The sequence below is a fragment of the Megalops cyprinoides genome, chromosome 13 (genome assembly GCF_013368585.1).
Source record: "Megalops cyprinoides isolate fMegCyp1 chromosome 13, fMegCyp1.pri, whole genome shotgun sequence".
In the NCBI taxonomy this organism is placed as follows: domain Eukaryota; kingdom Metazoa; phylum Chordata; class Actinopteri; order Elopiformes; family Megalopidae; genus Megalops; species Megalops cyprinoides.
Window position 1 is genome coordinate 34,869,048 of NC_050595.1, and position 72,089 is coordinate 34,941,136.

The window sequence follows — 72,089 nt, forward strand, 5'->3', positions numbered from 1 at the left end:
CATACCCTCCAAGTTGAGTGGACACCTGGGCCAGTACATAGACATGGCCCAGAAGGGGATTGGGAACAACACCAGAGGCTCAAAACACCAGTTACTGGTGGACAGTGCAGTTGCCCAAGACTCAAAGTCGCAGACACATAGCAGACATACAGGAAGATTCCACAGTCGCATGAGAACCACGATGAAGAATTAAGAAGGACAGCAACAGCTAAGCACCTTCAGAGAGTTAGACAGGTCATGAAGAGCCAGTGCAATGGGAAGAGCAAGATTGAAGCCATCAACACCTACACAATTCCAGTCATTAGATACCCAGCCAGGATAGTGAGCTGGCCAGTTCAGGTGGAGGATTCCACCTGAAGTCAATTACTCAGAGACTGTACACCAGTCGGAAAGAAGGGGGTTGGGGCTTAGTGAGTGTCAAGACCACTGTCCTGGATGAGACATGAAGCATCCACAAGTACAGTGTTTTTAATCCTACTCCTGGAGCCCCAGGTCCTGCATATTTTCTATCTATCCTTGTTGCTTGATTAAATCAGGTGTGCTCAGCTAATTAAAAGTGCCACTGATGAGTTCAGTCAGGTAGGTAGAGCAGGGAAAGATGGAAAACATGCGGAGCAGGGGGGGCCCAGGAGCAGGATTGAGAATCAGTGCACAGGTACATCCGCGAAACAGCTCCCAAGGATGAAGCGCTAACAGAGTATCTCCAGCAGCAGCGGATAGACCCAGTGATGGATAAAGCCAAGATAGGGGAGGTGCCATGGCAAGACAAGCCCCTCCATGGATGTACCATCGGCAGAGATCAGAGGTAGCTGACATTGAGAAGTCCTACCTGTGGTTGGAAAAGGGCACACTGAAGAATAGCACCAAGGCACTGATCATGGCAGCCTAAGAGCAGGCACTGAGCACCAGGTTAATAAAAGCAGGGGTGTACCATAACCAGCAGGACCCAAGGTGCAGACTGTGCAAAGAGGCCCATGAGGTGATCCAATACATAGTGGCTGGGTGCAAAATGCAAGCGGGAACAGCATACACCAAGTGGCACAACCAAGTTGCTGGGACAGTGTACAGAAACATCTGCAAACCAACCAGACGTTGTGGTGGTGGATAAGGACCAGGAGATCCCAGGAACAACATCGGAGCTCTATATATATACATATATATATATATATATATATATATATACGGACGCCTGACCATTACACCAACAGGGACTGTAATGACATTGTATTCAAATACATATACTTTAATATGGAGTTGGTCCCCCTTTTGCAGCTATAACAGCTTCCACTCTTCTTGGAAGGCTTTCCACAAGACTTTGGAGTGTTTCTGTTGGAATTTGTGCCCATTCATTCTATAGAGCATTTATGAGGTCAGGCACTGATGTTGGACGAGAAGGCCTGGCTTGCAATCTCCGATCCAGTTCATCCCAAAGGTGCACGATGGGGTTGAGGTCAGGACTCTGTGCGGGCCAGTCAAGTTCTTCCACACCAAACTCATCAAACCATGTCTTTATAGTCCTTGCTTTGTGCACTGGGGCACAGTCATGTTGGAATAGAAAAGGGCCTTCCCCAAACTGTTGCCACAAAGTTGGAAGCATAGCATTGTCCAAAATGTCTTGGTATGCTGAAGCATTAAGATTGCCCTTCACTGGAGATAAGGGGCCTAGCCCAAACCCTGAAAAGCAGGTGTTGCCAAATACTTTTGTCCATATATATATATATATATATATATATATATATATATATATATATATATATATATATATATGTGTGTGTGTGTGTGTGTGTGTGTGTGTGTATGTGTGTGTGTTCTTACTATTGGTTTTAAACTTTAGTGTATTTGAATAGTTACAGTATGTATTTTTTGAGTGGTCTATGTCAGCGTTTCCCAACCCTGCTCCTGAAGGCACACCATCCTGCATATCTTCTATCTACCCCTGCTCTACCTACCTGACTGAACTCATCAGTGGCACTTTTGATTAGCTGAGCACACCTGATTTTGTCAAGCAGCAAGGATACATAGAAGATATGCAGGACAGTGTGCCTCCAGGAGCAGGGTTGGGAAACACGGGTCTATGTCATATGTGAAAAACAGAAACCATTTGCTTGAAAGAGGATTTTGGGGCTACTCATGTTGGTGCAAAATGTACTTTTACCACATTAACCAACCTTTTCATATGTCCCAAGGATTAAGGACTTGATCTCAGGATAAATCAAGCAAGCCAATGAGCCATTCATTTGTATGCATGGAAAGAAAGAATTACATGAGTTCTGTTTCACCTGATCTCTCTCCACTATTAAACTTTATCTAAACTGTTAACCTGTAGTGCCTCGAAATGGATTCTGTGACACACTATGTAGAGTATTAACCCTCCTATTGTGTTTCAGTCAAATTTGACCAATTTACAATTTTTATGTCAGAAATTTTAGTTTATTTCATCTGATAAGAATATAGCTCCATGACATTGTCTACACAGGCCATCTGAAAACAAAAAATAAATCTAAATTATTTTCATTAAATTTTGGGGGTTTTATTTAACTTTTGTGATGTTCCCAGTCAAAAATGACCAGCCATAATGGGTGCGGCTACAAGTAGGAGAAAAAGAGATAAATAACTATTTAATGAAAACAGTGCTATATATTTCCAGACAGACTGAAACTGAGGGGGCAGTTTCACCCGTAAACTAGGTTCAGGCTAATTTGCTGTCACAGTGGGGTGTCGGTCAGGACACAGGAGCCAGGTTCCGGGTTCAGAAGTTTATTGAAGATATTCGTGGAATGCGTGTGGAATGTGTGGATGTGTGTGTGTGGATGTGTGTGAGAGTTGCATGTGTTGTGAGTTTGTGTGGTTTCCTGCAAGGGAAGGAGCAGGAATACAGAATTAGGCCAGTACCATCTCTGGTTATGGCAGTTACAACAGTTACACATAACAGAAAAACACTATCTTAATTAACGTGCACACACACCCTTCTCTCCCTACAGACAATTGTGTTACAACCAGTTGAACTCAGGCATAGTACTTACTCAGGCACAGATGCACACAACAACAACACAATGCTTGGTCCCCAAGGGTTTGGTCTCCCCAGTTATTCACCTTGCAGGTATTGGTGCGGTACTGAGGTGGGGGAGGTCACCACTACTTTTATATTGTCTCGTATCCTTGGCCCTATTGAGGTTCTTATGGTGGCCAAAGAATACGGACAGGTCAGAGGGCAAATGGTGACCTGGGGGCCATCCTTGGGGATGCGTCTGTGCCTACTTGAGTACTATGCCTATACAATTCAGAGGCCCTCCACACAGCTAAAGCCTCTGACCTGTCCTCAGTCCTAATCCTTCTCAACCTCTCTGCTGTGTTTGATACGGTCAGTCACCAGTTGCTCATCGCCAAGCTCTCAGAGATTGGCATCTCTGGGACCGCCCTTTCTTGGTTCAAGTTCTACCTGACTGGTAGATCTTCCCAGGTCTACTGGAAAGGCTCCATCTCCACACCCACTCCCCTCACTACAGGTGTCCCCCAGGGTACTGTATTGGGACCTCTCCTCTTCTCTATCTACACCAACTCACTTGGTTCAGTCATTAATTCACATGGTTTCTCCTATTACTGCTATGCTGGTGACACTCAACTAATCTTCTCTTTTCCTCCCTCCACCCCCCAGGTCAATTAAAAGATCTCTGCCTGCCTGGCCGACATCTCCAGATGGATGGCCTCCAACCACCTCAAGCCTAACCTGTACAAGACCGATCTGCTGTTCATCCTGGCTAAACCCTCTCCTCTTGAAGAGCTCTCCATTACTGTCGACGGCACCACAGTAACTTCCTCTGCTTCTGTGAAGAACCTGAGTGTCACCCTCGAACACAGGCTGGACTTCACCAACTACATCTCACAGACAACACACTCCTGTCAATTTCTCCTCTTCAACATCAAGAGGATTCGTGCTTTTTTGACCACGTACTCCACCCTACTGCAACGCCCTCCTTACAGGCCTCCCAGCCTGCACCATTCAGCCTCTGCAGCTCATCCAAAATGCAGCTGCTAGGCTGATCTACAATCTCCCTAAGTTCTCCCGCGTCACCCCCTTATTGAGATCCCTCCACTGGCTCCCAGTCGCAGCCAGGATCCGCTTCAAAACCTTGACTCTCACCTTTTCTGCTGCAAAAAAGACTGCCCCGATCTACCTCCAGGACCTCATCCAACCCAACACACCCGCTCGACAACTTCGCTCTGCCACATCCAGACGCCTTGCTCCTCCCACAATCATAACGAATGGCCCACGCTCCTCACAACGTCGCTTTTCCGTCATCGCCCCCCAATGGTGGAATGAACTCCCCACCCCCCTGAGAACAACTCCTTCATTCCAACCCTTCAGACGTGGGCTGAAGACACACCTCTTCAGAAAAATGAAAAATGATGAAATAACTATTGTTTTAAATGTGAAAGCCTCTGAAACATACTGGCAGTCTGTAATAACTCCCCGCAGACATACACACATACAAACACGCTCCTGCACTGCACAATTTAAATAAAGGGGTGGGCCAACCAAGCATCCTGAAGAAGTTGATAGGGCATACTGTTTTAGCAGGTATGTCTGATTCTCATTGTAACCACTGTATACATTTCCTTACAGAGGTTTTAACCTCTAGGCATCATTGGTCAAATCTGTGACAGTACAGTATTTTCATTACATGTATACTGCTATCTTTACATATTACAGGATGAATGCAAAGCCAACAAAAAATGCTACAGTCCAAAACTGGTTATTTCTCACTGATTTCAACTTCAGCCTCTTGCCATCACACAGCTTTGCCCCAAATTTGCATTCTTATTTTCAAAAGAGGCTTTGCTATACTGTTAATATGCGGCATCCAGTATTAATAGATGTTTCTCAAGTGTAAGACTCCAGAAATGCTATGTTTGCAGTCCCAGCATGTGGGAAGCCCATGATGAATCTCTCTCAGAGACATTTTCTTTCATTTCATTAGTGGGGGTGAGCAATGAAAAAGCAGCAGGCAACTGACTTCTGCTTTGCCTGCTCTAATTAACCTGTAAAAGTTGTGGAGTTTGACAGATACATTGTCTTTGGTCTGCAGCATGCAAGATGGGGTTGCTCTTTATGTCTGTCTTCCTGGAATGATGCAATATCTGTGTCTGTGCACTGTGAGCAAATATATTCTGCTCTCAACATTGTGCCACAATTCCACCTTACAAGCAAAATAGCTAAATATCTAAAAAGAATATTTTCCCTGCCATGTGTCAATTTAAGTAACAACACTGTTCAGTCTAATATTGTGATCCATTAATTTATTGATTATCAATAGCATTGTTGCTCCCCCCCCCAGATCATTATTAGGATCAGGTTCTGTCCTGTGATTAAATTAAGACTGGACCTTGCTGCTTTGTAAAACATGATCTCAGCTGTGGTCTAGTAGCTGTTGTGCTTCTTGGAAAAGAAAGAGAATATCTATACCTTGTCACAGGGTACAATAATTCACTACAATGTCTCAGGTCAACCACAGGACATAAAAAGTGCAATTCCATGATTCAGCATGGTGGTAGGAGATGCCACTCCTGACGTCAAGGTCTTAATGAACTTAATGAAGTTACTGGATGAGTGTGAAGCTTTTTGAAAATGATCTACTTCCGTACCTCCCTCTGTTCAAATGTTAAATAATGTTTAAAGAGTTGAGCATAAATTGCATCCACAGAATGAATAATTGGAAAGGTATGGCTCTCTGACAGATGTCTATGGCCTAGGTACAAGTATGTGTTTGCCAGGATTAAAACACAGTGGATGGATGTATTCATATTGAATATGGAAATTGCAGCCCTGACACACGCTTTACACTCATGACCAAGACAAGTCCCAAATTTCACTCAGACTGTTTCAAACTCTTGTATCTGACATAGGGTTTCTACTGAGTAAAACTATTAATTTATGGACCTTGGATGAATGCTCTTGTAAGACCATGATGACAGATGTGGTTGAGCCAGACTGAGCCAGGCTGAGCTTAGCCACGATAAAGCCACAAAACTAACTGGTCTTTGTGGTTCTGGAGCACAATAAGGAAGTGGCAAATCCAATCGCACAAAGTGGTGATCTGCTTTACTGGCTGAATGCAAAAATGCAGGTATCTGCCCACTTTTGGATGCTGTTTAGGTCTTCCTGTATTACCTTAGTTGATTCTATACTGTTGGCTAGACCCCTAGTTTTGTATCATCTGCAAATTTTACAATTTTAATACTAACCTCTGCATCAAGATAAATTATGTATATAAGAAATAGCAAAGGCCCCAACACCGATCCCTGCGGAACCCCACTTTGTACAGGACCCTGCTCTGATATAGTTCCTCCCACAATTACAGTCTGCTTTCTACTAGACAACCAACTTTGAACCCACTCAGTGATCCCAAAATTCCTGCAGATTTCATTTTCAATATGAGCCTCTCATGCGGAACTTTGTCAAATGACTTTTGAAAGTCCAAATAGATAATATCATAAGCTTGGTTTGAGTCCAAACATGCTGTAGCTTCCTCAAAGAAGTCCAGGAGGTTTGTTAAGCATGACCTCCCATTGCGAAAACCATGTTGGCTATCATTTAAGACACCATTTTGTTCAGGGAATAATTCCAAATTATCCCTAATGATGGATTCCAGTATTTTGCATGCAATACAAGTTAAGATGACAGGCCTATAATTTCCTGGATCAGTCTGGTCTCCTTTCTTGTAGATAGGTACTACACTGCCATGTTTCCAGTCATCTGGTATTTCTCCAGTTTTGAGGGATTGCTTAAAAATAACTGTCAGAGGCTTGTAAACTACCTCTGCTAATTCTCTGAGAACTCTTGGATATATTCCATCAGGCCTTGCTGCCTTATTTGTTTTAATTTTTGAAGTTTATCTAGTACTTCTGCATCTTTTAAATCAATTTCCTCCATAAGTCTCTGAGATCTGACTGCACCTGAAGGCATATGCGAAAACACTTCACTAGTGAAACTCTCCACAAAGTAACTGTTTAGTGTATCAGCAGTAGGTTTGTTATCATAAACCATAACTCCATCCTTATTTTTTATACCTCTTATTTCATCCTTAACTATCCTTTTTCGACTGTAATATTGAAAAAAGCGTTTAGAGTTGCTCTTTGCATCTAGTGCAATCTGTCTTACAAAACTCCTTTTAGCTTCCCTTATTTTTTTCTTAACTTGAACTTGCATATTACTGTATTCAATTTTTTTACTCTCCGACTTGTATTTTCTAAATAATTTCCTTTTTTGTTCCAAGCTGTCCCGTAAGGACTTATTCATCCACTGTGGATGCTTCTTTTTCAGCTTCCCTTTTCTCAGTTGCGGAATGAATTTACGCTGTACATCCAGAATAATCATTTTAAAAATGCACCACATTTCATTCACAGTTTTTCCATCTAGAAGAGGTACTCAGTTTATATTCCTTGTATAATCACGCATCTTAATAAAGTTAGCATGTCTAAAGTTGAATACTCTAGTATTTGAGAATGCAGACTTAACTTGCCAAAAAACTTCAAATGTAATTGAACTATGGTCACTTGTACTGAGTGGATCCCCTACCTCAGTACTGCCAATTCTATCAGGATTATTACACAGAACCAGATCTACAATTGTGTTCTCTTTCGTGGGTTCAGTAACAGACTGTATCAAAAAACAGTCATTTTCAACATCCAAAAACTCTTCCTCACATTTGTCTTGACCTGACACAGCTTCCCAATTAATTGAAGGGTAATTGAAGCCCCCCATTACTATTGTCTCACCCTCCTGACATGCTAGTTTATTGTTATCAAAGAGCATACTGTTGACACTGCTGTCTGAGGCTGGTGTCTTAGCATACTCCAACATTCAGACCTTTTTCATTTTCCCTCAATATATTAATCCATATGTCTTCACTAACACCAAGGGGCTCCATTCCTGGTATTTCCTGAATATTAAGATTGTCCTTAACATAGACGCCCAGTTGTTCAAAAAGTTTAATCTGGATCAAAATGATCCGGATTTGGAAATCCCATGTTTTGCTATCCAGGATCAGGTAATCCATCCTACTTTTGTGCCGGTTTTTCAAAGCAACATTGGATTGTATCACCCTGATCCAGATATAACTTTTTCAAGATTACCAAATCCAGATTACCAGTGCTCAAAATGGGACTACATATCACAATGTAGGCTACTAGCTATGTAAAGAACAACAGGTAGAATAGCCAATGTGGGGTCACTTTAAGTGTTTTTACTGAAACTAGTAGAGACAGAAAACAGCACAGGGAGCGTGCAGCATGATACTTGCCTGTATTGTCCTGCACAACATCGCTACCAGGTGCAATGTCCTCCTGTGATTATGTTTATGATGCACCTGAGCCTGTTGAAGACCCAGACCAATCTCCGGCGTTCTCTCAGAATGAGGGACTGACTGGACGTGCAAGAAGGGATGCAATTTTTAGTAACTACTTTTGACTGGTTCATCTCTGATGTACCATTGTACATAATATACAGTGATAAATGACAGTTAAAATTAAATATTTTTGTTTGATATTGACAGCTGTTTGGGGGATTATTTTATGGGGACAAAATCCCTTTTTTTTTTACTTTACTGCACTGAAAGGTTTAATAGGTAGCCTAATGTCTACTTTATCTACTTTTATGGTTAAACAAATCAAGTGCAAAATACAAATAAATGTATATATACTACATGATAGAAATGTTGTATTATTTGACCAATTTAAAGTTTTATTACATTTTGTTCTTGAAATCCACCCTGAATTCACCCTTCTGCTGGGATCAGGATAATCCTGATTTTTTGGATCAAAGGTATCCCAATCCTACTAAAAAGTTTTGAACAACACATACTGAAGGTTTGATTCAGATCAAAGCCAAGACTGGATTACATGATCCAATCCGATTTCAGAATCCTTTTTTCTTTTGAACAACCCATTTTCAACATTTGATCCAATCCAATAGGCAAAATCCGATCAGATTACTTGTGAACAACTGGGCCAGAGAGCTACGCCTCCTCCTCTTCTATTGATTCTATCTTTTCTTAGCAGCTTGTATCCCTCTACGTTATACTCATCCCCATCCCCTGTACCAAGCCACTTCTCTGTAATCCCAACAACATCATAATTACTATTACTCATAACGGTTTCTAGAACCAAAATTTTATTTTTTTATGCTTCTAGCATTTAAACAAAGGAATTTCAGGGTACCATGTGCGCATTTCCTGTCCTTCCCCCCCGTCCCCAGCTGCTCAGAACCACTTCTATTACAGTGCTGCACTGACTAATTTTCAAGCATCGTTTCCTCACTACTAATTAGATACTTAGCCATGGTGTGTTCTATTTCGCCAGTCTGTCTATCCCTACCCATCTCACTATATAACCTCCCTGCCCCCCCCGGACCCTAGTTTAAATAACCCTCTGCTACCATGCTAGCATACGCTGGCCCAGTGCAGCTGTACCCCTCCGGTTCAGGTGTAACCTGTCCCACTTGTACAGGTCACCTCTGTCCCAAAAGGAGTCCCAGTGCCCCATAAACCTGTGTTAAACCTCCATATAAAAGCTTGCTTCCCTTTGCTTGCACCTGGTACTGGTAGAATTCCACAGAAGACTACCGTGGAGGTTCTGCTCCTAATCTTCCCTACTAGCTCAATAAAGTTTTCTTGCAGATCCCTGAAACTACCCTTTTCTATGTCATTGGTTCCAACGTGGACCATGACCACTGGATCCTCCCCCACTCTGGCCAGGAGCTTGTCCACACTCTCCAGGAGGTCTCCAACCTGGGCACCAGGCAGGCAACAGACCATGCGAGACTCCTTGTCGCGCGAACACACTATGCTATCTACCCCTGTTATGACTGAGTCCCCCACTATCACCAACTCCCTTTTCTTGGAGGATGAGGCCGCCTGGGTGCCCTGGGGCTCTTCAGTCCTCCCACTCTCAGGATCGTGGGCCAACTCTTCCTGCAGTGGCACAAAACGGTTGGTCACCGCGATCTCCGGAGATGCTGCTCCTCTTGGAATTGTGTGTCCCTTTCTACGCCTACGCCCTACTGTAACCCAGCTCTCTCGCCCTATCTGGTCTGTATCTTCCCCCCTACCCGGCTTTGGTGAGCACACTATCTCCCTATCGGGCATACTAATCAGTACCTGGGACTCTAACAATTCAGGCCACAGTCTTGGCCACATTTTTTCCCCCTAACTTAACACTCTTACCCTAAATAAAGATTTACTGCCGACATAGAATTACCAACTAAAAAAGTGCTAAAAGCACCGAGGCGGCTCAGAACACCCAAAGGCAGAAATCAAGCACAAGAAATGCCACTTAGCCTAAATGCAATAAAACTACATTTACTGTTCAGCAGATGCACTAACACAACCAGAGTCAAAATATCCTGATATGTAATGCTGAAGAACAGTAGAAAAATAAATAAATAAATAAATAAATTTAAACAAGCAAACCAGCTAGCTAGCTAAACTAAAAAAACCTCTCATCGGCTAGAATATGTGCCAAATTAGCCGCGTTTGCCAACGAGCTAACTCGTTGGATAACGCTTCGATGGAGGAAAAAAGTGGAAAATTCCCTCTCTGTCCCCTAATGGCAACAAAAGATTTAACTTTAGGAGCAGATCAGACCTACCTTAATTAATAACTAGATAAACAACCCCAAAACACAGACACAGCACAGCACTCCACACCACAAACACAGCAGGAACTTGTCCAGACTAGAGCAATCGTCTAGACTAGAGCAATCGAGCAAGAGCAAGAGCCAAGCAATCTCGGGGAACGTGCTGAACTATAACTGCCTGTTAATAATTCATGAATATTGAGGACTGCAAGCCAACTCCACTGTCCAGCGTTTTGTGGATCTTTTGGGCATTCCAAGTTAATCGCATTCCAGTCCAACAACTATGAAGCTAATCATTATACTACCTAAAACACAGAAGCATGAGGCATTCTGCTCAGTTTCCCTGCTCTTTTCACAATGGCTTTGCTTGCTTTAATCTTTGGTTATTTTCTGAAGTGCTACCAGACAGCCTGACATGGTAGGAGGCCTAACACTTTTTTTGTTTCTTTTTTTCCAGATGGGGCCCTTTCCCTTTTAATCACTTAATCCCACCAATGAGGCTGTGCAAGCACAGGGTAAAGAAAATCATTAGGTTTTAATTAAGTAAGGGGCACAGCCTCGATTTAAAGATGACTTTCCAATGTGTGGAAAAGAGAAAGCTGTTTTAGCTCATTGCCACCCTCAGTTCTGGAAACTTTTCTTCTGCAGTCTGTTGGTCATGTGGGCCCTTATCGTGCGTGCAATGGTAGCCATCATGTGTTTTAAGTTTCCTTCTTCCTTTACCATTCCTCTCTCAGAATATGCCTAAAAGCTAAACTGAATGTGTTTTATGATGAAAAAGGCTGTTTATGACTTACCACAAAAGAACTAAAAGTAAAAAAACAATGTACTATACACATTTAATCTTTATTTTAATCCAATAAACATGCAACCATGTGTGCTTTCCATAATAAAAAGTAAAACATACATTGAATACTACTAATGGTGAAATATTGCACTTGGCAAACATGTGAATGACTGGCTGCAGAAAAAAGGACATTTTTTTTGTAAAAAATCACAAATTCAAATTCAAAGAGGAAGTTTGTTCTGCCTCGTCCTTTCTGATGGCTGAAGCTAATACTTACTACCCCAATTCCAAAAAAAGTTGGGACAGTATGGAAAATGTTAATAAAAACAAAAAGGAGTGATTTGTAAATTCTATTCACCTTGTACTATATTGAAAACACTACAACAACACATTATTTGATGTTTTACCTTGTGAATTTAATTGTTTTTTGAAACTATATACTCATTTCAAATCTGATGACCGCAACACGCTCCAAAAAAGTTGGGACACTCCAGTGTTTACCACTGTGTAACATCACCATTTCTTTTAATAACACTCATTAAGCATTTGGGCACTGAAGACACCAGTTGGTCAAGTTTGGCAAGCGGGATTTTCCCCCATTCTTCCATTATGCAGGTCTTCAGCTGTGCAGTTGTACGGGGCCTTCGTTGCCATATTTTGCACTTCATAATGCGCCACACATTCTCAATCGGAGACAGGTCAGGACTGCAGGCAGGCCAGTCTAGCACCCGCACTCTCTGCTTATGCAGCCATGCGTAATCAGCCACTTGTATGTAACCCTCCCACTAAGCTGACTTTTACATACATGCATTATTGCGCCCCACTACCATGAACACGTGAATAATACACAACAAGGGAGGAGCTTAAGTGGAATGCCCCAGGCAGGATATCAAATTTGGAATTTGAAGATGTCGCTCAGGCCCTGATAACAAAGTATCCTTGTTTAAAGGAGCAGGGATCGGTTACTGGCTTCTATGGATGGAAAATTAGTATTAAGTATAAAATGGCGAACTACCGCACGAGACTGAGGAACATTGGCTGCCCAGAGTTGAGCATCAATGCAGTCAAAGAAAAGCGAGGTGTCATGTGTCAAAGTCTAAACCAGGTAAAGAAGCCAAAGAAAGCAGAAGTGAACTTCTGTCCTGATTACCCAGCAGGCGAGACAAAAGAAAGCCTTGAAAAGGAAAGAGAAGCACTTACATTAGAGGTGAAGAAGAAGAACAACCTTCAGCTAATCAACTGTAAGATGGAGAAAACCTTCGCCCATAGGAGACGGGAGCTTATTGAAGATATGCCCTTCATAGCTGAGTTCATAAACAGATGGCCAGCCCTGTTTTCTCAGAATCAGGTAGAGTTTTTGTTTTTCTTATAGTTGTACATTTATTGAACAAAATGCTCTTAATTTTTGGGGAAAAAAGGCTCATGTATGTCAGTGTAGGTGTAATTCTGTTGAACCAGGGGAAACCATAGAGCCATGGAGAAAATTCCATGCGTGGTCAATCTGTCTGCATTATAATGCACAGTATATTAAAATAAATGCAAACCATTAATATATCTCCTCAAAACTTGGACCCAGTCACAGACTTATGGTTACATGTGACATTCTGTCTCAAATCTGTTTCAGGTAAATGCAGAGTTTACCCGCATTACAACAATCCCCCTGCTGTCAACATTTATGGCTCAACTGGATCATTACTCCAGCCAACTGATGAAGGTTTTCAAAAAGAAGGGAGGGGCAGCAGGACGCAAAATCTGCGAGCTCATGGTAGCCATGGACCAGGTGTGTGTTTTTCACTTAAACCTTGACACAGACTTGAACGCTTAACATAAACTAGAAAAATTGAATTTCCTGCAGAAAACACATGTGAATGCTGCAAGCTGAAGCAATGCTGAAAATGTTAGAAATGCATAACATAGCAGAAAAATGTTTACAGAGAAAACTGACAGAAACAGGCAGAGAAAAAACAGACAAACGGACAGAAAAACAAACAGGCGCAGAAATGGATAGAGAAACAAACACAGGCAGAGAGGAACATGCAGCATTCACACTAATAAGCTGTTCATGTTTCTGTTTTACCTCTACCTCTTATTAGGTCTTTCACTTTCAATCATGTTCAAATATGCTTTGGAGCTGTATCATAATCAAATTTAGTATAAAAGAATTAATTCATAAAAGAATGAACCCATGAGTATCATTAACACAATGTCTAATTCTATTTCGTTACTCAATATCACCTGTTTATGCCAGTTTAATATTAAAAATTGCAAATCTAAAAGCGGTTGTTTTAAAAGGATTGGTTAAAAAAAACATTTGTTTTTTTTTCTCTCCCACAGAATCCAAGCATTGAAGTAAGACGGGAATGCATACTGAAGGCATTATGCATCTACTTAAATGAAGATCCTGACAACCTTGTTAAGAACTATATGGTGAGCTATAACACTGTTGATCAACCATCACTAACTAAACCCTGTGAGCACTATGGTGACAATTTGTGTCCACCTTTTTTTTGGACCATTTTGGCTTTACTACCCTTTCAGCTTGTTCGTGGACAGAAATATCCACGAACAAGCTGAAAGGGTAGTAAAAACGAACAAAGCATAAAGGTTAATATAGAAAATGCAAGTTTTTGACCCTGCTTTCATATTGATATTTCAAAAACGTGTCTGGATAGCTTACACTCAAGTTCTCTTGTTGATATAATGTGTAATTGTGACATCTATCAATGACGGCAGAGACATTTAATTGACACATTATAAATATATGAATAAAAATATATGAATATATATGTGTAATGAAAAATGAACATCAATTGATTAATACTTTTTCTTTCTGCCATTTTGAGGATGTTGGTGCAGTGGGAGAGATGGAGAAAGTCGTTTTGGGTATCTATGTTGTGCTGCGAGAGGGAGCAGAGGCAACAGATCCACCTGAGGATGTTGGCGTCTTGGTTGAAGGATGTACAGTGCTGCAAGACTTGAGAGATGTGGCAAATGGCTGTGCAGCCCTCTTTGGCTTGATCTATTGTTTAAACTTGAACTATCCCAAAGACCTGCGATACACTTTTGAGTTCCTTCAAAAAGTAGTGATGGGATTGGATGGGAACAAGCTCTCCAATAAGGTGCAAGTCCTCAAAAATAAACTGCATGAGTAAATTGCCATCAAGGATTTGGATTGGATTTGTGCTGATTGTTGTACAAGAGAAAAAGGAGCGCTTTGGACTGTGGACTGATGCTGGACTCAACAGTTCAGAGTCAAGACATTTTTTTTGTTGGTCTGTAATTGTGTTTGAAAATTTCACCTGTGGTACATTGAATGTGGAGGTGCAAACAGTGCTCTGAGACTATCTACGATGTACCAGTTACTAAAACATTACAAATTGAAGCATTATCATTTGGGTCAGAGACACTCATAGCCATGCACATACTATGAATGCCCATGCTCATTCAAAACACATCTGAGTCAATGTCATGTTGATGTGTCAAGTACTAGAATTGCAGAACAAGGAGTTTGTATATGCCTTTTGTGCCCTGGAAGTGAAATACCATCCAGTAGAGAGTATTTTTCTCACATCAATAATCATCTGAAGCAGTTGAAGTAGTGAAAGGTGGTACCGTAAATTATGACCATCATGCATCTGAAGACCATCCAGGGGATCTTGTAGAAACTGCCTCAGACTTAGATTGTCATAATTTGATTGTTTCTTGCAAGTTCTCATTTGGTAATTGGCAACTGTTCTTTTGAAAGAGGTTTTTTCACATGTGCCATGTTCAGCATTTGATGGCTTGCTTGAGGAGTTGCATTTCATTTTGACCTCAGCAGCGCTGCCTATATCACATAGTACAGGTTTTGACATTTTCAATAAACATATCTCTCAAGTTAACCATTTTATAGTTAACCAAATGTTTAAGTTATCTATAAAACCTATTTGGTTCAACAAATGTTGACAGGTGTGGGGTTAAGAGTAATGTGCATTTTATTACTCTGATATTACTCTGATTTCCTAATTTTCAGTTTTGTGACTGTGTATACTGTGTATATATATGGAATTATACACATTTTATTTATAAAAGCCCCAGTATTTCCTAATGATTCCTAATAAAGGTTCAAGTGAAATTAAGCAAATTAAATTGTACTCATTTAACTATTTTATTTAGCCAGTACAACTAGGGAGTTGGATTAAGACAAACCTACCACATCGATTATGTTCATCTGTGTTAAGTTAACTGAACTCAATCATATTAAGTTAACTTAATGTGGTCTAAGTAAATCCAACATAATGTTGTTGTGGTTACGCAATATAACAGTATCCTATAGCTTTAAAGAAAGAGTACTAAGTTAGATTTACTAAATATGTGTTGTTCACATCAATAGTCTTTTGCTTTTCCTGTTTAAACAACACAGTTTTGTGGGACCGGTTGACATAACTTTGTTATGTAAGATCAACATTTCATTTCTTAGAGTGTACACTCAAAAAAAGCAAACTGGGTGTCTGTTACCTTAACCTAAATCCAGTATGTAGCTTATATTATATAAAATCATGTTTTAGAGTTGAACATTTCTAAATTATGTAGTTTTAACAAAAGATACAACAATTTAAATTTACTAGACTGATTTATGTTAACACAACATAATTCTAATGGATTAAGACTACAAATCACTTCTGTTTACAACTCCGGAGCAGTAGGTGCAGTAATGAGCAAATTCCTAATCAGTAGTGCCCCTCTTTAATCATGGTCAAAGGTGTGTCCCTGGCGGGCAAAGAGGAGCAGACATTTTGAGATGAGACAGCACATGTGGAAGAAGGTAAGCTTAATCCTTTATCTTCAATTGAAAAGAAGGTAATAAAAGTGCAGAATTGTTATCGACAGTTAGTTATTGCCGCCTTTTGCATTTTGAATGACTTTTTTTTTTTGTTCTGCGTGTTTTATTAGAGTGCATGTCCGACTGTCGTCATGTGCAAGCTTGCAAACTAAGGTTAGCAGGTTGACGGCGTTGGCAGACTCATTTACAAAACCGCTCAAACCAAACACAGTTTTTAAAACGTTTTAAAAATAATGGCGGTAAAGTTAAATATTCCCCCAAGTAGTGTCTTGCTTTCGCCTGGAGTCCGACAAAAAGTCGACACTAACTCCACCTTTGGCGAGCAGCAAGTGTTGTTGTTGTTTTTTTATTTTTGTTTTTTTTCGGCCGCCGCCGTGGCAGGGTTTCTCTGTTAACTCGACGTAAATCTCCTCGGGCTGGACCACTGCTCTGGTGCAGATAGGTTTCTGAGAGTGTAAACACAGCAGTTTGTTGCGCTACGGAGCTCTCCACAGTCTGATGTTATTCATGTTATTGAGGAGGGAGAGAACGTGTGCTACCGTGAGTGTAAAAGTACTGTTGCACTGTTTGTGTGCATTAACGTTAGCTCGTAGCCCGGTGTAGCCACCACCAACCTCCAGGGCACACTTATCAGGTGTTTGTCGTGACATGCAGCTTTGCTATGGATTTTTACAGTATCTCTCGATCGCACTGCGGCACATTCACGCACTTGTAGTTTTCAGTCAAATCAGTCCCTTCACAAACACAAAGAAGCATATTTAATGTACTTGTCCACTGGAAATAATAGAACCAGTCATACATTGGATTAACTATTGTTTTAGCTCTCTTTCTAATATTATGTACGTTAAAGTTACTGTATTTCTCCCTCACCCTGTCTCTCTTTTCTCTCTCAATTCATCACAGAAATTTGTGGCAGTAAACGTGTCCAGTGTCATCATACGAGTCACCACCATTGGCCATACTCCTGTGAAAGCATCCTCTTCTGGCATCATCAAACAAGAGTGACTGCAGGAAAAGGGAGTCATCTGCTAGTGTCAGGTTCAGTGTAGACAGTAAGTTTGTACACAAATGTAGTGACAAACTGTTTAAGATCAAGTAAGGTGAAAAGGGGAAGATGGGAAATGAAAAATGTTAAATGCCCAGATGTTAGATTGTACCGTTGTGTGTTACTGATATGTGGAGGTGCAAGGAGTGTAGTCTATCTTTTTCGACTAGATATGATCTGCTTAAACATTTAAGACTACATCACCGCCATAGACGACTTCACTCATGCCCATATCAAAACTGTCCATGCAATTTTAAGACGCAAAATGCGTTGCGCATACATTTAAGTAGAGTTCATCCTAAGCAAACTCAAAGTCAGGAGCTCCTGGAATTGAAAACATTTTGTTGTCCTTTGTGCAACTGTAGCAATATTTCTACAGAGAGGGACTTTTTCACACATATTGGCATTCATTTTAAGAGTCATGAAACTGTTACCTGTATGTTTGGGGATTGTACTTTCAAAACAAATATCTATGCAACATTTCACTCCCACAAGAACCGGAAACACAACCCCCATACATTAAATGATTTTAAACCAGGGATAGTGACAACAACCAGAGTTTCACAAGAATCAACTGACAGTGCAGAGGACGATACACTTAACCCAGATGACTGTGCAGTGGAATTAAACAGTGCATCTTCAAATAATGATGATATAAGCAAGACCCTGCCTGACATTATTGAGCAGAACTTTGCTGCAGCTTTGCTTAAACTAGAACATTTCGCACATGTGCCAGGCACAAAAGTTGATGAGTTTCTACAGGAGCTACACTATTTGTTGTGCTCGGCTGCATTTCCTCTCACTGTTAACACTATTGAAACTATGTTTCAGAAACATGGCTCCGTACCTGAAAAGTCAGTGATAAAAGAAGTAGCCACAGCCCTTGCCACGTCTCACCCCTTGCTAAAATCTATAGAGAAAGGTGGCTCTTTGAGCACATCATATCTCCGAACCAAATTTTACAGGGAGAACTTTAATGTCATTGAACCCACTGAGTACATGCTTGATGAAAAGGAAAACAAAAGCTTTCAGTATGTGCCTTTACTGAAGAGCTTGCAACAGCTCTTCAATAGGAAAGATGTTGTGGATAAAGTTGTTGAAAATCACAGAGCACATCAGAGTCATGGGGTCACAGGAGAACAGTGTACTTATAAATCATTTCAAGATGGCTCTCACTTTAAGGGAAATGGTTTTCTTTCAGGGGGTGAGTTAAGAATCTTGCTAACTTTGTACATAGATGATTTTGAGCTGTGTAATCCTCTTGGCACTTCGCGCAGGAAACATAAGCTCTGTGGTATCTACTGGACTTTGAGTAATTTGCCACCAGGCTCACATTCAGCACTTTCCGCGATTTACCTGGCAATCTTGTGCAAATCTGATAATGTGAAGAAGTACGGTTATGACAATGTCCTGCATCCTCTTCTTCAAGATGTAAAAACACTTGAGCAGGAAGGAATTTTTGTCCCATTGCTTGGTAAATGTGTTAAAGGCACAATTCAAGTTGTTGCAGCGGATAACCTCGGTGCCCATAGTGTGGCAGGTTTTAATGAAAGTTTTTCTGGTGGGTACATCTGCCGATTCTGCACAGCAACACGGGCAGAGATCCAAACAAGAGATGTGAAATCAGGTTCATTTGATCTGAGGACTAAAGAACTACATGACTCGCATGTGCATTCAGCTCAGCAGAACAGTTCAAGCTGTTTTGGGGTGAAAGGCCCATGTGTAATCACCAAAAACCTTGCCCACTTTAATGTTCTGACTGGTTATCCACCAGATATCATGCATGATGTCTTTGAAGGCATCATACCTGTGGAGCTTGCACATTGTTTGTCACTGCTGATATCCAAGAAATATTTCAGTCTTGAGCTTCTGAACAAGTCTATCCTTAGTTTTCCCTTCAAGTGGTCAGACAAGACTAACAGGCCCCACGTAATTCCACACACATTCTCAAAAACAATCAGGGGGAACGCTCATGAGAACTGGGCTTTGATAAGATTTCTTCCATTCATCATTGGGCATCTTGTGCCAGAAGACGAAATGGCATGGCAAATTTTAATGGTTCTAAAAGATGTTGTAGAGCTGGTGGTTGCTCCAACTCACACAGAAGACTCTGTTGCTTACCTTGAGTGCAAAATTTCAGAGCACCGCAAAAGATACCAAGAACTGTTTCCTAATGTGCAGCTTCTACCCAAACATCATTACCTAGACCATTATCCTGGACTCATCAGGCAGTTTGGTCCTCTCGTTGGTCTCTGGACTATGCGATTCAAGGCCAAGCACAGTTTTTTTAAGCATGTAATTCGACACTCCAACTGCTTCAAAAACGTGCCCCTCTCGCTAGCTTTTAAGCATCAGCTCATGATTTCGTATCACATGAGAGCATCCAGTTTTGAAAAGGGCTTTTGAGCTCACGGCATGTCCAACCAAAGACACAGATCTGATTGAGCTAAGTGACCTAGCAGATGACTACCCTCTGGCAGACTACTTTGTTGGATCTCTCAGAATGGTGGCATTAAAAAGACACATACATGTATAAGGTATGATGACATTTTGATTTAAAATTTAATGTTAATTGAACTGCCAATGAAAATAAGTCTCAACCTTAGATAAGTACTCTTGTACAGATATATTTTTATATCTATGTCTTTATATGTTTTTGTTTTTATTCACAGATTGTTGATGAAATGGCTGCTCCAGTGAAGCTCAGAGTCATCCTTGGAGAAAACGATTCCCAGAGACTGATCCTGCAGGACGAAATCCCAGAGACTATTGGTGAACTTGTTCAGCACATTAAGAGGCAGTGTGGGGTAGAGGACCACTTCAGGCTGCAATTTATGGATGCTGAGTTTGGCAATGAATTCACCAACTTGACTTCAGTGTTAGAGATCCAGGACAAAAGTACCTTAAAGCTTGTCTTTGATTCAGCTCCCGCTGCCTCTGCCCTGCCTGGTGGCTTCCCACCTCCACCCTGCTCCACTCCTGCCACATCATGGTCTGGTGATGACTCATCGCTTTCATTTAGTAGCTTGTGTGACACAGACATCCTGTCTTCTCCTGAGTCCACCCCTTCAAGATCCTCTGGATGGCCTGTTGTTTTTGTTGTACCCCGTTTCCCATATGATTGTCAGCTTCAGCTAGACAAGGCCAATGCGGCATTCAAAGAAAGTGGAACTTTATTGGATCCAGATGTTAGACTTAAAACTGCCATTCTTGACACTTTAGCTGAGGAAATTGTTCGGTACAAAGTGTACCCCTCAGACAGTGAGTTTGAAGAGGTTGCTGAAGCCCTTGTGTCATCCAATCCATGTTTGAAAGAGCCAGGCTCTGCCACTGGATATGGTGGCTGGAAGGTGAGCTTAAAGTACAAACTTGCTAACTACCGGAGGAAGCTCAAGCGGCTTGGATGTCCAGAAGTTGAACTGAATTCCCTGACAAATAAACCTGCAGACAAATGCAGTCCTGCCTATGGTGTGAAGAAGCCCAGAAGAGCAGAAGTAAATTACTGCCCCACCTACCCATCTGGTGAATCTGCAGAGACACTTGAAAAAATAAGAGAGACCCTGCTTTTAGAAGTAAAGAAAAGGAACAATCAGGACACAGTGGCGGCCATGATGGAGAAGACCTTTGCACACAGAAGGCAAGAGGTTATTCGTGATGCACCCTTGATTGCTGATTTCAAAACCAAATGGCCGGCTCTCTTCTGTGTACGTGAGGTGGGTGAATAAATACAGAGCACTCATTTACTTCTGAAATATGTCTGCATTTAAGATAATGTACAGTGTGATTTAGTGTAAGCCAAACAAATATGGGTAAGCCTTTGAAGAAACTTGTAAGGTGATTGAAGACTTGATGATGATGGTTCAATTAGTTGGTCAATTCAATCAAATTCAGTGTTGTGTACCTTTTTTTTTCTTCTCTCATTTAAGCTAACTGCTGAATTCAAGAGGATTACAACCGTCAGTTTGCTGCCAAAGTTCTTCTCCGAACTGGATGTTCTATCTTCAAACCTGATGAAGGTGTTTTCCAAGAAAGGGGGCGGTCAAGGAAGAAAGATCAAGAGCATCATGATACCCATCACCCAGGTATGAGGATAAAAAAAAGAAACTGAACAGCCATAATATTTATGTCATGCTTGACATTTTAAGGGAAAATGTAAGAGGGATGAAGGTAAATAAAACTAGATGGAGAGGGGGTAATGTACTTGATTGAAGAATGATTTGATAAAATACGAACGTTGGGCACATTTGACAATGTCCACTGACATTACAATGGTAGTTACCGTTTACTGGGACCACATGAATAAATGTCTTGCTTGGAAACAAAACCAAACCACCCAAGGATAATGTAAGTTCACATGTCATAAAAATATCAATCAAGTTTTTACATTAAAAAAAAAAGTTAATTTCAGTGTTTGTTCAATGTTTGTGAAATCTTTTCTACCTGTTGATTTTAAAATTGCTTTCTGTTGTCTCTTTTTTATTGTCCTACACACTCAGACCGATGCCATTGATGTCAGAAGAGAGTGCATCATCAAAGCCCCGTGTGTCTACTTAAATGAAGAGCCAGAGAACCTCGTGAAAGAATACATGGTATGTAATTTTGTTTTTATTCTCCAGTCCCTATTCTGACATCTGTAAACAACCCAGTTACACACTTAACCCTCCTGTTGTCCTCTGGGGTGAAACTGACCCAATCTGTTTTGGCTGGTCCTTCCTTCCTCTCTTCCTCAAATCTTTCTGTCCCTCCATCCCTCCTGTCTCTAATTTCCTTCCTTTCTTCCTCCCTTCCTTCTGTCCCTCCTTCCCTCCCTCCCTCCCTCCCACTCCTTCCTCTCTCCTTTCCTTGATTCTATTTCTCCTTTCCTCCATCCTTCTTTCCTTCCTTTCTCCATTCTTTCCTTCCTTCCTTTCTTGACCCAATCAGTTCCCCTCCTCCACCTTTCTCTCTCTCTTTCTTCCTTCTTTCCATCCTTCCTTCCTTCCTCCCTTCTTCTTTGTTCCAGGACAAAAGGAGGGTTAAGAAAAGACAATGTAATACTAGAATCTTTCACATAAGATAAGTGACAGCTGCTTTACAGAAATTTGTGTGTTTAAAAAATGGGACTACTGTAATATTTTGACATACATATCCTCTATTTCCCCCCTTTCTTCTGTGAAGAACACAGATGGTGAAAGCAGTGAAGCTGCGATGATGAAGACTACATTTGGAATCTTTGTCATTCGCAAAGAAGGTGCAAAGCCAAAAGATGGACCGGAAGATGTAGGTATCATTCTGGAGGGTGTGCAAGTTCTGGATGAGCTCGGAAACGTACCACTTGCCGTGGGAATGTTGTTCGCACTTGTATACGCGCTCAACCTCAGCTACCCACCAGAGCTGCGATACACCTTCGAAGCTTTGCAGAAGCTTATCATGGAGCTTGATGGAAACCGACTCTCAAAAAAAATTCAAACACTGAAAACACTACTTGCACGTTAGTCATCCTCAATAGAGTTAACTACTGTTCAGGTAGCAGTTACTCTATTTGAAGCCATTCAGGCATTTACCTTCAAATATGATAAGCTGTTGTTAATGTGTTTTGATACTTTAAACTGTTGATATTTGGAGGTTAGAGTAGAATAATGTTTAGAAGTGTTTCTTTAAACAAGGGAAGAAAAAAAAAAGAAAGTGTTGCCAAACAACAAAGTTTTCTTTTGAAACTTGAGATGATGCACAATGCTGTATTTAACATTTTTCTTTGCACACAGTTGCCAGGACCGTATTCTGCATATAGCTTCATAACCAGCTTTGATTTGTTTTTTGGTCATCAGAAAGCTCCAAATATAGACACCTAATACTGGTTGTTTAAGTGGTTTACACTTGAAATTTGTCTGTGAATAGGAATGTATGTTGCAGTGTGATTTCTCTAACTTGAGCCACTTCATGGCTACCTAGAATCCAGTCTTAACAAATTTTTATAGATTTGTTTGACTGACATAAATACATTATAGGTTGTTTCATATGAGATGTTAACTGGGGGCAAGCTTGACAGTGTACTCCAATTTCCTAACTCAGCAGTCACAATTTGTCCTTGTCCGTCTGTCTGTTGGACTTTGAAATTTCATGCTGCGTGTTTGTATTTTCACAGCAACATGTTTTCAGCCAATTGCTTGAAAGTGAGTTTTGCCATTTCTGGTTAAGTGTTATTCCAACAAATCCAGTTTGCTTCGTGTTTTTCTTTTCCAAAACTTGACACCAGCTTGGGGAATATAGGTTGACATTTGTATAAATTGTGGAATATAAAAATACTGTTAAATTATTTATTTTATTAATAATTATGCTTATGGTTTTGTTGACTCAGCACAATTAATTAATGTAACTGTATTTAAAATAATGGTTGCAACTACCCATTTAAATTAAGTAACTCGTAATTATATCATACTAGTTTAAATGGCCCAACAAAAATATGTTAGTATGTAACATTTACCCTTGCAAATCTAGTTGGACATAATCCTAGTAATTAAGTCATAGTAACACAAATGCATCATGTTGATCCAACATATTTATATTTAGGTCACTCGACAAAATTGTTTCTGGCTAAATTAAAGCATTTTGTTTAGGTGGAAATTATTTCCATAATTTTATTACGTTCTGCGAACAAATTATTTTTTTGAGTGTAGGGTTACTGTCTCACACAGGGTGTCTAAGAGGCCTGAGATAGCCTATGGGAATGGCTATAGTTAGATGTTGGATAACTGACCTCCCTTGCATTAACTACTAATAACAGTGTGAGCCCCCACTTTGAGTTAATCTTCAAAGATTGAATTGTAAACAATGTATCCCACGAATTACAAATAATTGGACTGCAACACCACTGAAATAGCGGACTCTCTAAATGATAGCTGAATGCTCATTAACATCAAAACTCTTATGCATCAATTACTTTAGCTGCAGATGACATTTATTTATCCAAGAAGTGCAATTACGGTTTGAGAAATAAACAGACATGTGCCCAGATAAGTGCACAACAAAATACAGACAGCGTCAAATAAAATAAATAATAAAAAAAAACACTCGCGTTGTAAACACACACACACACAGTCTGGGGTACCCTTTAGTTGGCGCGCATGGTGGAGCTCATAATGCCGGACAAAGACGTGGTTTTCTTACTCACGGAACCGTTCGTCTGCAGACCAAGGAAAACTTCACGGACATCCGCGATCTGAAGAACAAAGCGGCCTACTCCGTGAGATGGTATCCGATGCGTTGTCCTCACACAATCACCTCAGGCTCTGATGAACAGTCCTTTTTCCCTCGCCGTCTCCTCGCAGCAATCGCGAAAAGGACTCGTCGCTGTCCTCCGTTGACTCACTCGCAACGGTCTGAAACGGCTAAATGTCCCGTGCAGCTAACGGCTAATCCACAAAATGGCGATCAAGCACAGGAATTCTTACTCTTCGCCACTACTGAGTACACCTCAAAATCCAGCAAAGTGTAACCCACAAATAAAAATAATGACACACACAAACAGTTCGTAAGTTGTATTTCCCCCAGAATCTTCTGCTTAACGCCAATAAAACTTTTCTTTTTCCCACACAACTCGAACTCTCTCTACCCTCGTTAACCAGGCACAATCCCAACGTACATAGCAACAGTAATCCGATTGGCTAGTACTTAACCAATCATATTTTTTTCCCACATCGTACTGACATCGTAATGAACACATATGAAACGGAACCACTTGTAAACATGGCAACTAGCCCATTGCAAATACACCTTTACCTTGTTCTCTATTTGTAAATAATTTTATTCAAAAATAAAAGCAATGAATTTCCCAGGGGTACTACATGTAATCCAGGCAAAATGTGGATTGGTGTTGTCCTGCTGGAAAATGCAGGGACGTCCCTGGAGAAGACGGCGTCTGGATAGCAACATATGTTGCTCCAAAATTTGTATATGTCTTTCTGCATTAATGGTGCCCTCACAGATGTTCCCCATGTTACCCATGCCATAGGCAGTGACACACCCCCATAGCATGGCAGATGCTGACTTTTTGACCTGATGCTGATAACAGCTTGGATGGTCCTTTTTCTCTTTGGCCGAGAGAACATGATGGCTGTTTTGTCCAAAAAGTATTTGAAATGTTGACTGGTTGGACCACAAAACGCGCTTCCACTGTGCTACTGCCCATCTTAGATGAGACCGAGCCCAGAGAAGTCGTTGGCGCTTCTGGACAGTGTTGATGTATGGCTTCTGATTTGCATAGTAAAGCTTTAACTTGGATCTGTAGATGCAGCAGCGAATGGTGTTGACTGACAAAGGTTTACCAAAGTATTCTCGAGCCCAAGAGATTCCCAAGATATCCATTACAGATGCATGACGATTTTTAAGACAGTGACGTCTGAGGGATCACACACATTCAGAAGTGGTTTTCAGCCTTGACCTTTACGCACTGAGATTTGACTTCTGAAGGATTCCTTGAATCTTTTAATTATATTGTGCACTGTAGAGGGTGAAATGCTCCAAAATCCTATCAATTTGTCTTTAGGGAACGTTGTTCTCAAAGTGCTGGAGTATTTGCTGAAGCATCTGTTGGCAAATTGCCGAGCCTCGACCCATCCTTGCTCTTGAAGGACTAGGCCTTTCTTGGAGGCTCTTTATATACTATAACACGATTGCCTCACCTGTTTAACATCACCTGTTTCACATCACCTTGTTATTTCAACTTGTTACATTGTTATTAGTCCGAAATTGCCTGTCCCAACTTTTTTGGAACGTGTTGCAGGCATTAATTTCAGAATAAACGTATATCTTCAAAAAACATTGAAGTTGATTGTGTAAAACATGAAATACCTTGCCTTTATACTGTTTTTATACTGTTTGAATACAAGTCAAAGTAAATTTACAAATTACTACTTTCTGTTTTTATTTGCATTTCATTTACCGTCCCAACTTTTTTGGAATTGGGGTTGTAGTACACCTTATGAGAAAGGGGGACCAGAAGGGTGTGGGCTTCACTCTGGACCAAGTGCAAAAAAAAAGATTCAAAAAACAATGTCATTGCACAGTGATGGGGACACAGTACTGTTGCAGAGGCTGCCTTTTATTTTAAATGCTAAACTGAGACCATTAGCTCACTGGGTCATTAAAGGCTGCATGGCCCTTATTATAAAGGACAGTGGCTTCCCCTGCATTCTGGTCCAGCTCACATCCTGTCTATCTATTAATACTACAGGTTAATTGGCTAAGTGTTCAAGTAGGCAGGTGTTTTGGTGAAAAATGGCTACCATGAATTCAACCCATGTGGGTGCTGCAACCCCCCAAAATGTAAATGTCTTTGATATTCTTAATGTGTCATATTCGCAGTTCATTAATATTTATGTTACAGGCAGTGAGTTAATCGTTTCCAATAATTTTTCATTACTTATTCTGTCAAAATAATTACCCTTTCAATAAAATGTTATGAGGCAAGTGTAAGACGGAAAAAAATGTAAAAGAATAGTCAGTCAGTTTTCAGTATAGACGCACATTCAATAAGTCTGTGTCCCGTCATGAAATGTCATTACCTCAATACAAATCCTTCATTTTCAAGCTCCTACCTCTACGCACATCACTTTGTTTCATTTCCTGCTGTTAAGGAATATTATTGCTTCCATTCCCTCACTGAAGAGTACACCACTCCCATCCATTAATTCTCATTAAATCTCATAATGCCAACAAGCCCAATTTTTCAAAAATAATGAATCAATTTAGCCAGGATATATTCAAAGACATAAGTGTGCAAAGAGATATACTACCATAAGAATACTTCGCCCTTAAATCAGAAAATAAAAATTTCACATCTCAGTGCATTGCCAACGATCTGATACATTAAAGATACATATGAAGCAACTACTAATGCGATACGATATGATTCATCCCTATTGCGATGCAGTGCGATTCGACAAGATGCGATTCAACGCGATATGATGCAAAAGAATATGCTGCTATGCAATTCAGTATGGTACAGATAGTTTGATTTTATTTCTTTGGTTCTTCTTAAGCAGACAGCAAATCATAAATTAACTAAAAAAGTGCCATTAAAATCCGATGTGTCGCCAAACATTTGATTTGTAGCAATTCGGTGGAACGTGTAGCTCTTCCTCCTCCGTGATAATCTGTGACTCGCCCGGACACTCTTCCAACTGGCGCGAGGCTTCGCGGAGAGACTTGACGAGAATTGGTCACTGACAGCAGTGGAGATGAGAGAGCACGCTTGACAAACAATTTTAGAGAGGAGGAGTCAATCTAAATATAAAATTATTGGTCATATTTCTAAATAATAAAGGCGTGGGGCCTCTACTAATAATTATATATAAATAAATCAAATTTTACAGATGCAGAAATGATGTATCCCGAGTTCATCCCAAATTGTATACGGTGCACATTTTTTTAACTGGGACAATCGCATCGTGAACCTTTATGCCGGTACACCGATGCGAATCGGAGAATCTTACCATTCCTAATTTGTAGTCACCATTGTCCATTACAAGAACTGTGAATGTGTGTGTATATGTGTGTGTACTTTGTGCATATCTGGCTAAGAGTCAGATCAGAGGCAAACAACTGGTCCTGAATAACCAGAAATATGTTTTATAGGTCTCTTCATGAGTGTGCCTTTTCAAACTCATGTACAAGGACAGACTTCTGTAGCTAATTAAATAACTAAATAATCAAATGAGGTAATTATTGACCCAGATGGTATGAAACTCAATACCTCCATGCAGTCCTGCTGAGCCAACAGATACACAGCAAAGCGTCACAGGATAACCTGGCGGATCCACACTCTAACCACGACAGCAAAATATTGATATTTTCTGTGTTTCTTGTTACAGGACATGTAACACAAGCTGGACATTTCTTAATTGCATTGTAAACAGGAATGAATTAAACCCTGAGAAAACATGAAAATTAACTAAGTGTTTTACATTTATTTATTTCTGTCAGGTGTTCACTTAATTACAATGGTAGTGTAACAATGCATTCAATACATACTGTATCATACTGTAATAAGAACAGCAATAGGTACAGACAGAAAGAACTACAAGCAGGCATAAAGCTGAAAAATACTGTATTGAAAGGGTTGAAAAATCTTTGCCTCAGTTCACTTTGATTTACAAATCAGTGCAAGCTTTCCTATTCTTAATCCAAATTATTTTCCAATTAATGTGGTCATCACTGAATTTGCCAAGCTTGCCAAGCAGACAAAACTTGAATGTAGGGGATGATGCCATTCAGTTGTGCAATATATGTGTGTCTTCCTAATGATCTATAAAAACCACATTAATAAACTAAAAATGAAACAAAGATATACTTCCCTGTACATTTGGAGTCTGTGTCTGTGCAAAGGTGACAGCCAGCAAATACATTATCTTATATATTAAATAAGAAAATTTGTACAAAACACCTAAAACTAACAATATAACAAAGAGATATTACCAAACACACGTAAATTTTGAATCTCTGTGCAAAAGTGAATGGAACCAAAACACTAAGGACAAGCTATACTCTTGGCATACTCTTGACATTCATCTATGTGTTGTCACATCTCAAAGAATTTTTATGGTGGAGCAATAGGTATTTCATTTACATTATATTTGCATTTATTCATCATGCTTTGATCCAAAGCAACATACAAAAGTGCATATAGTGGGCAAACAGGCACAAGGGCAAGATGTGTACAGGTCATACAATGCAGATAGTGCTGAAGCTGAGCGCAAGGTAGGTGTAGCGAGCCAGAGCTAATCTGATCTAAAGTTACATATATAGAATACAATCACAGGGACAATAAAGTACCGCTATACTACCTAGGCAAAAAAGTGCTACAAATACAAGGTAAGAAATAGAGCTACAAGTACAAGGCAAGAATCTTTACAAGGTCAAAATGGCAAACGTGTCAGTCCAGGTAGAGTCTGAAGAGGTGTGTCTTCAGCCCACGTCTGAAAGGTTGGAGTGAAGGAGTTGTTCTCACGGGTGTGGGGAGTTCATTCCACCATTAGGGGGCAATGACAGAAAAGCGAGGGGTCACGTAGTGCTGGAACTCTGTTGTGTTTGATCCAATTTTTAGGGGTCCAAGCACGTAGTGCTGGAACCCTATTGTGTTTGTTCCGATTTTTATTAGGGGTCCAAGCACGTAGTGCCGGAAACCCTATTGTGTTTGTTCTGAATTTTAGGGGTCCAAGCATGTAGTGCTGGAACCCTATTGTGTTTGTTCAGATTTTTATTATTATTATTGGGGGTCCAAGCACTCTGTTGTGTTTGATCCAATTTTTAGGGGTCCAAGCACGTAGTGCTGGAACCCTATTGTGTTTGTTCTGATGTTTAGGGGTCCAAGCACATAGTGCTGGAACCCTATTGTGTTTGTTCAGATTTTTATTATTATTATTGGGGGTCCAAGCACTCTGTTGTGTTTGATCCAATTTTTAGGGGTCCAAGCACGTAGTGCTGGAACCCTATTGTGCTTGTTCTGATGTTTAGGGGTCCAAGCACATAGTGCTGGAACCCTATTGTGTTTGTTCAGATTTTTATTATTATTATTGGGGGTCCAAGCACTCTGTTGTGTTTGATCCAATTTTTAGGGGTCCAAGCACGTAGTGCTGGAACCCTATTGTGTTTGTTCTGATGTTTAGGGGTCCAAGCACATAGTGCTGGAACCCTATTGTGTTTGTTCGGATTTTTATTATTATTATTGGGGGTCCAAGCACGTAGTGCCGGAACTGTATTGTGTTTGTTCCAATTTTTATTAGGGGTCTAAGCACGTAGTGCCAGAACCCTATTGTGTTTGTTCTGATTTTTATTATTATTATTAGTGGTCCAAGCACGTAGTGCTGAAACCCCATTGTGTTTGTTCTGATCAGGGGTCCAAGCACATAGTGCTAGAACCTTATTGTGTTTGTTCTGAATTTTATTAGGGGTCCAAGCACGTAGTGCTGGAAACGTATAGAGTTTGTTCTGATTTTTAGGGGTCCAAGCGCTTCGTCCTGAAACCCTATTGTGTTTGTTCTGATTTTTAGGGGTCCAAGCACATAGTGCCGGAACCCTATTGTGTTTGTTTTGAATTTTAGGGGTCCAAGCATGTAGTGCTGAAACTCTATTGTGTTTGTTCTGATTTTATTAGGGGTCCAAGCACGTAGTGCTGGAACCCTATTGTGTTTGTTTTAATTTTTATTATTAGGAGTCCAAGCACGTAGTGCTGGAGCCCTACTGTGTTTGTTACAATTTTTTTCTGCCATAAAAGTGTTTGCACAGCAAAAACTGTAGATGCTAGAGCTACAAAACTTGGCGGACAGGTTCCTATGTTCACCCACTACTCAGGTAAAAAAAAATTACCCCAACTGGCCAGATGGTGGTGCTACAGCGAGCCACAATGCGTTTTGGGCTATAACGTTTGAACCGTTTGGACTAGCATCAAAATTCTTTTTTCCCCTGATTCCCTGGCTCCGGATGAACAAAAAAGCCTCTGGGACAAAAATGATGCGCCATATTGGATTTTTCGCCATTTTGAATTTTCTGTGAAACCTTTCTCCTCGTAGACGGTTTATCCAATTTCCACTTAATTTGGTTCACAGCATCTTCAGACCAAGATCTTTAATCCCAATATAAAGAAAGTTGCTACGTTAAAAGATGTGGCCGCAGTAAGACAATGAATTTAGAGGGTGTGGCCTCTATTTATATAATGAGCTATAACTCCTGAATGCAAGGTCCAATCACCACCAAATTTGAGATCCCTCATCTCCAGGCCATTAGACTCAATCTTCTTAAATTTGGTGTAAATCCATCCGTAGATGGCGCTATAGCAAACAAATGGTCATAACTTCTAAATCAATTGTCCCATCAACTTGAAATTTTGCATGGTGTGTCTTGGTCAAAGGTCCTACTAAACTCTATAAGGATGAGTTGATAGCTCAAGTAAGATGGCCGCTATCAGCTAATCAAATTTCAGCAGCCCTTAAACTGACTTTACTATGACGTGTCATCATGGAACTTTGCAGGTAGGTTCCTATCATCACCCACTACTCAGGTAGTGGGTGAAACAAAAAAATGCACCGATTGGCCAGATGGTGGCGCTATAGGAAACCACAACACGTTTTGGCCTGTAACTCTTTAACCATTTGGCCTAGAGTCAAAATTCTTTCCCCTGATTCCCTGGATCTAGTTGAACAAAAAGCCTCTTGGACCAAAATGATGCGCCATATTGGATTGTCTTCCATTTTGAATTTTTTCTAAAACCTTTAAAATCTATCTCCTCCTAGACAGCTTGTCTGATTTCCACCTAATTTGGTACACAGCATCTTCAGACCAAGATCTTTAATCCCAGTATAAAGAAAGTTGCTACATTAAAAAACGTGGCCACAGTAAACCAATGAATCATACAGGCGTCTTTTACCAAAAAAAGGTGTTGAAAAATTGAGGATCCTTTTCTAATCAGGGACATGTTATTATATTCAGCTAATATATGTTCTCTGTCATTTTTCCCACGATTTTGGATTTTTTCAATATCCAAAAATAGCACTCCTCCAACAGCGTTGGCCCTTCCTATTGCAATGTCCCAAGAAGTCACACTGCATTTTATGGCACTGCTTATGTTTAAGCTTGACATATATGTAGTGGGGGCAGTATGGTGTTGCAAATGGGTAGCACTACTATCTAACAATATGGAGGTTTCAAGTTCGGGGTGCTTCTGCGTTCAGTTTGTACCTTGTCCCTGTGTTCATGTGGGTTTCCTCTGGGTATTCTGGTTCTCCACAATAGTCCAAACACATTCAGGTAATGTCAATTGGACATGCTGTTAGGCCCATAGGTGTGAGTGTAAGAGTGGGTGACAATGTCAAATGTCAAATCAAATTTCGGGAGCCCTTTAACTGACCGCCATCAACCAACCAAATTTCAGCAGCATTTAAACTGACTTAACCATGACCTATCATCATCAAACTTTGCAGGATTGTTTTGGATGTGTCAAATAGCAATGTGTATGAAAATTACATGGCAAAGTCACTTTCCACCACTCCTCCAGTCAAAAACTACACTTTGCTACATTCCAGACAGCTACACCCAGATCAACATTCATTGACTTTGACACCTAGTTTCAGGTCAACCTTCACTGACCTGAGATGGTAACAATCATTTTGGTTCTTCTAATGGCAATCATTCTTACATATAATACATGTATTTCACAATGGCAAAATAGTGACCTATTTAACATTTACATTACCTGTCACATTTACATGAGAACTGATATGTATAGGACAATAGGCTTAGGGTGATCAAGTTTGGTGTAAATCCATGAATGGGTGGCACTATAGCAAAGAAATGGCCATATCTCCTCAACCAATTCCCTAATAAAGTTAGAAATTTGTATAATGCATCTTGGTCAAGGGTCCTGATAAAGTCTTCAAGGACAAGTTGATGACTCAGAAACAATGGCAGCCATCATCCATTCAATTTTCCGCTGATGTGCTTGGACCTCGTAATCGCCGCTTGCTTTTTTTCTGCCCTAAAAGTGTTTGCATAGCAAAAACTATAGATGCTAGAGCTACCAACTTTGGTAGATAGGTTCCTATCGTCACCCACTACTCAAGCAAAAAGTATCAATTGGCCAGATGCTTTTTGGGCTATAACTCCTGAACCATTTGGGCTAGAATCAAAATTCTTTAATATTGGATTTTCCGCCATTTTTAGAATCAAAATTCTTTAAGGACAAGCTGATAGCTCAAGATGGCCGCCATAAGCCAATCAATTTTCAGCAGTCCTTAAACTGACTTAACTATGACTTATGAAACTTGGCAGGTTGGTTCTTAAAAAAAAAAAAAACATTACTCTGGCACGAAAGCAGATATTTCAACTAAATTTATTCTGCTTCATCAAAGTTAAGGATCCTAACTGGGAACTTATGAAACCTCTGCATCAGCCATTTTGGGTTTTATCCATCTTTGATTTTGTCAAAAACACATTTAACCATCAACTCCTAGAGTTTGGCACAATGCACTTTTGTGTATTACGTCTTTGGATCGTTATCTTTAAGAGTTGCTAAAAGATAGTTGTCAGGTTGAACAATATGGCCTCAGTATACCCACAAATTCGCCTGTGAAGGCGCCATAAAGGAAGAGTGGCCATATCTCGGCAATGCTTTTGTTCATTGGCATAAAACCCATGTAGACATGCTTACCATGAGGCCTGGGTGGAACACACTGAGTTTAATGAAATTTGGCCACTTTGGGGTGCTATACTGAAAAACAAGTTTAAACACCCATGTGTCCACGTACTTAGATTTTAATGACATTTTGTTCCAATGGACATCACAAGGCACAGACCACACAAAGAAAAGCAGATATTGCCACAAATTTTTGTAGATCATTACATGTCAGGTCCTAACTGGGAAATGAACACATAGTTCAATGTCCAAATGGCATGGCTGCTAGATACAATCAGTTTGTAGCACTTAAAATGGACACATCTCCTGCACCTTTTGACCTACTGCCACAACTAATACACTAAATAGTGTTGAAGAAACACTTGGACTTTTAGTCTACTTCAAAGACTGAAAAGTATGGAAGCCCGGTTCCATCACTTCCACCCTGATCACTAATAACACACAATAAAACATTGCTTTCCTTTGTCCATTCCCATTGGTGGTTTCAAAATCTTCCATACACCATAAAACTGGACCTTGTGGCAAAATTCAGCCCATCTTCTTTACTTCATTAACATACTGGCAGTTATCCCTGTCCAAAATCCGTCAAAGCTCATCCATCACCTATGAAATGCCAAATTTACACATCAGACATTTAAATGCATTGCTAAAAAGGAGGAAATTGTTATATAAAGCATTTTTCTTTATGGTACTATGTTTTGAATTAGAGTCAATAATGACTTACATGTCTAATTTCCTTGAAACAAGGACACGCATCCAATATTTTTTCATGTCTGTCCTCTTCTTTATGGCATCAGAATCTATGAAAGCCCTTCTGGCTCCAAATTCCAGATCCAGGAGCTGAGACACAGACTCCTTGTTTGGATTTGGTCTCTTCCACAGTGCCTGTAAGGTACTGTAGTGTTTGGCCTGGGTTGCTAGACTGTCTGCAGGGTTGTTATCTGTTAAGACACAAATACATAAGGAAATACATTATGACATTATTTGAATCAAACAATGTCATCATGTATTTTTGCAGGGGGTGACCCTACAAAGAGTTAAGGTACCATTAACATCAAGAGAAGGATTTGGAAATGCAAAGTCAGAGCTCACCTCTCATTACTGTCGAAAGGCTCAGGAGTGCTACTACCCGCTGAGGAGGCATCTAGGATGACAGAATCACTTAAGTCAAACTCCTCTAGGTCACCTGGTGGACAATCAAGGCGGTGCCTCTTTGCATGCCTCCTCTCTAGAGTAGGGGACCTAACATTTTGCAGTCTTTTGTACAGGTGCCCGTAAACAGTGACCTGTGACGAGACAAATTGAAATAGATCCTTTAAATCTCCCTACTAAAAAAAAAAAAAAAAAAAAAAAAAAGAAACTTGAAACACGTTCACCATCAACTGACTGCATTACAAAATGCTTGGACTATTCTGCCAAACAATACTTACCCATGTATTCTTGTTTATGTCTCCATCCTGCAGCATGGGGTAGTATTGTCCTATTCTCTTTGCCATAGCAGTAATTTCTGGCTTTGAAGGGCATCTGTCCAATTCTCCATCCCCTGTTGCCCTCAGGATTGAGATCATACTTGTCATTGTGTTCCGGACCAGTCTGCATCGCAGATCTTTTGACATTTTGCAGTCTTGCTCTTTGCCTTCTATTGCCAACTCAAAGTACTGCTTGCGGACATGCTCCAGCTCTGTGTCGGTGTAGTGAACATACTCAGGGCAGGATAGCTTCACAACCTTTTCAGGAGTTGTTCCGCTCAGGACCTCTTCTTACAGGAGTGGATGTCAGAGGTAGGGATTGTTCATTTGTAGTAGAAGTAGAACTACTTGCAGTAGCATCTTTTGGTTTTGAGTCCTTTCGGCCAGATTCTTGTCTTGAGCAGCTGGTTGAATAGCTCGCTGCTCGCATTGCCTCTCAACCTAACGGTTAGTCGTAACATTGACCTTTTCCAAGATGATCTGGCGTTGTTTTATATGCTATATTTTTGTGGCATTGACTCTGAAAAACTATTAAGTCACATTAACTCTTTGCACAGTCGCAGCTCTGACTTTAAAGTGGTGTGTGGGATTGATGGCTGTTCAAATGAGTACAGGGTGTACAACTCTTACTACTACCACATAAAGCGAACGCACACTCATCATCTTCTCCAAGTAGAGGGGTCGGAGGAAGATGGATCGACATTTCTAGACTCACCAGCAATGTGTGAAAGGACAGCCACAGACAACCAAACTAATGTGAATAGCCATGCTACTGAAATTGTCTGTTCAACGCAGGAGCATCCTTCAGAATTTGAAGGCTCAAGCATCGTCACTCCACCGGTAAGCCATTATTTTTGCTATTCAAAAATACCTGAGTTTAACCTTGGTTAGATAGATAACTATCTAGTTAAGTGGCTACATAGCTAGCTAGCTAGCTAACATTAGCTAGTTATTTAGCTAGCTAGCTAACGTTAGCTAGTTATTTAGCTAGCTAGCTAACGTTAGGTGGCTAGCTAACGTTTGCTAATGTTACCTAGCATTTTGACCACCATTCAGTGAATGCCATCATAGGTGACGTTCGCTATTGAGGGTGCAAGTAGCCAGGTAATATCGTCTGGTGGTGCTAACTAGCTATTTAATATCAAATCTTACCCTGTCATAAGAAAGATGTCTGATGATGTTAATCTGTTTCAGAGTGGATTTCAAGAAGGTCGAGCTAGTAGTGCTGACGTTGAAGTTCTCAAACATGCAACTGCATTTCTTCTTCAAGCTAGAGAAACTCATCGACTGACACAGGTATGCCATCATTTTCCAATGAAGAGTATGGCATTGTTAGTAGCAAGTGTAACCAGCTAGTGGCAGCACTTCTTGGACAAGTGTCTCTCTTTGGCCACCGTAGTTTACCAGAAGCGCAAGTCCCCCCTCCTTACAGCTGTTTCTGTTCCCGCAATTAACCTAGCGTCTGCGAGGTTAAAACAAGGAAGACGCGGCTTATTCGGGATGCGTTCACTCGGGAATAGACGGGGACTGCAGAAAGGTTGGTCTTATTTGATGTTTCAGTTTAGTTCAACATTTCTTTGAAATAATATTCATGATATATTGTATCCCCAAACAGTTGCCAGTTCTCCCCCCTTCCATGCTCGGCTTCTTAGGCATGCATCAGAAACGGTGACAACGGTATTTAAAGTCTTTTCCTTGTTTAAATATGTCGATTGCGTATGCTCGTTTTTTAAACTATAAATTATTTTTATAGATTGATGCAGCGTACGAGGGCTACGGGTTAGTGCGTGCCTACTTGAATGCTGGAACGGAGGTATGATGCGTCGGCCATTAACCCCCGGTAAAACTGAATATATGGCTTAATTATTAGCCCCATAATTAAGATTGTGGCTATCTTACGTTAACCGTGTGCTCGTATTCACAGGTGTCTGCCATTGCTGTTTTGCCTGATTATAAGTTTTGTACTCGTTTACTTTTTCTTTGTATTATTTTTTTTATTTTTTTATTTTTTTTTTTTTTTTTGTGGTTGGGTGGCCGCTCGGCGGCCCCCCGGTGGGCTTTGTCGCATCCGGTAGATGCGGTCTTTTTGTTTCCTCTTGAGTTCATTTTTTTTTTTCTCGCTATTGTGTTTTTGTTTGTTGTATTTCAGTTGTTTGGTTCATGTTGAGGTTATTAATAGAGGTGTTGATTGGGCAATGTTTTAGCTGCTGCCAGCTGTATTTGGGGAGCTCTTTTCCTCCTGGCTCTCAGCTTCCGGCTACTGGCTTGTCACCTTGCTTCAATATTCAGCTCCATAGGTATTCATCATAATTTCTAACTTTCTCGCTTTTACCAGCAGAAGAGTTAGCTGCGCCAGTGTTTGGGTTACTGGATGGTGGTTCCCTTCTCCCTGCACTGCATGAGGTGAACTAGGCGTAATATTTACAAGCACCTTCACATTATCCTACGGCTTGCTGTGTGTGTGTTTGTGGTGTGTAATCCTAGGTACTGGGACACTTGGAGTGAGTTTGATGAGCTGGCCTCCACCCTTCCAGGTAACTGCATTCATTGGCCCATATTTATATTCTAGTGCATTGGCTTGTTTATTTATGACAGCCAGTACCCCGGTCTTGCGATTTCCATTCTCTGCCCTGTCCCTAGCTAAAGTTTTTATCTATAGGATCTATTTTTATAATAAAGGCTTGTTACTGATGACATATTCTTGTTTCAGAATTTGTCATTTATTTAATAAAATTGCCCAGTCAACTGGAATACACGTCTCTGTCTCATTCTCATACAACTTGTCTGCGTGCTGGGGAGCCTCTCCACTCGAATTGCTGGTTACAAATCTTAAGGTGTAAGTCCTTAGGTGGCGTAGTTTGGTGTGGTGTCTTATTATATATTACTTCATAGTGTTCGGCCACACAAGTAATAAGCTTAAGTAAAGTATGGCTTTCATTACAATCTAGTGACACTTTTTATTCAATCATGAGGTGTGCTCATAGTAATCAAAAGTAATTTGTTACATTCTGATGACACACAAATGCAAAATTATATGTTCCTGCCATTGCATTATAATAGAAGATAATGCTTAGCCAATCTGAAATAAACGTTGGAACAATGTTGACACTACCATTCTATATGATGAATTAAGGTGAAATATGTCGGCCTCATTCATATTACTCATTAGGTATTGCTTAAATGCATGTCTTTAATGCATTTTTGTATGAGGTACATAATGTAATGTTGGTTGTGTGTTGTTTTTTTTTTTTTTTTTTTTTTTTTTTTTTTTGTCCCAACCCCCCACTCACCCCAAAGAGCTGTTAACAACATGGTGAACGGAGTGCAGCAATATTAGGCATCACTGTTGGAGCACCTAAAACATCAAATGAGTAGCATGATTGAGAGACATTCAGGGGACCTGGATCAACTGAAGAGGGATGTAATGGGGATATTTGACCAGTTTATTGACCCTTTCAGTCAAATTGCAACAACCCATTTGCAGGACCGGACCATCAAAGAACTATTTCAACCAGTTGAACCAGAGATTATCACAAAACTTACAGCATGTTATGTGAAAAGCGGAGGCTCAAGAGTCCTTACCATTAAGAACAACTGCTTTCATGACATACCATTAGTCAAAAGTTTGGAGCAGCTACTACTGCATCCACAAATTCTTGCAATGATTGAAGAAGGGCCACAGCCATGCAAGGACAGATTTTTTCATGATCTAGTTGATGGGGACATTTATAAGTCACACCCACTGTTTTTGGAAGTACCTACAGCTTTGCAATTAATTTTATATACTGATGAAATTGAATTATGCAATCCTCTTGGATCTCGGGCAACCAAAAACAAATTGTTGATTTATTACACCCTAGGTAACATCAACCCTAAATACAGATCAAAACTTGCTGCTATTCGTCTGCTTGCCATGGTAAAATCAAAAGATCTTTCCCATTGTGGTACTGATAAGATATTAGAGAGGATTTTCCTTGACTTACATGAGCTGTATAATGGGGTGAAAGTTGTTACTGCAAATGGTGAGAAGACAATTTATGGGGCTCTTATGTGTGTGTTAGGAGACACTTTAGCTCAACATGAAATTGCTGGATTTAAGGAAGGGGTAGGCTTTGCCTACAGTAAATGCAGGCATTGCGAATGCAACGTTGAAGACATGCAGAAACATTTTAATGAAGATTTTTTTGTTAAAAGGACCATGGCAAGACATATCAGACAATGCAGTGACATTGAAAAGGCAAGCACTCTCTCTCTCAGAGCAAATCTAAAAAGATGTATGGTATAAACAGGAGAAGCAAATTAACAGAATTTCCTGACTTTGTTGTAATCAATCAAACCCCACAAGACATAATGCATGTTATTGTTGAAGGTGTTGCCCCATTTGAAATCAAATTTGTTTTAAAGCATCTTGTGCTTTCAGGGCATATGGAGTTAGACACCTTCAACAGTGCAATTCTTGGTTTCCCTTACTCTCATGTGGATGTGAGGGATAAGCCTTGCCCCATATCTGTCAATACTCTGTCATTAAATGACAATAAACTGAAACAGTACTCTGGGCAGATGCTGGTTTTGCTAAAGATTCTGCCATTTCTCATCGACAGCATTGGAGAAAGCGACTACACTTTCTCCAATGCTGAGTTGTTAGAGATAGTTAGAGATAGTCAAAAGAGATAGTCACCCAATATTGCTCTCTCAACTCTTCAAAGGCTGAAGCTTTTAATAGAGCACCATTTGAAAAATTTCAAACAACTGTTTCCAAATACAAACATGATACCTAAACAGCATTACCTTCTACACCTTCCTTCTCAGATTAAAAGACTTGGTGAGGCATATGTGTATGCGCTTTGAGTCAAAGCATTGCTTTTTCAAGCAGTGGGCTTTGAAAAGTAATTTTAAGAATATCTGTAAATCCCTTGTGAAGCACAACCAATTATATGAATGTAGTCAGAATGTGTATGATAAACACCCAATTGTCTCAAATGAGGCAAAAATGGGCCCACTCTCCGAGGTGAAAAATTTTAACTATGTAAAAGGAAAGTTGAATGAATTCTTTGGAATAGAGCAAGTTAAATATGTAGTTTCTGTACAGCGGCTTGTGCTACATGGAAATGGCAGTATACAAAAGTATACATGTGGGAAATCCTTGATTATTTCTAATGTCATCAATAATACTCCAGAGTTTGGACTTGTGAAAAATATTTATATTGTAAATGCATCAGTGTATTGTTTTGAATGCCAGCCTCTCTCTACAGTTGAGTGGAAGAATGATTATTTAGCTTACGAGGTAGAAGTTCCCTGCCTAGCTGAAGCCACTATTTTTGTGGATGCTAAAAATTTTATTGATTATATACCATACTAATATTTGACTTTCAACAATAGCAAGTACATTCCGGTAAAGTATGATCTCACAGATGTCATTACATATCACTCACTTAATACAAATATTTGAGTCTGAATAGAATGCAATATTTGTATATGTAATGTACATTGTTGTATTGTCGTGGTGCCAGAGCATAAAAGACTGGGTTGTTAGATTGTATATGTATGATGAATTGGTTGAAGATTTTTATTATTTGATGGAATGCATTCAGGACTTGGTCATCTGTTGACCATTCAAGTTGAGATTTTCAATTAAAACTGATTTATTCCTAAATCAAATAAGTGTCTTTCTTGAAACAAGATGATTAATCTTTCACAAATAACATAGCAGTTTAAAAACCTTCTGACTTGTCAAAAAGGCTTGCTTAATTTGATATACCACTCTAAGTAAGATGTTTTCAAGACAGTTTCACCAAACAAGATATTCAAGATGCACCGTCTAAAAACAAGTCCTTGTAGCTCAAGGAAATTTTGCTTGTTTGGTGACTGTGTCTTATATTAAGTGTAAAGAGATATTTTGACTTGAAAAGAGACAAATATGCTTGGTGAGATTTGGATTTTTTGCAGTGAATTATGTATGTCATCTAAAAGCCCGAGAATTTCACAATTTCTGTCTCCACGTCTAAAATAGCTTTCAATGATTGAATCCATTATTGTTCTAGGCTAATTGTTCACTACTGTCCTCTGCTGTTGACGACTGACCACCAGGGATCAGAAACATCTAAATTTCGAATTAGCCTACTATCTCGAAATAATGAGATAATATCTCGAAATAATGAAATACTATCTCTAAATAACGACATACCATCTCAATATTTCAAGACAGTATGTCTAAATAACGACATACTTTGTAAAAAATATAATGAGATGATATCTCAAAATAATGACATAATATCTCAAAATAACGACATACTATCTCGAAATGATGAAACACGATCTCTAATTAATGACATACTATCTCAAAATAATGAGATACTTTCTGTAAATAACAATATGATATCTCTAAATAACGAGGTGTGGTCTGTTTTTTTTTTCTTTTAAGTGGCGGAAACGGGCTTCCATACTCTGGATAACAGCAACTGCTAAATGCCAATAATATAATGTAATGATTAACACTAGAGTGTTTTCCATTGTTCAGTTTTTCTGATTATGTATTAATCAAATAATTTAAAATAATTTAATTGGTCTTTTATTGTCATGTTGTTATTTATTTTATTTTTCTGTCTGTTATTCTTTCCTAAATTATTGTCATGAAGCTGATCTGTTTAGTTAAAACAAACAAACCAAACCTTTTTTCATTGAATCCATTTTGTATTGTTATGAAAATGTAATGTTTAATCCAGAGTTGGGGTCAATTCCATTTAAAATTCAGTCAATTAACTGAAAAAAAAAACTTAACATAAAATTGCTGGTGATTTTCAATGAATACAATATCAGTTGATTCAATGAATTTAATTACTTTAAATGCAACTCCAACTCCAGTTTACATCAAACCATGTAATGTGATGGAATTCCAGGTAACACCCCCAAATGGCAGGAAAGAAGGAACTCTTTAGCAGCAGTTCAACACTTCACCAGAATGCTGCAAGCTACTTCTAAGGTTATAGTCCACGTGGGCACACAGTTCACTTTCTGGTAGAAAACTCACCTATATTTGCCACACAATCTAATTGGACGATAGGACCCCATGTAGATGCTGCATGACAAAGACCTGAGAATCTCCAGTGAACTCTAGGTGATGCCACCGAAGGTGGTGTTTGAGGTATCAGGTATCTCAGAGGCATTACATGCATGGCTGTGCCAGGATGTTTGTGTTTGCCTTAAATCAAGAGCAGTGTCATGAAGTCCATTTACAGATGGCTTGGGGTTGTTTTTTGGCCTGATAAGGGTGATGGATCATGCAGAGCCTTATCCTCTCCCTACCAGATGGCCAGGGCCATATACATTTTAAGGATGCCAAGAGTATGCATTGTAACAAACTTGGTTTTGGTTGCAAATACGCATCCATATCCCCTACACAGTCACGTAATAACCCAATCCTTTCCTGCCACACAAATCCTACCCATGCTTCTTCTCCTGCCAAGTGTCTTCCTCTTTAGCACATCACCTGTGAACAGATAAAACTGCTGCAGCTCAGCCTTCCACCACCTCACCTGCTGGATGGTCATTTCAACTTGGGTCCTCAAAGCTTTACATTTACATTTAGGTCATTTGGCAGACGCTTTTATCCAAAGCGACTTACAAGTGAGGAACAGCAAACAAGCTACAGTAGTGTAGGAGGCCTTGGAGTAAGCTTTAAGTGCAACCTAAAGAACTAAGCTCAGCTAAATAAGTCAAGGAAAGTAGAAAACAGAGGCAAACGAGGTGAAAACACAAGGATAGACAGGCAGAGGAGACAGACAAGTAGTGACAGGAGAAAGAAGTGTAAGGCAGAAAGTGCACGGTTATGGAATTGTGTTAGAGTTGTTAGATGTTGTTAGGAGAGGAGGTGCTCTCGGAAGAGCTGGGTCTTCAAGACATTCTTGAAGATAGAGAGGGACGCCCCTGCTCTGATAGCGTAAGGTAGCTCGTTCCACCAGCAGGGAACTACATATGAGAATAATCTGGACTGAGATTGCCTTGTGTGTAGGGATGGCAATGCTAGATGACATTCCTGGGAGGAACGTAACGGCCGAGAAGGAGAGTAAGCCTGTATGATTGAGCTCAGGTATGTCGGAGCAGACCCAGAGGTCACTGTGTAGGCAAGCAGAGACGTGAATTTGATACAGGCAGCCACGGGTAGCCAATGGAGCTCAATGAGCAATGGGGTGACATGGGCCCTCTTGGGCTGATCGAAAACCAGACGCACTGCCACGTTCTGAACCATTTGTAGTGGTTTCACCACACATGCTGGGAGGCCAGCTAGGAGGGCATTACAATAGTCGAGGCAGGAGATAATCATGGCCTGTACCAGAAGCTGGGTAGCATATTGAGTCAGGTAGGGCCGGATTTTGCGGATATTGTATAGTGCAAAGCGGCACGATCAAGAGACTGAGACAACATGGTCCGAGAAGGACAATTGGTAATCATGACACCCAAGTTTCTTGCAACCTTAGAAGGTTTGAGAGTATTTGAGGCAAGCTTTAAATTAATGCTGTGATGCATGGATGGCTTGGCTGGGATGACCAAGAGTTCCGTCTTGGAGAGGTTTAGCTGAAGGTGGTCTGCCTTCATCCATATAGGGATATGTCTGCAAGACAGTTCGTAATCAGCGCCGAGACTGTGGGGTCATCAGGCGGGAACGACAGATATAGCTGGGTATCGTCTGCGTAGCAGTGATACGAGAAGCCATGCAAGTGGATAACCGGGCCCAGAGAGGTAGTATAGATTGAAAAGAGGAGGGGCCCCAGCACCAAGCCTTGGGGTACCCCTGTAGAGAGGCGATGGGATGAGGACGTCTGTCCTTGCCATGACACGTTAAACGAGCGTCCAGTGAGGTAGGATTCAAACCAAGACAATGCTTTTCCCAAGATTTCCATTTCTGACAGTACCGATAGCAGAATGTTGTGGTTAACCGTATCAAAGGCAGCTTTAAACTCAGCAGTCATTGATATCAGTGGTAGGGACTTACTATATGACTTAACCACATAGATGAGAAACATGATGGAGCCCCATTCCACTTCCTGAGCCATCTACTCGGGCTTCCTTTTAGTCTGCTTATCACAGCCAATAGGATGTCATACAAGTGACTGGCAGAACTCTATGCTGATACATCCACATCTTTGGGTTCCCTGGTAGCTTGCTTGCTACAATACATTCTTTCCTTCCCTTTGGCTTCTGGAAGATCTCATCCACTGCTGAAGTGTCTTTAAGATCTGAATGATACCACTTCCCTAAAAATTTACTGGGTGCTCTGTAATAGATTAAATATCCTGTTCTTTTGTTGTGTAGGATCTACCCACAATAGTCCCTTTCTGAATGTGTGCTTTCCTTGTCTTCAATGACAGCCTTACCCAGCTTACAACTTCTCTAAACTCTTTAGGAGGTGTTTGGTCAATAGTGTAAAATTAGTTATGGCTGTCATGTCATCCATACAAGCTCTAAATGAAAGTTTATGTAAATGATGTTATAGCTATCTACATCACACTGGTGAATATTGAAAAAATGTTTATAGAAATCCAAATGGCAGCTATACCATGTAACTAACACCAGATGTGATGCAATGACATTTCTTATGGGCCACTCCATTGCCGAAAACATTCATGCTCAAATATGTTTTTCAGGGCCAAGTACATGTGCACATATTCTGTTCTAACAGATAGACAGAAGACTGGCATGAGATCAGGATGCAGACAGTCAGAGCTCTGAGATGCACCCCACCAAACAAAATTTATTGATTAAAAACAGAGATGAACAGATCCAGACATAAATTCTGTACTTCATAATCCATTACCTGAGACTTTGAAGAAAGAAATCAGCTATCTGTAATGTATGCAATGTCAACATAGCCTTGATGTGTAACATAACATTAGTTACAGCAGAACACAGTCTGCAGAGGGATCATCAAAAAGAGCATGTTGCTTATTATCTTCCACTTCCGGCGCTGCTACAGGTGGCTGCCCGTCGCGACTTCTCTCAAATTTCCTTCGGGATTAATAAAGTATTTCTTATTCTTATTCTTATATATTCACAATCATAAAACAAAGCAGAAGATTAATTTAATTTGCATTAAAGTTAAATTGATTTGTGAACTTTTGAGTATGAATGATGACATATTATTTTTACATACTTCATCATGTCTGTGATGTCTAGAATAAATGTTTCAAAATCCAGTATAAACTCAATGAGCTCCTTCATTATTTTGCTTTAGCACAATCATATAATTTTACTGTGTGTTTTGTTGTGAGTGACATACCTTCATTATTTTGCTTTAGCACAATCATGTAATTTTACTGTGTTTTTTGTGAGTGATATACTGTACATATGTAACTATTTGAGCAAAGATAGAAAGGCACATCAATTACAATGAAATACAAGTTGAAATGGATACATGTCTGTCACCCAGGAAGTAATAGTCTAAGTAAAAAAAAATGCCATTTCATAGAATTATTGGCTTACAAAATCATCATAAGCCTGTGTTTCTCATGGGTGTGTCAGAAGTCAGAGGATGGAAGCACTTGATATTTGACATTTGACCCTCTGACTTTGAAGAGCACTGCTCCGCACACCATAGCAACTACAGCCAGGAGAACTCCAGTGACGAAAACCAGGTTCATGTTGAGGTTCAGAGTGGTCACTGGAGGGGAGGGAATAAACATGCAACCATTATTCTTAAACAGGAAATACAGGCATAGAACATATGAAGTTTACCAGTGGGTGGGATCGATCTTGTTATCTCCCACATGAATTAGACATCGACCTAACCAATGAGTTTAATATCTGCATAGCCATTGCGTTGACTAATAGCTAGTTTCTACAAGACCAAGCTCAACATTACCTGTGCTTTGATGCCACCATTCCATTGACCTTAGGTATGTACACATGAGTGTGGCCAAATCAGAGTAATTACCTATTCTATTTATCAAATTAAGCAAAACATCTCAATGTGTTGTGTACTTCTTTCAAATATAAAACCTTGTAGGTTTAAATGCTAACACATAATTAACCAGTGTAAACCAGGTAAGCAAGGAGATTTGCTGTATTGACACCCAGCACTGACATGGTTCAGTGGGAAACACCACAGCACTGCTGTCTGGACTGCTGTATCATGTATAATTTATGCAACCTTAACCCAATGGACCAAACTCCTTGTACCTTTCAGAATGATGGCATTGAACACATTAAAATCATGTCATTTTTGTAATAAATGCCTATCCACACCTGCTTTTCAAGAGTATACATTGCAGTGCAAATTATTACTCTTTTAGAGTTACCTGCAATGGTCGAGTTCCTTTTGAGACGCAAAGGCCCCTGGGAAATGTAGTGTCTGGAGGTCTCGGCAGCCACTGATCTCCTGACATGGTGGTGCACTGCAGGGGCAGCAGTGGCATTGCTACACCCCTGAGCACACCTTGTGGAGGGATCCCCAGCCTGGCACAGGATGACGGAGCAGCTAATATAGACCTAAAACCATTGAAAGATAGGGAATCAAACAATTTTTTTTATCATTGACAGTGATTACATGTCATTGTTAGGTAACTGCAGCCATTATTAAGACCACAAATAGAAGAGGATGGGGATTTGCTTTTTCTTATTGGATTGAGAAATATTTCCATGTGATTTCCAATTTTTTAAAATAAACCGAATTCCATAAAAAATGTATATATTTAAATGTGCAATCAGAAATATAGTTTTCCTGTAAAATTAATTAATTTATTAATTGCAATGAATATTTTGTAACCTCTTCATGCATCCCGATGAATTTGAAAGCTTCCATTCCAAATCTGAACTCTGATGCATGTCCTGAATACACCTGCACAGTGTCATCAACTGTACACCTAGGAAGATTAAATGATCCAATACCATTACCCAGTGATTTCAAGATATACACAAAACTGTGAGAGAGCTGGATTTTCAAGCATGCTACATCAATAAACAGAATGATGGAAATTATACAAAACGTATTATTAATTACTAGTTATATAGTTCATAGTCTATATTATACTACAAATGATATACCCATTTTCTATGATGGTGTAGAATATGTGGTAGCTGGGGTCATCAATGGGGGTTGCCCTGCAGGACTCCACAAACAGCACAGTGTTGGGGATAGAGGACATTGACAGGATTTCCATGTAGATCATTTCCTTCAGTGCCACTTCCACTGGGTAAGTGCTGGGGTCCACCATTCTGTTGAACAAGTTGCTATGGAAGAACTCAAACTGGTAGGTGAACTTGCCAAAGCCTCTCTCGGTGAACACATAGGGAATTTTGTGTGCCCTGAATTCCAAAGAAACCGTGCCCTTTTTCGGATACACACATGAGAACTCAATCTCCACTGCATGCTTCCTGGTTATGACACTGTTAAGGTCATCAATCGTTGAAATTTCATTTTTGAAGATCAAGTTTTCATCATCCTCCTGCAATGGTAATTCCAAGGGATTAGAAAAATATGAAGACATCACAAACTCATATTTATCAGTGTTATTGAGTTAAAAAAGGAAATCACCTCCATTTGTGTCCCACAGGAGTTGAGAGACATGATTCCAATCACGTGGGTGCTGTTGGAAGTCAGAGTGCAGGCAGGATCATTGAGATGCAGCTCATCTTCATGAAGACTGATGACCTGGAACTTTTCCACTTCAACCATCATTGTTGTCTCAGTGCAAATGACATGAGCACTGCCTGTCCATAAAATGATATCTTGGTGTGTAACACATCTTAAACGTAGGAATAAAGTACTGTTATTTTCTTTATATATTAGGATGAAAATGTTTAACATCGTGTATTGTCCCATTATAGAAAAATGTCTCTACAGATTTAATGAAATATTTGGTTTAAAAAGGATCAAATCACAAATTTTTCTTATGTGTGGGGCTGCGTACCAAACAGTAACCTTCACTAGGATGTAAGACACAGCTCTTTAAAACATGAGACTTTGTTGAAGAATGAATTGGGAATCCTTGTGTTACATTTTGGTTTGATTTATAATTTATGGGGATAACAAGCAGAAGACCTGAATAGTCTCACTCATACATTGTCCATTGCTTTGAATACAAAGGCAACTTAATTACAATCTGGAGATTTTTTTATTAATCTCTAGAGGACATCCAGACATTTTTAAATGATTCAAGACCATATTTTGGACCACCATTAAACTGAAACCTGTTTACAGTAAAAAAATACATGGCACTGCTTAGACAAAGGCTGATTTGATTACATTATTAATGAGAATACATGCAATTCTTTACCAGCTCTAGGTCCAGCGACTACAATGACACATCTCATCTCTGAGTGATACACATTAGACCTAGAAAGCAGAAATTCAGATCAATTAAGAAATGCTGCACCGACTCTCTGGCCGCTTCCCATTGGCCCATCGTGATTACTCTTCACACATCTGAAAGGACTGGCAGGTACAAGCCGTACACCACAAACTCCATCTGACCTATCAGATGACTAAGTGGTACTGTCATCATATTTCTGATATCTAACCAGTCATTTCATATGTGTACGGGAACTTAACATGGCCCAGGTGAAAGGGCTAGGGGATGGTTCTTGATTGAGCCATGGTCACAAAACAGCAACAGCACTTATGGTCAGGAGATCTGCGAACAGCTAGGACATGCAGTGTCTGTGCCAAGGCAGGCCTCTCTCAAGCTGCACAGTAGGCAGTGCCTTTGTAACAGGCCTGAAAAAGGCAACAAGCAACAGCTTTGACTGATCAGCCTCCAACCGTCTGCGAGGCTGCTGCAGCAGCCAAAACATGTTGGACCTGTTCTTCCTCTCTGTTCTTACACCACCGCTCTCAGCATCACATTTACATTTCTCAATCCTTTTTTACAGTTATAAATAATATAATTTGACTGAAAACTTCGACAAATCTTGTGCTCAGTTGTGCACTTACCCAATTCTGGCCTCTGCTATGAAGCAAATGGGAAGGTGATCTCCAAGGTCATTATCAGTTGGAGTCCATCTTATGGTCAATTCAGCAATTGAGCCATTTATAGTCTGAGTCTCAGTGATGTTCAGAGGCCCACTGATGATGAATTCACTGAGCCTTTGAGAAAAAAAAATTAAAAAATGGAAGAACCATCAGTATTGTGTTTTTCATGTGTCCAAAGGTGTTAAAAGAAGCTTGAAGACCAATATCAGTGATTTCATATTCCAACAAATGGAAACGAAAAAAAAAATATATATATATATTTATATATTTATATATATAACATATATCAAGGAGCACTTTGTGCTTACATAATGAATTAATTAGTACAGTACTACATACAAATATATGCATGGTATAGTAAAGCAAAATTCATACCCAACAAAAAGTGATTTTAAAAAATTAAAATAATAGGATAAAAAGTAACAACTATCAGATAACAATAGTGTGTTTGCTTCACAATCACACTAATAATCAACAATAACAATAATCACAGTCATGGCAAGTTTTGCTACAAGTTAATGTAAAGCATGTTGAAACTGCCTAAAAGGCCTTTATAGGTGCTAGCACTACTCCTGAAACAAGAGAAAGATAATATGTTTCACAGAGAATACGATTTCAGCTGTCTCACTGAGAGTGCGTAGCTCCTGCTTTAATTCTGATTTCCAAGTCATGACCCAGTGAGACATTGAGGAAGTCTCCATTGTGTGGAGTTGGATATAGAAACCTGGGTAAGTATAAACCTTCAGTGCAGGAAGGCACTGATCCATCAACTGCGGAAAGAAGAAATGTTATTTAAGTGTAATAACATACATTTGCACAAATCTATGACATAAAAGGAACAGTGAAGATTAAAAAATTTTAGATGCAGTAATTCCTTCTTGAGCAGTATTTTAATAGATTACTGTAATGCATATAGAACAGAACAGAATTGTCTACTCCAGTTAACAGGTTGTTTAATACATAAGGATTCAATGAAAATATGTAGAGACAGAAACTCACCCTGGACAGCAAATTGTAAAGGAATCTTGCTGATTGGTGAAACAGAAGAAGCAGAAACAGTTGTGGTGAAGGATTGTGTTGCAGGGTGCAGGAGTGACAGTGGAGACTTAACAGACTGTGAGCCATCGGTATAGGAGAGCAAGATTTGCTGTCTTGGGAAATCCTCCAGAACAAGCTCAAAGATGTAAACTCCAACACTTGAGGAGTTGTAGAATATAGTGCAGGTGTCCTATAGAGAGCATACAACTTGCTTTTATTCATAGAGATGTAGGCCGCATGTACTACTGTATAATATAGTATTACTGCATTATCCATACACTTCAGCACAATCTGAGCATTAAAGTACAGGGCACAGTTTACACATGTGGCTGGCATTATTCTGTATTTAAGTTTCACCCAGAAACAGTTTTTGTAGGCCCACCCTTAGGCAAAGGCCCCTGTCTATCTGGCTAACCACAAAAAACCTAAATTAAGCTCTTTAATTCAACAGGCACACATTTTGGTGAATTTATTAAGAGTGTCTATCTCAGTTGGCAAACAGTGACATCACTTGATAATGCTCACATCTGATTTGGCATGAAGCTCAGTGAGTATATATGGGTATGATCACAATGTTGTCAGCAGCAAAGTGTAACAGTGCAGTTTCCACAGAGAGCCAGAGAACACCGAGTTTGAAACAGAAATAAAGTAATAATAATAAAAACTAACTTAGGCTGTCATAGTTCCAAAAGGAAAAACTCAAAAATACCCAGAAAGTCAAAAGAATTGCAGTGCCTTCTTTTTGTGGCTTCTGTGCTGCAACAACATCAATGCTCATCTTGCCATGTAACTTCTCCCTGCGTTTCCAGCTTCCAGCTTGTGTTTTGGGCACTCTCTCTATCCTGTATCACCTTTAGCTGTACATTGCCATACGTAAATATGAGGACAGTATTTTGCACAAAGTAAGAAGAAATGTGTGGGGTTGAGCAAAAACAACAACTATGATCTAAATACATGCTGCACTGAGACCCATACCATCCCACCTCCAGCTAGTTTACTTCCATGACATTGGACATTTCAATTTCTTTTTTTCTGAAAGTTCTTTCTATAAGCAGTGTTTTCTTATGGTGTTCTTACTTGATCCATGTGGAAATCTGGCTGCTGGTAGCATGAGCCACACTCAGCAAAATTCTGTCCATATCTACATCTAACATGATCTCCATCAGGATCATGAGCCATTAGGTTAATTGCGTTGGGACAGTTCTGCGGAACACTATAAACAAGGGAAAAATAACATTGGTAATGTATTTCTAGACAGACATGTGAAATCATATTAAGAAATTCTATGTTTGCTGTCTATACATTTAATTAAGTTGGCCTGAAAAAGCAAACTTACTGTTGTCATTATCATTATTCCATCTGAATTTCTGTATGTGATCCACACAGCTTCCAGCTTCACGTATGACACTTGGCCAATACCATCAGCGAGTATTGCATTGGTTGTACTTTTTTGTCAATACATAAAAAATTTTGAGATATTTATGATTTTAAATAGAAACATTTCCAGTTAAATAACATGGATAGAATGTTCAAAATCTGAACATTCGATTACAGACAGCTGACATCACAATAGGTCTGAAAAATAGAATTTGCTAGCCAGCTAGTACATTACCAGGTAAGCTCACAACCTAGCTAGACTTAGTTCACTAGCTAGCTAGTGCGTTACCTGGCAGAGGTGTAAACTGGCAAGGCTCTAGTTAGTGACTTAGCTAGTGAGATCACTGGCCAAGAAAATACTTAGCTAGTTGCTAACAGGCTAATGACATAGGTAGCCTGAGAGTTAACTGCTTAGCATGCAAGTTAGCTAACTAATAAGCTGAGTGACTCAAAATGAACTAACTTGTGGACCTATTCACAAAACGCATATGCATGTCTCACTCCAGGCACATGACCAAAGTTGGCAACCCTGATAACTACTAGCTGCCATCCTATGCTTTTTCAAGCCAACTTATAGTTTGTCCTCAAACTTTCCTTTCTAGTTTTATTGTATTCTCTGAAGCACTAATCTAAAAGTATTAATGACTCTGTCAAATATAATTTTCCATGTTAGCACATAAAAGGGATATTTACATTAAGCCATAAAATAATGCACAAAGTATGATATTACCGGATTAAGGGTAAAATTGTTGTGACTGGAGATTTGTTCGAAGCTCCAGTATCAGATCTGATTCCAAGATCCACATGTGTCAAAAGATTCCAGCTCCCATATCCTGGTGTTCCCCATACCCAACAACAGCTACTTGTTCTATAATGATGACGAAAAATATTATGCAGCACTTAGTATTTGTAAAATTATTTATTTTCTGTAAAGGATGGTGGCTTACTTACCGCATTTCAAAAGGCAAGTTGCTTGAAATATGTCTGGTAAAGAAGCCCTCAAACTGACACCACTGATTTCCAGCAGTCATGCTGTCTATTTCACCTCCTGCATAGTTGGTAAGGCTCCCACAGTCCCCACTGGAGCAAAGCCAGGAGTTCCATGGATAACACATATGAGCATAGGCCTCCTTGAAGCGAAAGTCCACCTGCAATTCAATGAAATTGACATAAATTGAACACATCCTTAAGATGTAAACATGACATCAAAACAAGGACTATGATAAATAAATAAATAAATAAATCTGATCTATTACTTTGGGGAGCAGTTAGCTGATTATAAGAACTTTTCTTTTGGCATTTTGAACCCCCTAGTGCTTGGAATGCTTTAATAGAGTAATCTTAGTTTACGTATAATTTATGTTAATAGTTTAATGTATGTTAAGGGCTATTATACAACATATTACTGTGATTTGACCTTTATAGAAAGTTATGGATGTCCCTTGAAAATCGTCTAACTTAGAGGTTTGTCACTCAGTGATTCACTGGTAGCCTTTAGATTCCTTGGTGTGTCTGATATTCCACCAAAATCTTGTTTAATGAATTGAAAAGCAAAATTGCGTTTTCAAATAGAGTGCTGTGCTTGATGATTGTGGGTGAAAACATTCTGATTTTGAGGGTTTGCATGGGCATGCACATAACATATCAAACAATTTGATATCACCATCTATACTGGCGGTGTGAATAACTCACAGGCCAACCCAATGACTATTGTTTTTAATGAAAAAGCAACGGTATAATTTATGTGCATGTGTACTGCAAAATGATATTTTCTGTTGATTTTCTAACCATTTTCATGAAGCATTCACCAAAATTTAAAGACTCAGATTTGTTCATTAATTAGTAAGACTGTGAGTAATAATAATAATAATAATGTGTTTTTTAATTTTCACCTACATCACTCCCCAGTGGTGGAACGAACTCCCTGTCCGGCTACGGACAGCTCCTTCACCCCATTCCTTCAGATGGGGCCTGAAGACGCACCTCTTCAGACTCTACCTGGACTGACCCAGCACACAATTTACTTTTGTAAGTCGCTTTGGATAAAAGCGTCTGCTAAATAAATAAATGTAAATTTAAATGTTAATTTTCAGTGGTTAGCCACCACATTGTTTTGAGGCAAACGAGACACTGATCAAGCAAATCAGAAAAGGAGGTAACAAGTGATTGAAAAAATAATAGAGAATACTGGGGGTTTGAATAGAGGGTTTAATTTAAGAACCTAAGATTTGGATAAAACTAGTCTTTTATATGTATATTCTGTTCATAATTCAGTGTGCAGGACTATATATGCTCTAAACATCTATGTGAGACAATATTTTACCCAGATAAAAAGCAGTTAGTTTCATTAAAATAACTGTATAGTGCAAAAATAAATGCAAGTCGGTGAATATATATAGCCTGTCTCAGCAACTGGTTTAATAAATAAATAGAACTGCATTGAACGGCAGTGTATAGAACTGTTTATTTGTAATGTAATCCATTTGCTCTAATATGGGAGATGAAACTTCGTTCTAAAACATGCACAGTTTATCCTTTTTTTGCGGGTGTTCTACTTGGAGAAACAATGTAGACAACCACTGCCGTAAACAACAAGGGCTGTTGTTTATTGACATCTGATTAAACACCTGGTAAAATCCATGTATCAGATACATAGCAAAAAAAAAAAAAAACTGTTTCTGCATCCTGAAATGACCAGTGACAAATCTGCGTGAAGTCGGCACCCCAAGTATTTAAAAAGTTCGAAATGGTATTACTGTTCGTTGTGGTACATTTGTGCCGTAAAAATTTTCGTTTGTGCTGCTATGGTTGCTATGGCTGCTATGCTAGCACCCCAACCTCCTCCGAATTGCTCTTAAATGGTCACGTTAGTTTCTGCTACGTTTGTGCTGGTTTGTGCCATGATAATTTTCGTTCGTGCTGTCATGCTTTGGATAAACACTGTACTTCATAGCAAAAATTCTGTGACTTCCAGAACTCTGCTCCAGAACGAAGAAAGTGGGTTCTACTGTGCAACGTTTTGCTGGTTGGTGCCCTGAAAAAAAACTTTGGCATTACATTATTTCCTGATAGGCCTACACAGAGCGCTTCAATGCCAAGAGCAATAACATGACATGGAACCCCAGTAAACTTACGTTGCAGCGCTATTTAGAAATATCCAACACTTAAAAATGACAAGCACTTGTAGCTATCTTTAAGCCAGCTAATTACTTACAAGGCCTGAGATGCATTTGCTAATTAGCAATAAAGTAATACCATTTCAAACTTTTTGAATACTTGGGGTGCCAACTTCACACAGGTCAGTGACAAGGGTGATGAACTGGAGCTTTTTTTTAAGTAGTAAACAGAATTTCTGGTGATGCAAAAATATAGACAGACAGCCGCTATTGTGGATTCATTTTTATGTTTGCTGATAAGATATTCAAAGCATTGAAAATGACAAGCCTTAAATGTGAATAATAACAATAAATGTAAAGTTTCTACATTGGAAAATGTTATTCAGTGGACAAGCTCATATGGCTGCAGTTTGCAGCTTTCAGTAGTAAGTTGTAGAGGTTAAAGGCACACAAATCTCAGTAAACAGTAGCTACCCATTGGTGATTCATTGCTCATATTAACACAAAAATGTCAGACCCCTACAATGAGCAAATGATTTTATTTACTGGTTTGACTGGACACTTTCAAAGAAAGGACCCCATGTCCATAAATTGGTTTAATCATCACCATGTATAATAAGTTAAAAGGTTGCTGGTTCAAGTCCCTGTTGGGGTACTGCTGTTGTATCCCTGGGCAAGGTACTGAACCCAAAAAGAACATCTGCTAAATGATGATAATGTAATGTAATGACTGTTCTCACCCTATAAGATCCATCTGGGTCCTGCCCTTTTGGGTTGAAGGTCATGGTCCCACCGTAGAAATGGGAGGCCAAAGCACCAGAGCCCAGGAACAGAAGAAGCGTCACAGTGAGCTGAGACATGGTGTCTGAATTTCACTGCCTGCAAGTGATGTTAATGCATTGGGTGGGTCTCTTTTATACCCTTACTGTATATTTAGCAGAACCGGTGTGCACTCAGTGGAATGAGGAACCAAGCTGCATGGATTGTTGAAACAGGTAAGGCTGAACAGTGAAAGAATGCCTCATTTGACTGAGACAAAGTCTTTTGATACAGTCAGGAATCTAAGAATGAACTTCAGAATCTGGTCTGTTCTTGCCATGCAACAACAGCCATGACAGACTTTTGTACAATTCATTTCCTGGTTTAAACAAACATGAATAATATCCTCTGCAACATTTTTCAAAATGTAAACCATCATATAAATACCATGCATTACATTTATATTTATATAACCGTATAAATGTTTGGTTGAGCACACTAGTAATCCTTTGTATATCTTGATCGCAAATTAGCTGTAACCTTCTAGATGTGTTTAAAGTTCAGACTCATGAACTGAGAAAAATAATATTATATTTAATATAAATGATTCATACATGTTTAAACAGCATGCATGCATACATGCATTGCTATACACACATATATAATTATTACAGTATAGTGCCATGGACAAGAAAAGTTGGGAAAACCATCCCAGTCCAGTGGGATCATTGGAAATTCCTGGCTTTCTCTTTTTAAGGCATTGCACATGAGCCAGTGAACCAGATGACTCATTTTGAACGTGTTAAACAGATATAACAGGTAAAAAGTTACTGGTAGCCAACAGAGGAAAGATGAAGAGACACACTGTGTGTTTATGAAACCCTGCTTGTGATGTTTTCAGAAATAACATGATGATCACAATCATCTCAGGATAAAAGAAATATGAAAAACTGGAATATTTTGCACTGTATATTCAGCCATTTCCTGTTGTTAATGTTTATGCCTGAATACACAATATAGTGTTGTGCTCACGCGTGTGTCTAAAATTGAATTGTTTGATAACACGTATTCGTGGTTCTACAAACACGTCCTGTGGTGTGTGTGTATGTGCTTCACTAAAGGTATTTGCGTTTTATATCTTTTGCACCCGTACCTTCGTTAAAATCAAGGTTGCAAACAAGTGATCATATATTTTAAATATGCGTGTGTGTAACAGCAATGTTTTAATTTAGGTCTGTGCTGGAGACGCCGAGTAGGCACCAGTCTCGCTCACACTAACCGGAAGGCACGTAGAGGTAAAATTTAAACTAGGGGCTGCCTCTTCCCGTGTGTGAAGCTTGCGGCAATCGGGGGTAATGTGTGCTGTGTACTCGGTACTGCTATGCGAATGCACAACCATGATGAATATTGTTTTATTGTTTTGAATATTGTTTGTTAGATTTGCCACTGCTGCTTTGCCTCCTGTAATTTTAGTTTAGCTTTTGCCTTGCGAGGTTTTTATGTAAGTGGCCTGAGTTGGTGTGTTTGGCCACTTGTTGTGCGTGATTTTTATCGGTAGATGGATTTTAGGCGTACTGGCTGCCCCAGTGTTTTCTTTATTTTATTTCTTTTTTACTATTTGTGCTCAACATTTTTATATCAAATTTGTACTTAGTCCTTAACCAACTGGTTGGGGCTCTAATCGTTCCCCCTTTCCCCACTCCCCCCCTATGTAGTTATCAGGAAGTGTAGCTGCTGGTCTGTAGGGTGGGTCGCTGGACCTGGGTCTCTTCCTTCATGCACTGCAAGCAGTGTGGTAGTGGTAAAGTGCACTTCACTATTTGCTGTGGACACTATTTGCTGTGCATGTGTATATGTGCGTGTGTGTATTAGCAGGCACCAGGAACAAGGGCATGCGTGGTGTGTCGGTCTCCCCTTCCCAAAAAAGGTAATCTCCTCGGCGATCAGCCTACTCGTCCCCTCTCATTTTTCAACAGTTTATCTCTGGTGGCAGCCATTACCCCGTCCTCTGGCGGCATTGTTTGCCCTTATTACCTTCCCACCTGTTTTTAAGAGTTTGTAGCAATAAGGGCAGGCTTTTATTTTTTAACTTATTTGTTAAATAAACTTTTGCATTCAACTGAAATACTACGTCTCTGCTAGCTTACCTGCATGTGAGAACCCTCTTGTCTCCATACTATATCTTAGGAATATAAGTCATAAGCATTTCTTGGGGTGAAAGTCGCCAGGTGGTGTAGTCGAGTACCCTAGAGCCAAGACTTTGACTGTTAGTTCCACCCGGTCACAATTGCAAGCAAAAAAGATAACCTCGTGAAAAAAAGATCTGGTTTCAGGAATACCTTAACTTTGATAATATCACATAATTCTCTGGAAGGAGTAGTGCCTGGGTAGCTCAGCTGCAGGTAACATTATCTAGCTTACTATTGTATCTTACATTTAGTTTAGCTAATGTTAGCCAGTTGACTAGTCAAACGTTAATACAGCAAGGTGGTCACTACAACTCATTAAGCATATAACTAGCTACATAACAGATCAATGCAAAATGCTGGATGCTTGGACAGACCAGATTCAATTAATGTCATCTTGCTAGCTGAGTTAGCCTGCTCACTGGCTCCCGTTCCTGTTTCCGTCATCTTGCTGGCAGACAGCTACCGAGCTAACGTGAGCTCGCTAGTAGCTAGTTAGCCAGCTCACTTGACTTGCACAGCAACAAGAGATGCAATCAATACATTGCATTTCATAACAACATAAGAACATGTTATAACAAGAACAGGCCATTCGGTCCAACTAAGCTTGCCATTACAAATAAAAAGTATCCAAAACTGCATCAAGTCTGGACTTGAACAGAGCAAGGGTCTCTGCCTCAACTACATGACCTGGCAACCTATTCCATGTATTGATAACTCTTTGTGTAAAATAATACTTCCTTATATCAATGCGGAACTTACTCTTAACTAGTTTCCATTTATATCCCCTTGTTCTACAGACTGAACTCACCCTAAAAAATCTATTGTAGTTAACCTTATTGAGTTTTCTTAATAAATTTAAAAACCTCTATTAAATCACCCCTAAGTCTCCTCTCATTAAGTCTAAATAGGTTAAGTAATTTGAGTTTTTCCTAGTAGCCTTTATATTTCATGCCAGGAACTAATTTAGTTCTTTTAACTTTTTCAAGATCCTCAATATCTTTTTTATAGTGTGGTGCCCAGAACTGCACACAGTATTCCAAGTGAGGTCTGACTAAAGCATTGTATAATTTCAATATAACCTCCTTAGATTTATAATCAATACTTTTGGCTATATATGTCAGCATCCTGTTGGCCGTTTTTACTGCTACAGCACACTGCCTAGATCCTGTTAAGCTTGGGTAAACTATTACCCCCAAGTCTTTTTCAAATTGAGCACATTCAAATTTTTTTCCACCCATGAAGTAGTCTTGTCTAAGGTTCTTATTTCCCACATGCAAGACCTTTACATTTAAGGTCTTTACATTCCCTTTACATTTAGCTAAATTGAATGTCATCTGTCAGGTATCTGCCCTCTTTTGGATGCTGTTTAGGTCTTCCTGTATTACCCTAGTTGATTCTATACTGTTGGCTAGACCCCCGAGTTTTGTATCATCTGCAGATTTTACTATTTTACTACTAACCTCTGCATCAAGATCATTTATGTATATGTAACCGGCAGAGTTTGGTTTGGTTTGAGTCTAAACACACTGTAGCTCCCTCAAAAAAGTCCAGGAGGTTTGTTAAGCAAACCTCCCTCTGTGAAAACCATGCTGGCTATCATTTAAGATACAATTTTGTTCAAGGAATAATTCCAAATTGTCCCTAATGATGGATTCCAGTAATTGACATGTGACACAAGTTAAGCTGACAGGCCTATAATTTCCTGGATCAGTCCGGTCTCCTTTCTTATAGATAGGTACTACAGTGCCATGTTTCTAGTCATCTGGTATTTCTCCAATTTTTAGGGATTGCTTAAAAATAACTATCAGAGGCTTGTAAACCACTTCTGCTAGTTCCCTGAGAACTCTTGGATATATTCCATCGGGGCCTGCTGCCTTATTGTTTTAAGTTTTTCAAGTTTTTCTAATACTTCTGCATCATTTAAATCAATTTCCTCCATAAGACTCTGAGAACTGAATGCACCTGAAGGCATATGTGAAAACACTTCACTAGTGAAACTCTCCACAAAGTAACTGTTTAGTGTGTCAGCAATAGCTTTGTTATCATAAACCATAACTCCATTCTTATTTTTTATACCTCTTATTCCATCTTTAACTATCCTTTTTCGACTGTAATATTGGAAAAAAAGCATTTAGGGTTGGTCTTTGCATCTAGTGCACTCTATCTTTCAAAACGCCTTTTAGCTTCCCTGATTTCTTTCTTGGCTTGAGCTTGCATATTACTGTATTCAATCTTATTACTATCTGAGCTCTCCAACTTGTATTTTCTAAATAATTTCCTTTTTTGTTTCAAACTGTCCCGTAACGACTTATTCACCCACTGTGGATGCTTCTTTTTCAGCTTCCCTTTTCTCACTTGTGGAATGAATTTACGCTGTACATCCAGAATAATCGTTTTAAAAATGCACCACATTTCTTTCACAGTTTTGCCATCTAGAAGAGGTACTCAGTTTATATTCCTTGTATAATCACGCATGTTAATAAAGTCAGCTTGTCTAAAGTTGAAAACTCTAGCATTGTAGAATGCAGACATAACTTGCCATAAAACGTCAAATGTAACTGCACTATGGTCACTTGTTCGAGTGGCTCCACTACCTCAGTACTACCCTACCTCAGGATTATTACACAGAACCAGATCTAGAATTGTGTTTTCTGTTGTAGGTTGAGTAACAGACTGTATCAAAAAACAGTCATTTATAACATCTAAAAACTCTCACTTGGAATTGTGCACCCCTTTCTACGCCTACACTCTACTGTAACCCAGCCCCACTCGCCCTATCTGGTCTGTATATTCCCCCCTACCCGGCTTTGGTGAGCACACTTTAGTGAGCGTACTAATCAGTTCCTGGAACTCTGACAATTCAGGATTACTGTGGAGTCCAGCTAGTTGGGCCTAGAGATCAAGAAGCTTGTTCTCCAAGTGCTCAATGAGTCGGCAACGGTTGCATATGAACTCATCCTGGAGGTCTCCCTCCAGAAATCCGGTTATCCGGCAACTCTCGCACAGTTTTAGCCACATTTTTCCTCCTAACTGACATGCTTTTCCCAAATAAAGATTTACTGCTGAGACAGAATTACCAGCTAAAAAGTTCTAAAAGCCTAGGTGGCCTAGCACAGCCAAAGAAATGCCACTTAGCCTAAATACAATAAAACCACGCTTACAGTTCAGCAAAAGCAGACGCACCAACACAACCAGAATCAGAATATCCTAAAAGCTAATGCTGAATAATGGAAAAAAACAAAGTAAACAAGCAGACAGGCTAGTTAGCTAAACTACCCGACTAGCTAGCTAAAGTATGCTACTTAAATATTTAAAGATTTGCTCTTGACAGGGCAAAAAAAACACAAAAAAAACTCTCATCAGCTAGTATACGTGCCGAATTAGCCACGTCTGCTAACAAGCTAGCACGTTGGCCAATGCTTCGATGGAGGAAAAAAGTGGCAGCAAAACATTCAGCTTTAGGAGCAGATCAGACCCACTTTATTTAAAAGCTAGGTGAATAGCCCCTATTGAATGTAGGAGCACAGAGACCACTCCACAAACACAAACACAGCACAAACATAGCACAAACTCGTTCAGGCTAGAGCAATCGAGCAAGAGCAATTGAGCAATACAGCTAGCTATACATTTATAAAACTACAGCAGATTATCCATTGCGGTCTTGAGCTGACAAACCTTTAGCTACTCTCGTTCTTGATGCCCTCCAACCCCCCCATTCCTTCAATAAAAATTCAACAAAAACAGCATGACGAAGGCAACCACACAGCTGTTTCAATAGCTTCATACACATCTAACAATATTCACTGATGCAATTCCTAATGACAAGTGAATGGTGTTTTCACCTCCTGCTCTGATTTTTGCTCTTTATCGAAATCTTCGTATTAGATTTCCCTCCTTTTCAAAAATCCACACGATCGATTATTTTATGAACACTCTGCACAGAGAAGGAGAGTTGTCACAGTTAACTCCCCCCATTTTGCCCAGGAGGTGCAATTAGATCTCATAATAGAGGCCTTTATTAAGGGCCTCTTTATTAAGATATTCCATATCTTGCCGTTAACAATTTACACCCTAACACTGTGTACGTCTGTGCAGAGACGTACACAGTCCCTAGCATGCTGTCGTCATTTTCCAATGGAAAGGTCTGGGGACAGCAGGAGAACCACTGTAGAAGGCATCAGAGGTAAAACTACAACAGGACCACTTGCAGCATCCATCATAAAGATGGAATATTCAGTCAATATGTTGCATGTTCACTCATTAGCAATTACATGTGCAGTTTCTTTTAAAGTCGTATTTAGATGCTTAATGTGTTCTCTGTATCAGAACAACACTTCAACAGTACAGTGAAACACTGTCTGAGTGTTGATGAGAAATCTCTATATTTGGTACATTTTTGGTCTAAAATGACATTATTGCATTTATTCATTTAGCAGATACTCTTATTCAAGAGTGACTTTTTGAGTTGAATGAGCAACAGGATCAGACCAGGCTAACAACAATTCTAGACCAGTGAGTGTGAGCATAACACTATTCAAGCCCTACCCCAAGTTAATTTGTGCAACCTGACTAGACAAGGGGAGTATACTACCATATATCAGTCACTAGATCACAGAATCCAAAACACAAAATGTTTGAATACTATTTACATATATCAGGGCTCAGGCACGGTCTCAAATGCAGACCACGAGTGCTCAGGTTCCAGGCGGTTTTATTGGAATCGTAATGCCAGAACAGGCAGGGTCAAAACCAGGCAGGCAGTCTGAAGGCAAAGCAGGGTCAAACCGGGCAGACAGGCAGATCAGGCAATCAGGGCAAAATGGCAGGCAGAGATGAAGTTGAGGAACAGGCCAGATCAGCACAGGAAACTCAGAACAGAATAACAGGTGGGAACAAGCCAGGCGCGCCCCCCCAAAAAAAAACACTGCAACAAACTGGCAACAAGACAGAGACAGATATAGGGCTGGGGTGACGAGGAGATGGGATGCAGATGGGCAGGAAGGCAGGTGGAGGAGATCAGTTAATCAGGTGGGTGGGGACAGGGCGGAGAGCGGGGGAGTGCTGGAACAGTAAACAAAAGCACATGGACCACATTGACAGACAGGGAGAACACCAAAACAACAGCTAGGGGGCCGGAGTTCTGACAACATATAACTATATTGTCTGAGCAAGCATTCAGGGCTGACCAAGTCATATGAAAAAAGCATTGGGGTTGTAGGGAGTATGCCTAGCCTCTCACAGGACACCATTTATGTAGAGAATACTGCAAGCCTCTGAGAAGCACCAGTCATTTAGCAAGGATACATTTAAATTTAATTCTTTTAGGTGCAGCCTAGTTTGTCAATATAGATATAAGCAAGATAATCTTAATTTTATGCAACAGAAATGAATTATTTAGTTTGCACTTTTGTGGAGTTGGATGTTTTTTTGAGCAATGCACTCAAGTAACCGAGAAAAACTGTAAAACCTATCAGGTGTAACTTTCATGGAAGTTTCTGGCAGGGTACACATTATAGTTGGTCAGGGGTGAACCCTACTTCTTGATTCCACCCTTATGATGGCCAAAACTTTTTTCAATCAAGCTGAGCAACCATAAATATGAATAACTATGTTATATTCAATTCAATTCAATTTCAATTCAATTTTATTTGTATAGAGCTTTTTACAACACCAGCTGTCACAAAGCAGCTTTACATTTTTCCCAGGCCTGAGACGCCCTGAGAGCAAGTCTAAGGCAACAGTGGCAAAGAAAAACTCCCTAATTTACAGGAAGAAACCTTGAGCAGAACCCGGCTCAGAGGGGGAGCCCATCTGCTTCTGGCAGGCACTGGGTAGATACAATTACATAGAATACTTGAAACTGTACAATTTACTTTAAGACATACATGATAGACAGTAATTTTGAAATGTATCCTAGAGAATGTCCGGTTCTTGGCACACAGTTGGCTTGATAGGCAGGGCAGCGAAGTGGTAGGACTGGAGATTGGGGTATGGTGCTTGGACAACAGCTCCAAGAAGGAGCCCAGATCAGGGACAGGAAACAAATAGAGAACAATGATTAGTGGATGGTAGGAATGACATGAATGTACAGCAGAGAGGCAGGAGAGGAGGGGCAGGGAAAAAGGGGCCAGTGTGCCCCTTTTCCCTTCTCTTCTGCATGCTTATATTTATTTTGCTATCAGCATAAACCAGCTTTTGGGTCACACTCAAATCAAAAGTATTTGGCTGTGTTTTCAGAGCTGAAATGTTGCAGAACAACCTCATGATCTATTCTTGTTCTTCAACTTGCTTTAGCAGTCAGTATTATTTGATGAACAATCTTTGCTTATTCATACTTCAGAAAAAGACACCTGGTTTCTATTTTGTCCTGTTTATGTATTTAGTTCACTGTGCATTGTCTCAAATGAGTAATAGTTTATAATATGACAGTTTACTGAAAGCAATATGGAGCTACAATGTTCCACAGATGTCTCAACTTCAAGATTTAAAAAGAAAATATATAGCTTCAGCCTCATGTGACATGTAAATTAGATCAAAATTATTATTACATGCAGAATGTTTAAAATAGCATTGGTCCATAAATATTTCCATCCTGGTGTTTTTCACTGTAAGCACACTGACTCTTACATCTGTGTTTCTGTCAAGCGGAGTTCTCTGTATGTGATTTAAACCATATTTTTTTCTGTTGCTCAGGAGTATTGTAACACTGTTGGCATAAAATTAATGACCATATAATGTGAAGCCTCAATACAGCAAGAAAATTTTGTCACTGTTTTCAAATTATGAATGTTTCACATTTTCAGGGGTGAAATACACCAGATTCAAAGGAAAGCATTGCATACAAGAGTGCTTACATATGTGAATGTGCGGATACAAATTACAGTCATTTCATTTATTTATTTACATAAACTCATTTATTTATTTAATATCTTTTGCTTAATATGCATTTCCTTGAAGGGTATCAAAATCAAAAGCAAGCAATATGTAGTCTTCGGTCTGTGGTAAACAGTGGTAAACAGTACCAATGTGCATTTTGTAAGCTAAGGAATTTACATATGGTGCCTTGGATCATTGCAATCTTTAATTGTTCTTAGTCCTCACCCCATAACCAACAAGCAGACAATATTTACCTATGTAACATGTAGTATGTTCCTCACTGGTTTTTTGGTTTTCTGTTGACTGAGGTCACAATGTGTGTGTCAATCTTACATATTTTACCTTGGTTCCAGTAAATGACTTTGCTGCATAGAAATGTTGCAGGGCAGCCTCAGTATAAGCTTTCTTTTTGGCTCTTACCTCAGCACCCACAAGCAGACAAGCAGTACAGTGTGTGCAGGCAATGTCCTTAATCAAAAGAAAACAAATAAAATTATGATTTGATTCACATTAATTTGTCTCTGTGACATTTGGCCATAGCTACAAAAGTGTCTTTGAGGTTTTAATTTTCATTTCATTTCATTTCATTTTTTTTTTCTTAAATTGTTTCAGGATGCTCATGATAATATTTTTAGAAACTTAGTGTGGACTGTGACACTTTATTCATCTGTAGAAAGCTTTGTTTCATTTTTGCCATGTTGATTGGCATCCAAAGACGCAACAGCCGCTCAGTTATACACATTCAGGCACTTCTGCACAGTTTTTCTCTCAATATATGTTAGGTACTTTAATAACGATTGCAACATTTGGATTTGAAGTACAGTTGTAAATTGAAATCAAAAACAATAAATGTACGTTCCAAGGTCTGTGTGGTCACACGCGCACTATAACTTCAGCTTGGTGAGGAAGTAACATATCTTACCTTTGGGTGTGTTTTCAATGTAGAAATGTTGCAGGGCAACCTCATTGTAATCTCTGAGTCATCAGGCCTCAGCAACAGCAAGCAGACAAGTAATATGTGCTTATTAAAAAAAACTTGAAGAGTTGAAAGTTCTCTGGAGCCATTCCACAATTTTTTAATATTTGAGATTATAAAAAGTAAAGAAACAGCTTCAGTTCTAGCTGGTCTTAATTTTTACTAATGAAAGACATTAAAAAGAATATTGAGTATATATAAGTACGATATTTACTTTGACCATAACACTTTTCTTGAACAATTTCTTGTGAAACTCATCTGGCATGACAGGCCACAGAAACTTTTTTGTTCCACCTCAGTCAGTTAAGCACCAAAAGATGTTAATTAAAATGTTAATTTGTAAGCATTAGCAAAGTAGCTATTTAGAACAAACAGTGAAAAATGTTTTTGCACATCAGTTAACCATGCAAAGTATGTACACATGGGCACTTTCTAATAAGTGTGTTGCATTAGAGATACAAGACACTCAGTACCTCCTCTCTTTCTGCTCTATAGGAGGAATATAGAGTACAGGCTACAACAGAATAACACAAGGGAGGTGTGGAATGGCATGAGGAGAATCACCAGCTACAACCAGACCAGCAGCCGTGTGAGAGAGGAATGCGTGGCCAGGGCCAATGAGTTATACCTGTTTTTCAATAGGTTTGACACTGGAGCCCTGGTCCACCCACTCCCCAGCCCCTCGACTATTCACACCTCCCATATCACCATACAGCCCCCCTCCAGACCCTCTCAGGCCCCTGTACTGGGGACTGCCCTTCCCCCCTCACCACTCTCCCCAACCATCACAACTGACCAGGTGAAGAGGCAGCTGGAAAGACTCCACTCAGGGAAAGCTGCAGGCCCCGACGGCGTGGGGACGGAGGTGCTTAAGGGTTGTGCTGAACAGCTTTGTGGAATCTTCCAAAACTTCAGGTACAACTCAGAGTCATGCCACCTTCAGAAGTTCTCTGATGACTCCGTTATTGTGGGGTGTATCAAGGGGCAACAGGATGCAGAATACAGGGGACTGATAGACAGCTTCGTGGAGTGGTGCAGCCTGAACCATCTGCAGCTAAACGTCAGCAAGACGAAGGAGCTGGTTGTGGACTTCCACAGGTATAAGCCTGCTCAGATCCCTGTCGCCATCCGTGTAGAAGAAGTCGAAGAAGTCCACTCCTACAAATACCTTGAAGTGCACGTAGATGACAGGCTGGAGTGGACTAAGAACACAGAGGCCCTTTACAAGAAGGGCCAGAGTCGGCTTTACTTCCTGCGGAAACTACGATCATTCAACGTCTGCAACAAGATGTTGCAGATGTTCTACCAGTCTGTGGCTTCCAGTGCCATCTTCTACGCGGTGGTGTACTGGGGGTGTGGTCTGAAAGCTGGGGATGCAAACAATGTGCATTGATATGCACATTGTGCAACAATAACTGTTTTTCTACTGCAACCTTACTCTTGTTTATTCTTGTTTCATAATTCATTATATACTATGTATATAATCATAGCATAAGGATGATAACTTCTCTATCTCACTATTCTCATTTATTTAGTATATGACAACTACAGAAGTACTGCACAACTCATAATTGCACAAACATCTTTCTATTTGTTGTATTTTATACCTCTCTACTTATTTTATTCAATTTATTCTTTGTTGTTTTTGATGTGTGCCGGACGGTGCAGTTGTGACACTCAAATTTCCTTCGGGATTAATAAAGTATTTCTTATTCTTATCCTTATTCTTATTGTTCTCAGTGGTGAGCTGTGTGACACAATGTCTGCCCATCACCTCAAGGTTAGTGTGCTACCCAGTCCCCAAAATCTACCAGATTACTTAGTCTGACAAATATGTACTTTGGAAAATTACTGAAATTATATACTGTATTGTGCAATAGTGACATCTGGTTGGTATGCTTTATCTGGCCTATGCACACAGAAGCCAGATAAAGTTTCCTGTTGTTTATGCGACACCAAGGGAGCAGTCAACACACAAAACAATGAGATATAGCATTCTGAAACAGAAATGGTACTGAACTGAACATTACTGTTGTAAAACAAAAAAAAAACAAATTGGAGGCAAAAGTAACACATTCAGATCCAGCCTGATTTTTTGTTTAAGCATGTTTTTCACTGATAAAATCTTCTTTTAAAAATGATTTCAAAGTGCATCCAGTAAGACCTCATTGATTGATATTGCTCTATTAAAATAGCTGTGTTGCATATGCAAGTGGCATTTTATCCACTAAACATTAATATGAAATTGCATCTTTGTGAAAATTATGTGAAAATATTTTCAAACTATCTCAACGCTCTGTAATTTCTCTATATTGCCAAAAAATATCATGTAACTGAAGGAGAAGCCTAAATGTGTTAATAAGGGTGTGAAATGTGCTAATAAGCCTAACATGTTAATTAGGATCTTTGTTTTTAAGGATCCTTTTTGTTTTTTCATCTTTGTCAATAATTAAGGTAATGTCAATCAATTTCATTGCAAACAGATCAAAGGATTATCAATTTCAACATAATGTGTGTGATAGGATTATTATTGGTTAATGAGCCATACCTGCCTAACTGAAGTATCATTAAGTGTAAGTTCATTAAACTCTTCCTTTTATGTGTGGTGGATCAGCCAGCACTGTGACAGTAACTGAATTCTTATTTCTGTTGGAAGTAAAATGTATAAGCAATGAAAAACACAGATGTAATTGTTAAGATTTATCAATAAATCAAAAGTAGTAAAACATCAAAAGCCAGTTGTATCTGAACTGGCTATGTGAATGACCCCCTGGAACTGTTCTGCACACCATGGCGACCAGCCAGGAGATTTCAAATGATGAAAATCAGGTTCATGATGAGGTTCAGAGTGGTTACTGGAGGAGAGGGAATATCCATCGTAACCATTATTCTTCAATGGGACAAGCAGGTATAGAGCACATATCACGTTTACCAGTGGGTGGGATCCATCTCGTTATCTCCCACATGGATTGTATGTGGACCTCACCAATGGGTTTAGTATCTGCATAGCCGTTGCATTGACTGATACCTAGTTTATACAAGACCAAGCTCAACATTACCTGTGCTTTTATGCCTACAGAGCACCTTTCCATTTACCTTAGGTATATACACATGAGTGTGGGCAAATCATCAGAAAAACAACATCTGAAAAATCAGGCCCTACCTATGTATGTTCCACAGCTCCATGTCCTAGTCATCTCAAGATTGGGCTGCTGCAATGCTCTCTTGGCTGGCCTACCTGCATGCACTATTAAGCATGCACAGTTAATACAGAATACAGCTGCACATCTGGTTTTCAACCAACCAAAAAGGGTTTGCGTTATACCTCTTCTGGTCTCGCTCCACTGGCTCCCTGTAGCTGTCCACATCATGTTCAAGGCCTTGATGCTTGCGTACAGGGCAACCAACTCAACTTGAACTCAGTGCAACCCTATGTTCCCTCCCGACCGCTATGCTCTGCCACCGAACGGCGTCTGGTGGTCCTGTCGCATCTTAAATGTAGGAACAAAGGACTATTGAGATCTTTCGATTTTAAGATAAAAAAATGTTTAATAAGGTGCTTCTATTTGGTTGCTAAGGTAAACAATATGGTTGCTAGGGACAAACCCACCTTTGATGAGTGTTCGGTCACATGACCCAAAGTAGCATATCAGGTCCCATGGCTATTGGTCAAATGGTGACTGAGTGGTAAGACTTTGAAAAATGAACTGAAGTGAATGGGAGGATGGAGGGATGAGTGAATGAGTAACAGACAAGTGCGGGTTAGTATGGGTTTCAGTGAGTGTTGGGTGGCATGACCTGAGCCAGCATATGAGGTACTGTTACTGCAGGCCAAAAGGTGACTTAGTGGTAAGACTTTGAAAAATGAACTGATGTCAATGGGAGGATGGAAGGATGAATAAACGAGTAAAAGACGAGTGTGGGGTCAGTATGGCTTTCAATGAGTGTTGGGTGATTTGACCTGAGCCAGCATATGTGGTACGGTGGCTGTCGGGCCTCTGCAATGAAGCAAATGGGAAGGTGATCTCCAAGGTCATTATCAGCTGGAGTCCATCTTATGGCCATTGTTATAAGTATTGTTATTGTTACTGTTTTTCATGTATCTAAAGGTGTTAAAATTATAAGAAGTGCTTAAAGACCAATAACAGTGATTTTGTACAGCAAGAAATGACAAAAAGTAAATAACTAAAGAGGACATTCAGTCTGTCCAGTGCATCTCTTGTATGGCTTGATCAGAAGGCGACTATGTAGGTCACTAGGCCACTATGCACAAAACAATTTGTGTCAGTAGTTACTGATGTCATGAGGGAAGGAGCAACATTGGGTAACATTAATATTGAACTGTTTTAGAAATGAGCTGTTTGTTTATTTATGTGTGTGTGTGTGTGTGTGTGTAATATACAACAAAACAAAAAACAAACAGCCTTTTACTTTCTGTATGCACTATAGGTATTTGTTCTGGTATTGGAACTATTCTGGTTTATAATGACTTCCTCATTGATGAAATACATGCAAACATATAGACATAATTCACTTTGGGCAACAAATTATAAAGGAATTTTGCTGAATGGGGAAGCAGAGCCATTGGTATAGGAGAAGATTTGCCCTCTTGGGCAAAGAGATGGGATAACAAGCTCTGATACTTGAAAAGTTGTACGATTAAGTGCAGGTGTCCTACAGAGAAGACACAGATCTGTTTTGTATGTTTTGTTGTTTTGTAGTGTAGGATTTCTTGTGGGTTTATTAAATATATCTCACGTTGCAATCACTGGCAACTGGGATGTCACCTTCGCTCTGAAGGACAGGCTGCACCTGCTGACAGCCTCATAACACATTTGTTTTTGAACCCATATTCATAGAAAATGTGGTAAAACACCAAGTGGGTTCATTTGAGTGAACAAATGTAATGTATGTCCTCCAAGGTTATGCATGCCAACAATGCCTGAAGTAAGACTCTTGGGGAATAAACCTTGTGTCTGCAAGACCGGTCTCATTGCATTCATCTGACTGTCCATTCCACGAAGTAGAACCTAAGATGTCAAATTGCGGCTTCAGCTTGGTATATCTGAGTGTCCAGACATTACATGTTGGCGTAAGCCTTACAGCACCACACTGACATGTATACATTAAGTGCAGATGGCTTCATCTTTAGCAGTCTTACTGCATGGGTGTTGATTTGGCCATGGTTGTGCAGAAATGTGTCAACCATAGATGTTGCACTTTGGCCACCCTAAGTTTTGCTGGTGGCCCTGAATCAAACTAAACTGAACTAAACCTGAACTTGGTTCTCTCTGTTTTCATATTATCACCTAAAGAGATTATGGTGCAAATGTAATTGATAGAACTGGGATAAGTTATTGATAGCACTAGTAATAACACAGGGCCAAATTACACAAAAGTATTAGGAAACATCAGGTAGGATTGCTTTGGAATAGTGCTTGTTCAGTTTGTATGAGGTAACGTGGCACATATTGTTTTGTGTTTCTTCATTTCGATATAAATCATGTTAATGGCAGAACTATTTTTGTGTGTCTACTAATTAGAATAACTGCATTGTATAAATAAGAAACTGATTTTTTTGTGCATATGAAAATGTTTCTGTGTTGATAATATGTATATACTTGGACATTTTGAGAAGCCAACTTCATCAGAAGCATTCATTGTTTCAGTGGGCTAATACAGTGGTTCCCAACCTTTTTTCCTTGGAGCCCCCCCTACTTGTATCTAAGAAAAGCTGAGCCCCCCAGCCAGCACACACACACACCAAAAGAATAAAGTGATTCATTCCAAATCTTCAGTGGCAAAAATTAACATCAATTATATATATTTTTCCTTTTCTCTTTGGTTCATCTTTGGTTAGTATAATTAACCCTTTTAGTTAAATATATGTGGATGTAGGTATATCTGTATGCATGAATGAATGTATGTATGTACATATAAATATGTGTGTGCGTACATGTGCATGTATGTATGTATGTGTATATATGGATGATTTTTTTTCTTTCATTCTGTTTGTGTCACCAGGTGTATAAAATACAAAAATTGCAAAAAAGCATGAAAAAAATGATAACTAACTATACTAAGTAACCTACTATTTTTGAGTAAGGACCCAAAAAATCCTTTTAACCCTTTCGCACATAACTTATTTTATGCTATGTAGCGTGCGTGTTACGTTATATGGTTCATTATGTTTACATTAGCATTATTAAGCTTCTCATAGTTTTAACTGCCACATTTGCTATATATTTCTAATGTTAAATCGCTGTTTCCTCAAAGCTAAAATTAGCTAGAATTTTTATAATCTCCTGTTATAATCACACCGGTGTTAGCATACAAGCTAAACAGCAAATCACACCGGTGTGACCTTAGTGTGTGACCGCGTGACAGGGTTAAATATTTTTATATGCAGACATTTGATTATCCAGTAAGTGTGTTATTATGATTTTATTTAACATGTGCAAATCTAATTTTGACAACCTCACAACCTCAGAGCAGACAAAGCCTCGCACACCACCTGTGATCTCTGGCGCCCCCTTGAGGGGGGCGTGGACCCCAGGTTGGGAACGATGGGGCTAATACATTCTGCTTCCAAGAGTTTTGCAAATTTCTATCGAATTCTTTCTTTCTTATCCTGGTGCAACCTGGCTGATGGTAGCAGTCGCTGCACTCATGGCTAGAAATCAATACATGTGTCAGTGCTCTGCCCCCTTAGCTATGGTGTTTTTGTTTTTCCCTGTCCATGTGCTTTTGTTTTCCTTGTATTCTAGCCCTGCCCCGCTCCCCACCTGATCTCCACCCGCCTGATTGCCTCATCGCCTTCACCTGCCTGCCTGTCTACCTGCATCCCATCTCCTCATCACCCCAGCCCTATATCT

At 39.7% G+C, this 72,089-nt stretch overlaps 2 protein-coding genes and 1 long non-coding RNA gene across 3 annotated transcripts; 1 reads left to right on the plus strand and 2 right to left on the minus strand.

The window, feature by feature from the left end:
- Nucleotides 1-12,754: 12,754 nt before the first annotated feature.
- On the plus strand, nt 12,755-13,825 carry LOC118788433. Its single transcript, XR_005005402.1, has 3 exons — nt 12,755-12,767; nt 13,044-13,199; nt 13,754-13,825. It is a non-coding gene; the product is annotated as an uncharacterized LOC118788433 (long non-coding RNA).
- Nucleotides 13,826-45,431: 31,606 nt separating this feature from the next.
- On the minus strand, nt 45,432-48,885 carry LOC118787734 (ZP domain-containing protein-like). Its single transcript, XM_036543366.1, has 7 exons — nt 48,845-48,885; nt 48,189-48,247; nt 47,447-47,622; nt 46,957-47,357; nt 46,679-46,775; nt 46,212-46,401; nt 45,432-45,574 (listed from the first exon to the last, which is right to left on the minus strand). Exons 2-7 carry the CDS (start codon nt 48,223-48,225, stop codon nt 45,432-45,434), a joined length of 1,044 nt encoding a protein of 347 aa, XP_036399259.1. The 5' UTR covers nt 48,226-48,247; nt 48,845-48,885.
- Nucleotides 48,886-48,945: 60 nt separating this feature from the next.
- On the minus strand, nt 48,946-55,274 carry LOC118787736 (the record flags this gene model as incomplete). The annotated part of the gene is made up of 6 exons (XM_036543367.1): nt 55,155-55,274; nt 52,250-52,446; nt 50,999-51,134; nt 49,883-50,111; nt 49,512-49,653; nt 48,946-48,997 (listed from the first exon to the last, which is right to left on the minus strand). Coding segments are annotated over exons 1-6 (876 nt in total), but the record flags the coding sequence as incomplete, so codon positions are not given.
- Between the last annotated feature and the right edge of the window lie 16,815 nt (nt 55,275-72,089).

Excerpts from the sequence above, each read along its gene's own strand:
- LOC118787734 (XM_036543366.1), bottom strand. The coding sequence starts at position 48,225 with ATGAGATGTGTCATTGTAGTCGCTGGACCTAGAGCTG. Across the intron at positions 46,402-46,678 it reads TCATCGGGATGCATGAAGAG|GTCTATATTAGCTGCTCCGT; the intron begins GTTACAAAATAT and ends CAATGGTTTTAG. Across the intron at positions 45,575-46,211 it reads AAGGAACTCGACCATTGCAG|TGACCACTCTGAACCTCAAC; the intron begins GTAACTCTAAAA and ends CCTCCCCTCCAG.